This window comes from Podarcis pityusensis (genome assembly GCF_964106645.2).
Source record: "Podarcis pityusensis genome assembly, chromosome: 16".
Lineage (NCBI taxonomy): Eukaryota > Metazoa > Chordata > Lepidosauria > Squamata > Lacertidae > Podarcis > Podarcis pityusensis.
The window spans coordinates 16,530,680-16,602,193 of NC_138041.1; the positions used below are offsets into that span (position 1 = coordinate 16,530,680).

General features: G+C 45.5%; 1 protein-coding gene and 3 long non-coding RNA genes across 4 annotated transcripts; 2 read left to right on the forward strand and 2 right to left on the reverse strand.

Moving 5' to 3' along the window:
- Window positions 1–5,568: 5,568 nt before the first annotated feature.
- On the forward strand, window positions 5,569–21,271 carry LOC308464858. Its single transcript, XR_013980163.1, has 3 exons — window positions 5,569–6,320; window positions 8,582–8,663; window positions 19,320–21,271. It is a non-coding gene; the product is annotated as an uncharacterized lncRNA (long non-coding RNA).
- A 21,020-nt stretch (window positions 21,272–42,291) lies between these two features.
- Window positions 42,292–47,404, reverse strand: LOC308465545. Its single transcript, XR_013980497.1, has 3 exons — window positions 47,028–47,404; window positions 46,853–46,910; window positions 42,292–42,589 (listed from the first exon to the last, which is right to left on the reverse strand). It is a non-coding gene; the product is annotated as an uncharacterized lncRNA (long non-coding RNA).
- An 8,805-nt stretch (window positions 47,405–56,209) lies between these two features.
- TXNIP (thioredoxin interacting protein) lies at window positions 56,210–62,837 on the reverse strand. The gene is made up of 8 exons (XM_080984462.1): window positions 62,343–62,837; window positions 60,848–60,920; window positions 60,593–60,740; window positions 60,042–60,144; window positions 59,485–59,741; window positions 58,773–58,932; window positions 58,352–58,503; window positions 56,210–57,940 (listed from the first exon to the last, which is right to left on the reverse strand). Exons 1-8 carry the CDS (start codon window positions 62,590–62,592, stop codon window positions 57,905–57,907), a joined length of 1,179 nt encoding a protein of 392 aa, XP_080840588.1. The 5' UTR covers window positions 62,593–62,837; the 3' UTR covers window positions 56,210–57,904.
- Window positions 62,838–63,200: 363 nt separating this feature from the next.
- On the forward strand, window positions 63,201–68,603 carry LOC308464856. The gene is made up of 4 exons (XR_013980161.1): window positions 63,201–63,239; window positions 65,883–65,923; window positions 66,102–66,178; window positions 66,304–68,603. It is a non-coding gene; the product is annotated as an uncharacterized lncRNA (long non-coding RNA).
- Window positions 68,604–71,514: the final 2,911 nt, after the last annotated feature.

Sequence of the window (71,514 nt, forward strand, 5' to 3'; positions counted from 1 at the left end):
GCGCTCATCTCGCTTTTAGGCCGAGGGAGCAGGCGTTTGTCCACAGACAGCTTTCCAGTTCATGTGACCAGCATGACTAAACCGCCGCAGCAGTACCTATTTATCTACTTGCCCTGGTGTGGTTTCGAACTGCTAGGTTGGAAGGAGCTGGGACAGAGCAACGGGAGCTCACCCCGTCGTGCGGATTCGAACCGCCGACCTTCTGATTGGCAAGCCCAAGAGGCTCAGTGGTTTAGACCAAAGCGCGACCTGCGTCCTTGTGAGACCAGGATATTGGACTAGATGCGGTCATTGTCCTGATCCAGCAGGCTTGTCAAAGGTTCTTAGATTCATAATGCAGCCTTTGCTGCTCCGAATGAAACAGCCAGAAGCAAAACATTGGTAAATGGTTTCTGGGAAGAACAGATGAAAGGGCAAGTTTAGCTGGGGGGAAACCATCACACACAAGACCAGGGGAGCTGCCGGGACTTTTAGCGCTGACTAGTTGCAACCTAAAAATGGCTCCTTTTGATTTTTGTAAGTTGGAAAGAGGAAGTAGTATTTATTATTAATAATTAATTAATTAATTAATTAAATTTCTATACCGTTCTTCCAAGGATCACAGGGCGGTTTCCAATTTTAAAACATCGAAATACATGCCATTGTAACAAACAAAAACAATACACCCCTGGAATATAGTGAAAGGAGCAGGCAGTGGATTGTGCAAAAGAGGTGTGGAAGAAGGAACGGGAAGAACAGGGCAAAAGGACTGTGCACTCTGATTCCATGGAAATCCAGAATAGCAAAGGATGCTTTCCAGAAGATCTTCCAATCCCCTCTCCATTAAACCAACCCCCAAATTTCTAGTGAAAGTGCATTTGAAAGAGCACAGGTTAGTGAAAGGGCAATGGGTGATGAAAGAATGGTTGCTGACCGTGCTCAGAGAGGGGGAGCTTCAGTCTTACTCAGACCTTTGGCTGCCTGACTCAAAGCAACTACAGTTGTACCTCGGAAGTCGAGCGGAATCTGTTCCGGAAGTCCGTTTGACTTCCAAAGCATTTGGAAGCCATTTGGAAGCCGCGTCGGATTTTCGGGTTCTAAAGAACGTTCACAGACAGGATCACTCACTTCCAGGTTTGCGTCGTTCGGGAGTCAAAACGTTCAACTCGCAAGGTGTTCAGCTTCCGAGGTACGACTGTATTTGAAGCTTAGTGAATTCTGCAGGGGGGAAAAAACATTACGGCGTATGGGTTGCAAAAGTATGAGAAATTGGACAGAGTCCCTCAGTTTGTTTGATTATTGCAGACTGCAGGACAGCAATACCTCAAGGACCGCCTCTTCCTATATGAACTTACCTGGATACTGAGATCATTCTTTGAGGCCCATCTTTGTGTGCCTCCTCCACAAGATGTCCAGAGGGTATCAACATGAGAACAAGCCTTTTCTGCAATGGCTCCCCGTTTTTGGAAAGCTCTCCCCAGGGAGGTTTGGCTGGTGCCTTCATTATACACTTTTAGGCGCCAGGCGAAAACATTCCTCTTTAACCAGGCCTTTGGCTGATTGACATCTAATGCTCTTTTAAATGTGTTGTGGAATGGGGGGATTATTGGTTTGTTTCTGTTCTTATTTTTATTATGTATTATATACTTTGTGTTTTTATATTGTGATTTTATGCTGTGAACTGCCCTAAAATCTATGGGTAGAGGGCAGCATACAAATTTTAATAATAATAATAATAATAATAATAATAATAATAATAATATTTATTGCATTTATATCCTACCTTTCCCCTCCAAGGAGCTCATTTAACCCCCACAACAACCCTGTGAGGTAGGTTAGGCAGAGGAGACAGTGACTGGCCCAAGGTCAACCAGTGAGCTTCATGGCAAAGTCAGGATCTGAACCCTGGTCTCCCAGGTCCTAGTCCAGCACTCTAACCACTACACCACACTGCCGAATTATTGCTTTATTTTTTTTCTTCAGAAAAAAGTAGAATTGCAGAGTAGGGGATGCGAAAATGTGAGAAATTGTGCAGAGTCCCTTGGTTGCCGAATTCAGCCCCAGCCCCACCACTCAATGCAAAATTTGGATTGCTTGGTGTAAAAAATGCCCCATGTTGTCTTTTGCGTGTTTTAAAGTGAAATTCACAAGCTTTAAAGTGACGAGAAGCGTTTGGAGAAGTTGGGGACTGATCCAGGATTGACTGTCAACTTTGATCTAGCAGGGCTCTTCGTGTGCCCTGGACGTTATTCCGGCAGCTGGGAATGCGCCAGACGCATGACGGACGAGGGGACAGAGTGATGGGGAAGGTCTAGCGTGAAAAGAAGGAGAGAGTTTGTAGTACAGTCAACAAGCTGCCATCCTTGGCATCTGGGCTCTGCTTCTGACAAAGGCCTCCGGACAACGCCAGCCCTACTTGGCTGACCCCTCTGCTGACGCACTTCGAGGATTTCATGTTCCTGCGCTCTAGGGGAGGTGGCCGGGGTAGATTTCTGACTGCACACACTTAGGGGGCTGCTTCTTCCTGCTTCCCACTTTGTGTGTCAATAGCGAAGCAATACGCACCACCCTCGGTCTGAGTGAAAGGGCCAAACTTACACTGAAGTCAAACCATTGCTCAGTGTGTGTCCTGCACTGACCGGCAGCATCTCTCCAGGGTTTCAACATTCCTACCTGGAGATGCAAAGCTGAACTGCTGATATACAACCCATCCCCCAACAGGCAGATTTGTGTGTGTGCCACAGTTCTGAAGGGGCCCAGAGTGTGGCATTGGGGCAGAAACAAAATAAAAAAAATCCTTCCAGTAGCACCTTAGAGACCAACTAAGTTAGTTATTGGCATGAGCTTTCGTGTGCATGCACACTTCCTCAGATACAGTGGTTAGAGCGTGAGCCTAGGAATGAAAGAAACCCACGTCTAAACCCCTATTCACTGCGTGACCTTTCATGTGCATGCACACAAAAGCTCATACCAATAACTTAGTTGGTTAGATGCTACTGGAAGTATTTTTTTTATTTTGATTTGACTACGGCAGACCAACACGGCTTCCTACCTGTAACTAGAGCATTGGGGCAGGAAATTCTCATGACAATCTTCCACGCTTGATAGAAATCCAAGTTCCTAGCCCTTATGGTGGGCAACACCTGCTGAAATCTCCAGAGTCGGAGAGATGGTTGAATGAAAATGTTCCGCAGTTGAGGCATCTGCGCCTCACGCTGCTGTTGCCTCTCTCCATAATTAGCAGCATAGGAAAATAAAATAAATTAATTAATTAATTGTGCATTTGTTCCTCAGAACAACGCTGTGAGGTGGGCCAGGCTGTGTGTGTGTGTGTGTGTGTGTGTGTGAGAGAGAGAGAGAGAGAGAGAGAGAGAGACTCATCCAAGGTCACTCAGTGAATAGGGATTTAGACCTGGGTTTCTTTCATTCCTAGGCTCACGCTCTAACCATTGTACCACACTGTGTTTAGTTTTGCCTCCCCCTGCCTCCCACGATTTCTTCTCCCCAATGCTGCTGTTTGGTATTTCATGGAAACTGGAAAGGACATATTGCTGTTGGGGGCTCTGGGTATCAGGTTTTCCTGTTGTGGCCAGATTCCTCTTTGGGGACATCACAAAGCAGAAGGGGTGTGAGCAGGACCGAGGTAGTTGTGTCGCAATAAACTTGGTACATGAAATAATGGAACTGTAGAGTTGGAAGGGACCACGAGAGTCATCTAGTCCAACCCTCTGCAATGCAGGAATCTTTTGCGCAACGTGGGGCTCGAACCCACAACCCTGAGATTAAGTGTCTCCTGCTCTGCCAACCTATTATAATTTATGGTGGGAATGTAAATTGGTGCAAGATTTTGATGATTTAATTTTGACAGAAATAGGACTAAAGGAACTATTGTTTGCTGTCTAAAATTAAGGTTGCCGAATATTTTTTGATGGCACCAGTGTAGATGCATTGTCAAAAGAACTGGTTGTATATCTGACCGTGGCAGCTCAAATAGTAGTTGTGACTCAATGGAAAACAGTCCAGCATCTTACACTGAATGCTTGGTACCTCCGGAATATAGCTATAATGGAGAAAATTACGCAAAATTTGAGATTTCGACCGGAACCTCCAGGCACTTTTGGTACGATTTGTCGTTCCTTTATTACATATGCAATGGAACCATCCTTTTCAAGGCAACTCTCATCACAAGTCTGGCAAATCTACAACTACAGTTGAAAATCAGATACTGCTGATATTTTTCGCTTGGACTTTGTTATTTTAACCCATGTGCAACTGCACTCATTCTTTTTGTCTATGTTATACTTTTGCTTTTCCTCTATTAATTTTCCTCTGTTGTTTTAATGGTCCTCTCTGGTTTATATACATTATAAAAGGAGGAGGGGGAAAAAACCTTTACCAAAAAAGCGAGAAAAGCTTTCCTGCTGGGGTCAGATTCCTTCTTGGGGACATCGTAGGGCAGGGGGTTTGAGGGAAGGTCAAGGTGGGTGTGTCGAGGGCTGTGGAGCGACGTCACTGTTTCCAATGGAATGGAATTTTCCTTTGGTGGCAGCTGAAGAAGAGCAAACACTTTCCAAGAATACCTGGAGGCCGGGCATTCCTGTCCACAGACCACTTACGCAGGGAGAGAGGAGTTTACGCTGATGGTCAAATGCAAGCAGGACTTGATTTGGACAGAAGCGGCTACTTAATTCCTGTGCCAAGACTTGGCCGTGCCTCAACGATGCAGTGACGACACAGAGTACCTCTGGGCATGCAAAGATTGCCTTTACTGCGTATCGCATCCCATCGCCATTTTATTTCTGGAGCATGCAGAGTCATGTGTAAACTTGACCCTCAGCCTCCAAACCTTTCTCTCTCTCTGAATTTCAGACCCACGACAAAGAGTTTCAGGGACAGGCTTCATATATAGACCAGATTCAGGTCCAAAGTACAGTGGTACCTCAGGTTAAGAACTTAATTTGTTCTGGAGGTGCATTCTTAACCTGAAACTGTTCTTAACCTGAAGCACCACTTTAGCTAATGGGGCCTCCTGCTGCCGCCACGCCACTGCTGCGTGATTTTTGTTCACATCCTGAAGCAAAGTTCTTAACCTGAGTTACTATTTCTGGGTTAGCGGAGTCTGTAACCTGAAGCGTATGTAACCCGAGGTACCACTGTAATGTACACACCATGAATTGTTTCTAAAATGAGGAGTGTGGGAACTCAGCCTTGCAGGCTGGGAACAATAAAGCAGCACTGAAGAGCATTGCTGAACCAGCAAATTGCGGAACAGATGCAAATCCACCACGCCAAATAATGCAATAGCTTAGTTGACTGCGGCAGAAATCTGCTTTCATTTGGTGCAGTTTGAGGGATTGGGAGCAGGGTTTAGCATGGAGTCTGTTTTTTCATTGCACAGCCACCATCACTTTCGCCTGCCTCTTGTCCCTGGAAGGGGGAGCAGCGTCTGGCAAACGGCTGTTGACAAACCAGAGAAGGGTTTGGATGAAACGCACCTGCTGCACGAAGGCTGGTTAGGGATCCCGTCCCCACCCACTACCGCGTGATTCCCTCGCCCTTGTTTTCCTCTTCAGCCAGGCCTACGTGCAGAAAGTCCTGGCCAGCCCTGGGACACACCCCTGATAGGAACGAGGGGAGGGATCGAGAGCAGGAACACGATCCCAAGGCCCTTATCTGCACACCACACAAGGCCTGGCAAAGGTTCCAACTTGATCACAGATGTGCTTATCTCCCCACACCCAGCAGTTTCAAGTGCTGCGCAGGATTCCCTTCACGGCTGTCTCTCCTGTCTCCCCCAAACTGAGCTGAGCCTATTTTTCACAAGCTGTCCAGAGTTAATCTTTGCAGACGATACTTGTTGTTGTTGTTGTTTAGTCGTTTAGTCGTGTCCGACTCTTCGTGACCCCATGGACCAGAGCACGCCAGGCACTTCTGTCCTCCACTGCCTCCCGCAGTTTGATCAAACTTAATCTTAAAACGATACTTAATCTGACACAAAACTGGTTTTCTGGTCCTCATTGTAGCTCCCCCCTTAAAGTATTTTAATCAAAACATAGAATTGTTGTGATGGAAGGTACCCCAAAGGTCACCCGAATTGCTACTAAATAATCCCTCAGAGATGACCATCCAACCTATGCTTAGAAACCCCCAGTGATGGAGAGCCCACCACTTTCTGAGGCGGTCTGTTCCCCTGTCAAACAGCTCTTACCTTCAGAAAGTTCTTCCTAAGGTCTAGTTGGAATCTCCTTTTTTATCCTTTGAATCCATCCGTTTGGGTCCTACTCTGGAGCAGCAGAAAACAAGCTTGTTCCATCTTCCATGTGATGGTTCTTCAGCTACAGGTAACACTTTTACGTGCATTCAATATGCGTGCGGCCGTGTGCATTGCCACATCCCGGAAGTGGCCAGAAAATGGGGCAGACAGAATGGGCTTGCAATGCTCCACCAATGCGTGTTTTGCTCCACGCAAAACATTTGTCACCTGTATTCAAAGGTGGCTGTCGTATCCTCTCTCAGTCTTCTCCTCTCCAGGCTAAACTTCCCCATTGCCCTCAACTGTTCCTCACAAGGCTTGGTTTCCAGACCCTTGATCATTTTTGTCGCCCTTCTCTGTACACCTTCCATCTTGCCAACATCCTTCTTAAATTGTGGTGCCCAGAACTGGATACAGGACTCCTGGTGGGGTCTGACCAAGGCAGAACAGAGTGGTACTGTGGTTTCCCTTGATCTGGATAATGTACTTCTATTGATGCAGCCTAGAACTGCCTTAGCTTTTCTGCTATCAATATTATTATTGATATACAGTACAGTCATACCTTGGTTGTCGAATGCCTTGGTACTCGTATGTTTCAGCTCCCAAACGATTGAAACCCAGAAGTGAGTGTTCCAGTTTCCGAACATTTTTTTGGAAGCCGAACATCCAACAGGGCTTCCGTGGCTTCCAATTGGCTGCAGGAGCTTTCTCCAGCCAATCAGAAGCCGCTCTTTGGTTTCCGAATGTTTTGGAAGTCGAATGGACTTCCGGAATGGATTCCGTTCAACTTCCAAGGTACTGTACCGCTGTATTAACAAAAACACAGCAAGAAGAAAGAAAGCAGAAAATCAAAGATAAAGTGTCACAGCCTGGAAGGACGAAAGTACAAAGATACAGCTTGGCTCCAAAGTGATAACCAGGGATACCCTCCAACATTTCTCTGATGAAAATAGGGACATCCTAAGGAAAAGCAGGACATTCTGGAATCAAATCAGAAACCGGGACGGCTTCTGTAAATCTGGGACTGTCCCTGGAAAATAGGGATACTTGGAGGGTCTGATAAAGTACTAACTCATACAAATATTCCCTTTACAAATAGTAAAGATTTAGGAAAAATAAAAGTATTATCCACCTGTGGATGCCATCATTACTGATAGTCGGTGTTCTATATAGTCTTAAATAAGCCTGTGTCCTGTAATGTTATATCTGCCTTTTCCAAGTATTCTCAGAGGCTTAAGCCATCGAATAGAACATGGAAACTGTCTGGGAGTAAAACCCTTCCTTCTTCTCTGTGGAAAGGCTGCCCCACTCTGCACCATTTCCTGTTTTCGACTCAAATCCAAAATGGCAGGAAGTTTATCTAATGGACAGAGAGGCAGAGGGCCAGGGGGTGAAGTCACAAGCTAAGGCCTTGGCAAGACGCAGGAAACTTCGAATACCAAAATTTTCCCCTTAAATGGATGCTTCTAAAATTGTAACCATTCCAAATCTTTCAGCAGCATTGACTCATCCACACAGGCAATTATAGGGTTTTTGTTTGTTTGTTTCTGAGAGAGAGAGAGAGAGAGAGAGAGAGAATTGTTTAATACGTTTTAGAATAGAATAGAAACTTTATTCACCTCAGCCAATGGCCATAGCAGCAAGAGAACATTACAATATGCACAGAAGAAAGTGAAAATTAAAAATAAATTAATACGTTTATATCCTACCTAACTATGAGCATGGGACGCGGGTGGTGCTGTGGGTTAAACCACAGAGCCTAGGACTTGCCAATCAGAAGGTCGGCGGTTCGAATCCCCGTGACGGGGTGAGCTCCCGTTGCTCGGTCCCAGCTCCTGCCAACCTAGCAGTTTGAAAGCACGCCGGTGCGAGTAGATAAATAGGTACCACTCCAGTGGGAAGGTAAACGGCGTTTCCGTGTGCTGCTCTGGTTCGCCAGAAGTGGCTTAGTCATGCTGGCCACATGACCCGGAAGCTGTACGCCTGCTCCCTCGGCCAGTAAAGCAAGACGAGTGCTGCAACCCCAGAATCGGCCATGACTGGACCTAATGGTCAGGGGTCCCTTTACCTTTACCTTACCTGTGACTAACAGTTGCTGGGAGGTGAGCAACACAAGAAGCCTGTATTCTTTTTGGCCTGCTTGTGGGCTTCCCACAGCAAGAAGAATAGCCTCCCAAGACCCAGGCATTGCTTTCACCTGGATGGTTTACCTGGGATGGGGCAGGTGTGAAGATCATCCTTTTGTGGCTTCCTCACATCCTCTGTGCCATTCCAGGGATGCTGTCTGCCTTGTCAGTCCCAGTCTGTGTCGCCCTAATTCTAATTGCTGCCTCTGCCTTCTGTGCCCAGGAGAGACCCACGTGTGCCCAAGAGAATTTGAAGTTTGCTTGCCCAGGAGCAAATTCCTCAGGTTATCCTCTGATTCCAACAGGTAAAATTGTTGTGGTTCTCCCTCAGCAGGCTGTTGGCAGGATGTGGCATTTCCACATGTCCTGCTGCCCTCTGGCATGTGTCGGATGATGCCCTGAAGCATGGTGAGAAGAAAGTGTTCAGAAACTGACATGCTCATCTTTTACACGTGGTGCAAGTCATGGTCTGGCAGGATCAGGCCCCAGAGGCTGGTTCTGAAAAACACATCTGAAAAACCTGCTCTGAATGTTAGGGAGGCAACCCAGTCCTGGTCATGTGTGAAGGAACAAGGGCAGAGTACACCAGGGGTGCCCAATTTTTCCCCAAAGAGGGCCTGATTTGATGAAGTGAATATTGAGTTGCTGAGCTTTTTTTGGGATTTTACCTCAGGACATATTAAATCGACCGGCGAGGGCCGGATTAGGCCCCTGAAACAGACTTTGGACATGCCTAGCTTACACAGAGTGCTTTTCTCTCAGCAACCTAACTCAACACACAGGGTTTTTGTGAGAATAAATTGAGGTGAGAGACTTTGATACGGAAATGATCTTAATAATTAAAGGGCTCTGCTAGGGCAGCAGCTATCTTGATAAGAGAACACCATACAGTATTGGGAATGGAAATTTCCTAAGTAACTTTTCTTAGGAAGGCTGAGAGGGAGAATCTTAGGAGCTGCCTTAGCGGTAGAGATGGGTGAAAGATGATTTCAGCTTCTCTCCCTGTCAAATCTTTCCACTCTTAACTCTGGTAACTTCCAAATTGGATTATTGCAACACACACTATGTGGGGCTGCCCTTGAAGACGACTCAGAAACTTCAGTCAGCCAGATTACTGGCAAGTGTCCTGTTTAGATCTCATATAACCCCTGTTTTAATGCCGACACATAAAGAGTAGCATGACTGAAAGCTTGGAGTCAGAGGCAGCAGCGTTTGAAAAGATGATTTGTGTATGATGAACACAAGGAAGAATAGAGAGAAGAATAGAGAGAAAGCAAGAAGCAAAGGGAAGAAGGGGTGAAATCGTAACAAAATTTCTATTAGGTCAGCACAGAAGTGTGCAAGCTTCTGAGCGTCACCAAACCCTTTGGTCTAGCATTGATTTCTGTGAGACCTGAAAGCTTACACTCTTCCCAAATCAAAGTTAAACCAGCCCCATGAAAGCAGTTGTTTGACCTATTGTGCATCTCTCCTCTGTAGAGCTACCCCTACCACACTTTTTTTGTCTGGGGCCTGTTCTGCTGCCACCCCAAATTCTGCAGAAGAGTTTCCGGAGGCAGGAAGCGCAAAAAGGAACAGCCTGTTCCGGATGGAGCAGAGAACCTTGATTTAGCTCTCTCTAGAGGAAGTTGCGGCGGCGTGGGGCCAAATGGGCTGACTTAAATCATCAGCAGACTTGTGAAAACGCCAATGAACCTCCAATGAACCCGCCGCCCACCTCCAAAACCAAAGGCAGTGTCGGGGACGTCAGAAACCTCCAGTTTTAGCAGCCCAGTCAGAGCTGCAAAACCAGCTGTCAAGCGCCCAGGCAGGTGATGCGTTCTTTCCTCTTGAACCTTGACTAGGTGTGCTTTGCAAACTGAGCCACCTTCTGTGACACTCGCCCACATTTGAACCTAAGAAGAGCCCGCTGGATCAGACCAATAGTCCATCTAGTCCAGCATCCTCTTTTCACAGCGGCCGACCAGATGCCCCAATGGGAAACCCATGAGCAGGAGTCGAACACAAGAGCCCTCTTCCCTCCTGTGATTTCCAGAAACTGGTGTTCAGAAGCATTACTGGCTCCAGCCGTGGAGGTAGAGCACAGCCATTGTGGCAAGTAGCCTTATCCTCACACAACAACCTTGTAAGGTAGGTTAGGCTAAGGATAGAGATTTGAACCCTGGTCTCCCAGGCCCTAGTCTGACACTCTAACCGCTACACCACCGCTGGCGCCCGATGCATTTTCAGTTGCCACCATTTCTCTGTATGTTCTAGGAGGTCTACAGCAGATCTGTCCATGCTAGAGCTGGCATGGACTAGGTTTGGGAAGCTCTGGGTTCAAATCCCTGCTCAGCCATACAGCTCACTGGCTGGTGTTGGACTCATCACTCCTCACTCAGCCTAGCCATAGCTGTCAACTTTTCCCTTTTTTAAAGGGAAATTCCCTTATTCCAAATAGGATTCCTCACAAGAAAAGGGAAAAGTTGACAGCCAAGTGCCTAGCCTACCTCGAAAGATTGTTGTAAGAATAAAATGAGGGGAGAGATGGGATATAAAATGTAATTCAGAATAATGGAAAAAAAAATCTGTTCTAGTAAACATTAAGCTTGTTTTCAAAGGAAATTGTAGTGGTCAGTTTACTACGGATCAGTTTCTTTATCCAGACTAACCACACAAGGCTAACCTCATCTGCTCAGAAGCCAGGCCCAATGAATTAAGTGGGGCTTACCCCCATGTAGGTGGAGTTATGATTGCAACCTAAGTAAGTTGGAAAACAGAGCCATTAATTTTGATGGGAACCGGGGTTGTGATCCTGTCCACCATTACATGGCAACAAGACCCTCTGAACCGAGCAGAAAACTCTGTAGGTTTGCTCTATAAGCTCACCGAATGGAAGTCTGAATCCAGCTCATTTGTGTTTTCCACACACTGGCCAAAGGCCTTTTATTACTTTCCCAGACTACTTAGATCTAATCTTGCAGATTCCTTCATCCTGCATTCCTGATCATCCTGAGGCCTTCTAGTTTATGACACAGTGTTTGAGTTATATTCTTTTTGATAACTTTCCAGCTTTGATAACTTTGCCACTGCCCTGGAGCGTGACAAAGGGCATTATAAAATAAAACACCTGTTCTAACTAATACTGCATCTGCTTTGGAGCCAGGCTCAGCCACAGAATCGTGGAATTGCAGAATTGGAAGGAACCCCAAGGATCATCTAGTCCAACCCCCTGCAATGCAGGAATCTTTTTGCCAAACGTGGGGCTCAAACCCGCAACCCTGAGATTAAGCGTCTCCTGCTCTACCGACTGAGCTATCCTGCAGGCTCTAAGCTGTCCTGCAGGTTGGCAGCCATCACTGCCCCTTAATGGTCCATTTAAAAGGGACCCCTTTCCAGTCCCATCCCTCCCACCCCAGAGCTATACCACTGACTCCTGCAGCTATAAACAAGAGATATTTTCAGCCTACAATAGACACCCAGCGCCTTAAGTCTTTGGAAAAGCTGGCCAGTGCAAATCTATGCAACGCACTGTTTCCTTCCCATTTCATCTTCTGGGACCATTCATTTGTGTGTGTTTTCCCAGCAGCTATTGGCCCATGTCAGGGAACTGCCATCGGAGCCAGGGGGAGAGGGAGGGCTCCAGAGGGATTCCGGAGAGCGTCCCGTCCTGGGAGGGAGAGAAGCAGCACATCTTCTGGGGAAGGAAATCAGCGTAGCACCAGTGGAGAAGGGGGGCAGATGGGGGAATCGGCGAGGTGGCTCCATGACTCTTCGCAGGGGACCAGCGGGGAGAGCACGGGTCCTCCGCTGCCCACACCCTCCCTGCGCAGAAGGCTTCCGCGCAGGGAGACTAGGCGGAGACTAGGCGTCAAAGAACTTCTGTGCTGGAAGAAGTTCAAGAAACGCCCACTGACGGATTCTGCCAGCGATTGAGACAGTCACGGGCGAGTGGCTGTCCGGACAGAAAAGGTTCACTCAGGCAACCCAGCCAGGTGGGGTGCCGATTTACGCACGAGCAACCCCTAGAACCATTACAGCCCAGGTCCCCTTCGTTTGCCTGCTTGAAGCCAAAAGCCACAGGGATGTATGTCCCATGTGCTCCAGAAGCTTCTTGAAAGGCACCGGAGCAAAGGGGCTGATGTTTTGCAAGCACATAGCCCAGATGCTATACTGTTGTGGGACGGTCATACGTGTTACTTGGACAGTAAACAATTCAGATGGAGCAAAACGACAACAACACAAAGCAATCCTGTTATAAGAATTCTAAGGTCTCAAATGTAGCATAAATGTTCACAAATGTACAAGGCAAACGCATACATAAGTATAGAAACCACGTGTCTGAAAGAGTACAGGAAGAGCAACCCTGAAGCCATTTTGACTCTCCCAAATTGACCTCAAATATTTTTCTGCAAGGAGGAAGCAAATGGGGAAAGCTTTCCAATTGTCTTTGATTGTAGCAGCTTACACCTCCCTGCAAGTACAGTCTGGCAAGTTATCTGATAAGCTAAGCAAACTATCAATATGTGTAAGAGATTCAGGAACTGAAGTATTTATCATCTCAAAGGAATGGCCAGGCTACCCAGAAAATGCAATCAAGTAAGGCATTATCAGGGACCCTGGCAGACAGGAAAGAAGCTTCAAGTTTCAAGTTTATTGCGGCCAAAGCCAGTGACACTAAACACCACAAGATCAGACAACAAGAAATCAGCAACAACTTCAGAAAAGAAAAAAGGTTACACAAGGGAACTTCGCAGTGTGCCATTCAACAGAAGAGATTTACGCTTCTTAATTACTAAAGTGCAAAATTTAGCCACCTCATATGATATTGAGCTTGAGGAGTCTTCCAGGAGGTATTTTCGAAGAATTTCAGGGGAGGATTCCAAATAATATTGAAGGGGTATAAATTTTGATAGAAGCGGTAAAATAAGTTGAACTCGTTCTTCACTATAGAATTCGCAAGATAGAAGAATGTGTGCAGGAAAGAAGCAACACTCTCAAATTTCTGCTGGAGACTGCCTTCTCCTGTGATGTTTTGGGAGGTGGTCTTGGGGTACAGGGTGGGCAATTTTAAAAGTATTTGCAGAGGCTTGCACACCATTGTTCGAGGCCTTTCTGCTGCAACAGAAAAAAAATTAAAAATCTTCCTTGCTTTCTATGGATCTTGCCTCCATCCATTCATCTCTGACCTATCATGGACTTAGGGGGCTCAGTCCCTAGGGGAGTTGGGGAACAAAAGCCAAGCCCCCTACATTTTCTATGACAATCCCAACCATGCTCAGATTGCCGCGTGCATTCTAGAAAGAGCACGCACGCACGGTCACGCCCTTTGAGGTGGGGCACAGAGGCAGCAATGTTTCCTGCACATCGTATTCCAGGAGCAGTTTATTCCTCCGAGGCGGCATTGTTTCCATAAGGTTACATAACTGTACCGTCCTTCCAGTACTTCTCAGAACTGCCCGGCTGTTTGCTTTCACTAGGCAAAACGCCAGGCTCTTCGTCCCATTGATGTACGATTACAGAGGGAGAGCGGGAGCATTTGCTATCCTGGGCCTAAAGACAGACAGCTATATGTAGGCTGTTCCCTACAAACCATTTTATCAAGCTTCACTCTGTACAGTTTTGCATTAAGTTAGTGCAGATGATGAACATTCGTTCTGAGAGATAGAAGATGATAGATAGATAGATAGATAGATAGATAGATAGATAGATAGATAGATATAGATGATAGACAGATAAAGATAGATAGATAGATAGATAGATAGATAGATAGATAGATAGATAGATGATAGATAGATGGATGATAGATAGATCAGAACGAATGCTTGATCAATATGTTGCACAACATGTTGCGCGCGTGCACACACACACACACACACACACACTGTTCATAAAAGGTTAGATCCCTTCACCCACTGTAACTAATGCTAAGAAAAATAATTGCAGATTCCACGCCGCCCCCCCCCCCCACTTCTGGTCTTCCTCCCCCCCATCTTTTCCCCCTTTTTATCTTGAGTTTTTATAATCTCCTTTGGGGCATTCCCTTGTCCTCTTGCAACACGTTAACCGCCAGGCGCAGCTGATGGTGCCAAAACAGACAAAGAAGCTATAAAATATCAGGGTGAGCAATAGATTAGGCATGCAGCTTGATCAGGCCTGTCTGAGATAACAGAGCAAAATCCTGCATCAAGGTCACCCAAATTCTATGGAGCGCAAAAGCAGCGGCCCGCGGCTTGTGTTTATATACCACTATTCATTTTTAAAAAGGAAAACATAAATACCAGAGTGGTATACAGTACAACAATCCTGTGTAAAACCACCCGGTAAAAAGCATATAAAAATGCTGAAATCGGCTAACTTATTGTGGAAAGGTATATTGTTAATTGCCTGCAGAAGCCTGACAGAATAGGAAAGCTTGCAGGAGATGTCTAAAGATGGCACAGAAGTAGGGTTGCCATATTTCAAAAAAATATTTCAGAAATCCCCCCCGGACATCAATTCTGCCTTTGAAATCCCAGTAATGTCCAGGAAAATCTGGACATATGGCAGCCCTACACAGAAGATACCTGCTGAATCTCTACTGGCAGAGTATTCTACAGGACTGGGCGCATGACACTAAAGGCTTCTTGTTATTATTATTATTAATATAATTATTCAAGTAATTTCAATTAAAACAAATAAAGTGATGCAGAAAAAAAGAAGGAAAAGTGAGGGGGAGGGAGAAAAGAACAAACTAATATATAAGAGAAAATATATTTACAAAAATACAAGATACTCCCATACATCCTTATATAAACTGATGTTGTGTCATTATCCTAATGTTTAAAGGGACATAGTATCAAATGACTGTAGAGTTGGAAGGGACCCTGAGGATCATCTAGTCCAACCCCCTGCAATGCAGGAATATGCAGCCCTCCCATATGGGGATCGAGCCTGCAACCTTGGCATCATCCGCACCGCCCTCTAGATAGATCAGCCACCTGACCATTAGGTCCAGTCATGACCGACTCTGGGGTTGCGGCTCTCATCTCGCTTTATTGGCCGAGGGAGCCGACGTACAGCTTCCGGGTCATGTGGCCAGCATGACTAAGCCACTTCTGGCGAACCAGAGCAGCACACGGAAAAGCCGTTTACCTTCCCGCCAGAGCAGTACCTATTTATCTACTTGCACTTTGACGTGCTTTCGAACTGCTAGGTTGGCAGGAGCAGGGACCCAGCAACAGGAGCTCACCCTGTTGCAGGGATTCGAACTGCCGACCTTCTGATCAGCAAGTCCTGGGCTCTATGGTTTAACCCACAGCGCCACCCGCGTCCCTATCCTAATGTTTATGTAAATGTTAATTTACATTTTGTATAAACTCATTTCAAATGTTATCATAAATATGATAACTAAAGGCTTGTTGATGTCAGATGAGCCTTGCCAACTCAGGGAGCAATAATCAACAGCTCTCCTGCACACGATCTCAGTGATCAAGCTGGGATAGAAGGGTACCCTGCAAAATTGTATGGCGTTTCTCAGCATTGCCATTATCCCGCATTGTCCGGTCACTTTTCCCCATCACTTTTTTTTAACCGCAAAAATAATCTGGTTTTAAGAATCCAGGGTAGGTGGGTGGGAAGGAAGTAGGTTTGGTGAGCAAGGGCCCAAACCCACTTTAATTGCGCAAGCTGAATCTGCTGCTATACAATTTAATGATACCCACAACATAATGACAGTCTGGAAGTGGCCTGAGTCTCTCTCCTCAATTCCCCAACGAGTAGAAAGCCAGGTCAGCTTTTAGAAGAGTCGAATCTCCTCTGGAGGAGACAGAAGCAGGCTTTATGGCGGGGGGGGGGAGGGGGCTTGCAGCCCTCCAGGGGTCAGCAATCCCTGTATGATCTAGGCGCTCGCCTGATAAGAGTAAGAGGTGACATGATGGAAGTTTATAAAATTATGCATGGCATAGAGAAGGTGTATATAGCAAAGTTTTCCTCCCTCTCTCATAGTGCTAGAACTCGTGGGCATCCTATGAAGCCAATAGTTGGAAGGATTCAAGATAGGAAAAAGAAAGTCCTTCACACGGTACATAAACTACAGAACTCCCTCCCACAGAAAGCAGCAATAACTACCAGCCTGGATGGCTTTAAAAGAGGATTGGACAAATTCATGGTAAGGTAAAATGTTAAGGACCCCTGGATAGTTAAGTCCAGTCAAAAGTGACTATGGGGTTGCGACGCTTATTTCGCTTTCAGGCTGAGGGAGCCAACATTTGTCCACAGACAGCTTTCTGGGTCATGTGGCCAGCAGGACTAAACCACTTCTGGCACAACCGGACACCATGACAAAAACCAGAGCGCACAGAAATGCCGTTTGCCTTCCCGCCACAGCAGTACCTATTTATCTACTTGCACTGGTGTGCTTTCGAGCTGCTAGGTTGGCAGGAGCTGGGACAGAGCAGCGGGATCTCACCCTGTCATGGGGATTTGAACCGCCGACATTCCAGTGGGCAAGCCCAAGAGGCTCAGTGGTTTAGACCACATTGCCATAAGGCTATTGGTGGCTGCTAGTCACAACGGCTATGCTCTGCCTCCACAGTCAGAGGCAGCAATGCTTATGAATGCTAGTTGCTGGAAGCTGCAGGAGGAGAGGGTTCTCTTCTGTGCGAATCCTGCTTGCTGGTTTCTGTTGGCCTAACCCAGCAGGCTCTTCTTATGTTCTTAGAAGGCATAGGTGGTGTTGGAGGGGGGAGTGCAGGGGGGACGGACAAAAAACAAGGAGCTGGCCCCTTTACGTGCCCCCTCCCGATCACAGCAATATACTGCTTTCTTTCCGATAGCTCAATATGTGGCACGCAACTCACAAACTTTGAAATAGACTTTGTCCCTTCTGTGCCCCCCTCCATGAATTTCTGCCACCACCACTGAGTGCAGAGGAGCAAAACTGGACAGCATTGCCTCATGGTTGGAGGTGATAGTCCTCCCCACACACCAATCCCTCCTAGTCCTTTTCTTTTCTTATGGCAGCTGTTGGCCAGCTGAATACAGTGGTACCTCGGGTTACAGACACTTCAGGTTACAGGCTCTGCTAACCCAGAAATAGTACCTCAGGTTAAGAACTTTGCTTCAGGATGAGAACAGAAATCGTGCGGCAGCAGGAGGCCCCATTAGCTAAAGTGGTACCTCAGGTTAAGAACAGTTTCAGGTTAAGAACGGACCTCCAGAACGAATTAAGTTCTTAACCCGAGGTACCACTGTATGAAGATTAGCAACGCAGCATTTTCAAGAAAGGGGAAGCAATCCCAAACACTTCTAGCTCTTGTGTTTGGCTTTCTGCAGAAACCGAGCAAATATTTTGTTCTCTCCTGATTACAAAACCTCTTGCGGTTTGAGACAGGGAACACCACAAACATGTGACTGAGCAACCAGTCGGTCGGTTCACGGTGAGAACAAACTCGAGAGACCAAAACGAGAAGGGAGAGAGAACAGCTTGTGGTGTGCTAAGAAAACAAGAACATCTTATTTTGATGCAGACAGCGCAACAGGCACCGACAAGCCTTTCGTGTCAGAGGTTGCTTGTGGGGGCAGACTCCAGAGGCTAAGGCATCTGTCATGGATGCTTTAGTTGAGATTCCTGCATTGCAGAGGGTTCGACTAGATAACTGCCAGGGGTCCTTTCCAGTTCCACAATTCTATGATTCTATGGTCCCAGTTTACAAAGGGCCATCTCTGTTCTCTGGCCACCTGTCCCTAACCCTATTTTCACCTGTTATATAAGTCTTGTGAAAAAGTTGCTGTGACTCGACTTCTGTTTTTGGAGAGTTTTGCTCCCTTCCCAGGAATTTCTGGGTGGCAGGCAGAGAGATCTCATTCTCTATTGCGTATGCATGAAAGTGCTCACGCACGGACATTAAGGGGACAGGGAGGCCACTGTGATTTTACATGCTTTTGGGGATAACCTCCCCAAGTTCTATTTAAAACAATGTTTTTAAAGAAAACAATAAAGTATGGTTTAATTTAATCACATGTGTATATATTAAAGATAAAGACAAAAACCTTTTATTCCAATACGCTGTGATGTGAAATGCTTAAGATAAGTTATCAATTTGTGGCTATTTACACTGATACATTTTACAGTATAATATCTCCCCAACATTTTGATATTGATATTTTTGATACTTTTTGATAATTCTGTTTTCAAGATAATTTTAATGAATTTTGATGTTTTAAATGTTTTTAAATACTTTCCCATTGGACGAGGATTAAGGGGGTGGGGGGATATTTGCTGGCTCAGGCCAGTGGCCATCTAATCTAGCCTCCTGCCCTCGCAGTGCTAACCAGATGCCTTTTTAATGAGAAACCTACAAACTGGGCCTGAGCACAAGAGCCCTCTTCCCTCCTGTGGTTTCCAGAGACTGGTATTCGGAAGCATTTCTGCCTCCGACTACTCCCCAAATTTGTCCAATCCTCTTTAAAGCCATCCGCGTTGGCAACCATCGCCGCCTCCTGCAGCAGTGAGTTCCATTTTGCATGCAGTTTTGTGTTTCAGTTTTGTGTATTGTTCCAGAAAGTGCAAGAGAGATAAGTTCACCTGTGTATTGGAACTTAATCAGATTTCTCCCACATCCCTACCCTCCAGGTCCTAGAATCATAGAAGGGTAGAGTTGGGACCCCAGTGGGTCATCTAGTCCAACCCGCTGCAATGCTGGCATCACAGTTAAAGAATCCCTGACAGTTTGCCATCCAACCTCTGCTTAAAAACCTCCAATGAAGGAGAGTCTGCCATCCTGCTGGACCATAACTTCTTTCATCCCTTGCCCTTGGTGATCTCAGCAGGTTCCCCAGCCCTGCATTAAGGAAAGGAAATAGTTTTATTTTTATCATATGGCTTGTAGTGAGGTTAAAGCTTACTGGGAAATGATATATAATGAATTGAAAAGGGTGTTTAAAATAACATTTGTAAAAAATAATAATAATACAAGAAGCTTTTCTTTTGGGAATTATAGGGACAGAACTACCTAAATTCTATAGAAATATATTTATGTATGCGACTACAGTGGCAAGAATACTACTCGCCCCAGAATGGAAAGAAGCAGAAGTCCCAGCAAAGGAAGAATGGATACAAAAACTTATGGAATATGCAGAAATGGTGAAACTTACCGGAAGAATAAGAAATCAAGATAACAAACTCTTTTTTTTAAATAAAGGAATGGAAATGGTTTATTGAATATTTACTGATAAATTGTAAACAGATAAGAACATTGGCAGGATTATTGTAATAACCTGCAGTTTCATAAGAGTATATATTTAAAGTCGAAGAATAAATGAGAAAATTAAGTTAATTTGGATATGCAGAAGGTATTAAAAATAAATTCAAGGAGCCGCAGAAAGAGGGGGGAAGGAAGTCAAGTTTTGAAATGTTAAAATGATTGTAAAATTAGTGAAATGTAGAAATCTGAAAAGCATAAATATTTATTTTTGTTTTTTAAAGGAGAGGAAATAGTTCAGGCTGAAATCAGCAAAAAGAAAAAAAAAGTCATCTGTTTACTGTTGCTCACGCGCTGCTCCATCTTTGACCTCTTGCCTGTGTTTTTTATGGGGCATGTAGGTTAATCGCTGTACTAATAATATGTGTGTTTCAAACAGTATTGACTCACTTCACAGCACATATGACAGGCTGCCAACTTTGCAATCCACCCTTTGCAGCTGGATGCTGAACAGTTCCTTGATGTGCAGACGCGTAAACAGGTGATCATGTTTCTCTCCATGCTGAGCAAAGCGCTTCAAGATGCTCAGATCCGTTAAGTCAGACTCTGGGTTTTTCTTTTTTGGCAGCAGCGGGTGGGTGGAGTGCCAGTTTTGTCAAACCCGCTGGTTTCCATCCGCTCAGCCTACCCACTGGAATTTGCAAGGATTTTTCATGGGAATGAGATGCATTCCATCGCTACAGAACATCCCTGTGGCAATGATTTTGCTATAACCTCAGGACGCAAGTCACGGGACTTATAGCTCACTTATAGGAGCACCGACAGGTTAATTTCATGCCTGAGGCAGTAGAATAAAAATAAAAATAATGAGGCAGTGAGTTCCAAGGGTGAAGGATAAGCCAGATTCTGTGCACAGATTTGTAGGCACAGATCATCCTCTAGAATAAAATAGCTGACTAGGGAAATGCTGAAGTTGCCCTTTGGGGCGCCTCAGGGTCAATTTTTTATGGTAGCCCAAATCTCAGTTGTATGGGTGTATGTATATATCTCAATTTTAACTCATGAGCTATTGCTTCAATCTGCTCTGGTTGTATATTTTATCTTTATGAACACTGTTTTTATTGTGTTATGTTATGTGAGCTGGTCTTTGACCGTAATAAATTATCTAAGACTGTAGATTATGCGTATAGAAGAAGCCATATCTATTCCTTACTTTCCTCATTTCATAAGAAATTTACATGTCCAAACAGGTTGCGATAGAGACAAGTGGGTGGGCCTTTTCCCATCTTACCTGGCTGGATGTCATGGCAAGGAGGGCTGTGTGTGTGGGAATTGTGTGCTATAATTTTTTCTTAGTGGTGCTGGAAGCTGGAGACAGAGAGACATGTCTGCTCTGTGCTGGATTTTGGGCTCCTCTGGAAACCTAACAGAGAAACAAGGATCTGCTGAGGTGCTAATGCTGCGAGCCCTCCCATGCTATGTTCAGGTTGCATATATGTGTAAATAAGCGACATATCCTAAAGATACCACAGACTCCATTGTCCTTCATTCCAAGGAAACAGAACCCCAGATAAGTGCGGACATTCCTGGAGTCTCTCATCACTCGCAGATTGGGGTTGAGAGTAACAATGTATCTCCTCTTAAAAAATGTATTATTGTAATTGATTGCATGTAATTGACTAAACACTTTCTAACTGATCATATTTCATTTTGATCTGGGTATCGTAAAATGTTTTTCTCAAGCGCTATGGCTGCCCTGCTGAATAAAACATACTGTACCTTTTATTCACCCAAAACCTGTTTGCCTTTCTTGCAATTTAGTTCTCCTTTATTTGCAAACAAAATAAAACGGCCGACCTTGATGATCTCACCGGATGTTTATCTACATAGAGGCTGCAAGGCTAACAGGCACGTTATTTTAAAATTGCAGCTTAGCTATCGCTTTGGGTGGTGGTGCAAGGTGAGTCATGGCAGGATTCAGCCCAAAGAGGCATTCCAGTCACATCTGGAAGTGACAACTCAGCTGCAGGTCAGCAGCAGGTTTTGAGCTGAAGGAACATCCCCAACCTGGAGCCTTCCAGATGTTTTGGACTTCCACTCTCATGATCTCCCATTAGCACAAGCCTGCTAGCCCAGCCAGTAGTAGCTGGGGCTGATGGGAGTTGGAATCCAAAAAGACTGCTTTGGCTAAGGCTGATGGGAGTTGTGGTCCACAACACCTGTGCTGGCTGAGGCTGATGGGAGCTGTAGTCCAAAATGGTCGTGTTGGCCGGGGCTGATGGGAGTTGGAGTCCAAAACATCTAAAGACACCAAGTTGGAGAAAGCTCCATAGCAATCGGTGACATAGTGGCTCCAACTCTGGAACTTTCCTCATGATTGTTGCACCAAGGATGGAGGGGTTCAGCCACACACTGTTTCCTTAAGCACAACTCATTGTCCATCTTCTCCCTCTATCAATATTCATTTATTTATAAATATACCCCCCTTTTTACCATCTGGGTCTCAAATTTACTTCACAATAAAAATATAAAACATTTGAGATGTAAAACCTCAGAAACAGAGCAAATTCATGATGCAAAGGCCTCGGGAAATAAAATGGTTTTAACCAGGCAGTTTAAACTCCACAGCGATGGGGCCTGTTCCTCAGAGCTGGGCCCACCGCACTGAAGACTCTTTTTTGACACAAGTCATGCATTTAATGGTCCATGAGGAACCACTAATAGTGCTCCCATTTCAGCCCCCAGATGGCTGGATCGACTTGGGACATACAGGGTACAGGGGGTCCTGAAAGTATGCCAGGCCTAAATTATTTAGGACTTTCTACGCTCACACAAGATCCATGAACCTGGCCTGGTAGCAGTTGGGAAGCCAGTGCAGGTCCTATGTTGGTAATGGTCTGTTCCCATTGCCAGTGTAGCCACAGCATCCTGCACCAGCTGAAGCTTCTGAACTTCCCTCAAGGGCAGCCCCACACAAAGTACGTTGCAGTAGTCCAGACTTGAGGTTAACCAATACATATGTCACAGGGGCCAGTTTTTTCCTATCCTTGGAATGCCTTCGAAGAAACCTGCTGCAGGCCCATCCTGAGAGCCTCGCCTGGAATCTGTGTGCAAACCCTGTTTAAGAAACTTGTTACACGATGAGCACTTAAGAGCAGAGAAAATAAAGCATGGCTCCAGTTTGAATCAGGCTATAAATCTGGACAGAGAACCATTTCAAGGCACTAGTGCAGGGTCCCTTCGTGACAGTCACTGCCCCGTCCCTAGTAGCCATGCTCCCTTCTAAGATTATACAACCTTCTAAGAGTATACAATAATAATAATAAGGATGCACTGATTATAATAATTAGACGTGCCCTGATCATTATCAATGCAAATCTCCACGTGTTGCCTTTCAGCTAGATCTACTGTTTTCTTGCAAGCAAATGATTTGGAGTGCTCCAATTATCTTCCTTTGGAGTGACTTAAGTTGTGTTTTCCTTCCAGTCTGTGGCAGAACTTGCACACCCTTCTCTTGAAGCTGAAGTGCTTTGCATTTTCAGTGTTCTCTGTGTGGAACCCTCTAGGGCTGAATTATGCCCCTGTTTCCTTATGTAGAAACTACTGTTTCCTTATGTAGAAACTAGTTGTTTCTGGCTGTGCCTTTTTTCTAGCCAGTTTGTAGGGGCGATAGGGGTTCCCAAGAAGGAAATTCTGCATTCTGGTCAACCATGGCGTCCTCTGCATGGCCATCCCATAGGTTTTTTTTTTTTGTTGTTGTTGTTGCCCTGGGCAATATAACATTCTGCTCCCTCCTAAGGTAAAGGGTAAAGGGACCCCTGACCATTAGGTCCAGTCATGACCGACTCTGGGGTTGCAGCGCTCATCTTGCTTTATTGGCTGAGGGAGCCGGCGTACAGCTTCCGGGTCATGTGGCCAGCATGACTAAGCTGCTTCTGGCGAACCAGAGCAGTGCACGGAAACGCTGTTTACCTTCCCGCCAGAGCGGTACCTATTTATCTACTTGCACTTTGACGTGCTTTCAAACTGCTAGGTTGGCAGGAGCAGGGACTGAGCAACGGGACCTCACCCCGTCGTGGGGATTTGAACCGCCGACCTTCTGATCGACAAGTCCTAGGCTCTGTGGTTTAACCCACAGCGCCACCCGCGTCCCTCTGCTCCCTCCTAGTTGCAGCTTAAATGAATGCCGCTTCATTACAACCATATCTATGCCCCGGACAGCCCTAGATCCTATCATCATCATCATTCCTAGCACACCACTTTAACTGTGGGTGTGTGCACATGGCCAGCTCAAAATGCGTTAGATCTGAATTCGTATTGAAGTTGGTTTTGGGGAAACCTATCAAAATGCAGTATATCCTAACAGGATAAATTCGGAATAGGCGTGGACTGTGACTAATGTAATGTGTACACCTTACTTCCCAAACCACTGCTGCAAGTGCATACACAGCCCTAATTTCCACCTCCACTAATACAAATGTGGCCCTCCAGGCATCCCTATCTGGCCCCCCAAACTCTCCCACTCCCCCCAGCTTTTCTTCACTACCCCACTTAAATTTTTGGACACACTCAAGTGTTACTCCCCCAGCCCGGCCCACCCAAACCTGTGCTATACTACCTGTTTAAAATGCCTGCAAGTCCAGGAGGGCTGAAGGACTGAAGGACACTTGGAATTTGGCTGGCAAAGTCCCCTACTCTTGAGTAGCCTGCCATAAGGCAGTGGGAATCCTGCACCCCTTGGCCTGGATGGTGGAGAAGAGGCAGCTGCTTGCCAGTTACCTCACAGGGTTGGTGCTGGAGATACAAGGCTGGAGATGCAAAGTACTAGGCACAGTTGTTGAGCGACGTGAGTCGGGTGGGCAGCCCCTAGTAGGGTCATAACAGCGAGGTGTCTCTGGGGATTCTATTAAAAATAAAACCCAGATATTCTGTCTATTGGGAGGGAAAGAAAGTGGAAACTTTACAGCAGTGGGGCTTAGTTTGGATGACCTTTGGGGGTCCCCTCCCAACACCTCAAAGCTTCAGGGACTGCAACAATTTGGATTCATTATCCAGCTGTTCTGTAGTCTTTGTACTCCTCACCTTTATCAACGGGAAAGTTTATGCCACAGCACATTGCAAAGGGAGACAAGAGAGAGAAAGGTAGAGGGCGAGAGGGATTTTCTCTGCTTTCCCTATATCAGGTTCCCAAGGCAACAGCTCTGGGCTCTAAGTATAGCTGGATTTTAATTGGATTTGGTGCCCGCCCTCTTGGCTCCACGGTGCTTGCCATCGAGCCAACGACTGTTCCTGCTTGGCTGTGCCAACCAGCCGTTTGAGTGAGTAAATAATGATTATCTCTGAGCCATAAAAAAAAGCTCCACCTGCATGACAAAGGCAGAGCAACAGAGGCTAAGGGGGAAAGTTGGCAGCCCAACTGTCAGGCAAGCCAGACCTGAGGATAAAATAGATCTGAATTCATCCAGCTGCTAGATGGGGACAGCGGCCCGTGTAGTCCAACATCATGTTCTCACAGTGGCCAACCAGATGCCCCAATGGGAAACCCTCAAGTAGGCGCCTGAGCATAACAGCAGCTCTGCCCCCTTGTGATTCCGAGCAAATGAAAAAACTTCTTTGTGCAATGCATAGTTAACCTGTGGAACTCTCTCCCACAGGAGGCAGCAATAGCCACCACCTTGGGCAGCTTTAAAGGAGGATTAGATAAATGCATGGAGGTGGTTATCAATGGCTACTAGCCACAATGGTTGTGTGAGCCATTCTTCAGAATACCAGTTGCTGGAAACCAAAGGTGAGACTTGCTCTTGGACTCAGATCCTGCTTGTGAGGTTCCCCCAGAGTCATCTGCTATGCCACTGGCCTGATCCAGGATCTGGACACAATTCAGATCTATTCTATCCTCAGGTCTGGTTTGATCCAGCAGGCTCTTCATATATAAGGTAAAGGGTAAAGGGACCCCTGACCATTAGGTCCAGTCATCGAACCGCCAACCTTCTGATCGGCAAGTCCTAGGCTCTGTGGTTTAACCCACAGCGCCACCCGCATCCCTCTTCATATATATACTGTACTAATATTCTCCCTGAGCAGAGCATTCATGGGGCAGAGACGAGTGCAAATGGCGCTTCGCAGGTGTTAGCATCTCCTCTGCTCACCTGTGAAATATTGGACAGCGTGTCACATTTTGATGAGCTCAGTGATGCTCATTTTAAGCCTTTCTCTGGGGAATGATGACTGTCAGCGACACCTGCTTCTATCTTTCCTCTTTTCTTTTATAATTAGACAACCTCTCCATTGCCCACCTCTTTAGGCTGGATCTTTTTAGATTTGCAATTTTATTTTTTTTAATTGCTTCTTCGTTTCCAGTTTCTGCCTTTGATGGGGAGGGGGTTTCCTTTCAAAGCCTGAGCAGTCCAAGGGTGGAAAGACGCCCAGCCAGACCAAAGCCCAGGAACCCACACGCCTGTCGGCAGCCCAGAGGTATCACGCACCCTGCGAGTGGCTGATCATGTGAAGTGGCCCTGCCAGCCAATCAGGGGCGCCCGGGGGTGCTCTCCGGCCAATGGCAGGCCTGGGACAGAACGTGACTATTTGGGAGGCAGGTGGGTGGAAGGAAGGAAGTCGCCGGCAGCTGGGCGGGAGCCATCGGTTTCCAAGAATGAAAAAGTGTTTAGGGTTCTTGGCGCGTCGCAGCTGCAGACCGGAGCGCACCAAACAACACCGCTTTTGCTTTGTACGCATCGAAAAAAACATCGAGGCTCACGTTAATCATTAGTATTAAAATCGATGCATGTTATTTATTGTTTGTTTCGTGAAATTTATGCATCGCTCGATTGTTTAAAAAAACAAACAACACTTTTATGGAGAAACTAACCCCAAAATTTAGAGTTTTACGTGGCACTTCGAAGACAGACGCATTTACCTCAACTTGGAGCTCTGTTATTAGTTATGCTGATAAGGAAGACAATTCACAGCATCCTCCCTCATGCTATGTAATAATTTGGGACGCTGAACACCTGAATTTTATGTTTTAGTACTGTATTCCCATCTTGTTCATTGCGCTTACTGGCGATGATCTTTCCCTTTTATACCTTGTCATGTAAACAGTTTCCCTGGCCTTATTTATCTTCTTTGTCTCCCACTTGTAATCCAGTTTTGCTGAAGTGTTATTTTGGAGGATGCACTGTGTGGGGACTGCTAACCAAAAATAATAATTTTGTTTGGGTTGGGGGTCTCCTGGGGGATATGATTATAGTGGTACCTCGGGTTAAGAACTTAATTCGTTCTGGAGGTCCGTTCTTAACCTGAAACTGTACTTAACCTGAGGTACCACTTTAGCTAATGGGGCCTCCCGCTGCCGCCTTGCCACCGCCACGCAATTTCTGTTCTCATCCTGAAGCAAAGTTCTTAACCCGAGGTACTATTTCTAGGTTATCAGAGTCTGTAACCTGAAGCGTCTGTAACCCGAGGTACCACTGTATTTGTTCTATATTTAACTTGATGTATTGCGTTCATCAACCTTTGCAATGCCTGTTACTGATTCAAAGATGACACATAACTACTGTTGAAGACATTTTTATTCTGTACCTAGATATTCTTGAATATACACACACACACACACACACACACACCCTTCAAAGTGGTTTACAAAAAGAATAAAACTATAAAATTATGAATAAGGAGAACTAGCAATATTTTAAGATTTTCCAAAAGTTAAAATAATAATAGACTAAAAGCAGCTACTAATAGTAACACCTTGAACTTGTCCTGGGAGCAAATCAGCAACCAGTGCAGATCTCTGAGCAGGGGTGTGAAATAATAACTATTATTATTATTATTATTATTATTATTATTATTATTATTTATACCTCGCCCATCTGGCTGGGTTTCCCCAGCTACTCTGGGCGGCTCCCAACAGAATATTTAAAAACTGATAAAACATCAAACATTAAAAACTTCCCTAAACAGGGTTGCCTTCAGATATGCTCTCAAGGCTTCCCTCCTGTCAGCAACCTTGCTGCAGCATTCTGCACTAAATGCAGCTTTCGGCTCAAGCGCAAAGAGTGCCTTGCCTGTAGCAGTGTTGATTTCCCTCTATTCTCACTTTGCATTTTTTTTTAAAAAAGGAGAACCACCTTTCTGCTTCTCGCTGAACTCATTGCCTTCTGCAACAGACTAACGTAGCTGCCCCTCTGGGATTGCCACACATCCCATATTGTTATATAGCTCAGCGGAAGAGCGGTTGCCTTGCATGCAAAAAGTCTTCAGGTTCATTCCTCAGCACTTCCAGGTAGGACATTTGAAAGCCCGGAGAGCTGCTGCCGGTCAGTGTTGACACTACTGAACTAGATGGACTAATGGTCCGACTCCATATATGGCAGCTTTTGAAGGGCCGTGGCTCAGTGACAGAACATCTCCTTTGCATGTAGAAGGTCCCACCTCCAATCCCAAACATCTGCACCTGGGCCCGGGATGCTCCTGACCTGGTAACTCTGAAACACTGAATTCACCAGTGTGTGGAGCAGCTTCCTGACAACAGGCCTTTAATTGTTGCCCTCTCTCGCCTCTGAATCTTATCAAGCGCCTTATCTCATACCTGTAATCTTATCTCACAGCACTCCTGGACTCCTGTGACCTGGTAAACAAGACTTTCTTCAGAAGCGAAGTTTCTAGAGCACGCAGTGATTCAGATAAAGGGCTAGAGTGTGATGGGATTACATGGGATAGATACCCCCTGGCTGGGGCCAGCCTGCCCATGAAGCATGGTGAGGTGGTTGCCTCAGGGTGGCAACCTCCTGAGATTGCCTCTGACAGTAGAGGCAGACCATAGCCATTGTGGCTAGTAGCCATTGATAGCCCTCTCCTCCATGAATTTGTCCAGTCCTTTTTATTTTTTATTTCAAGTCTTATTTATTGATTTTTCACATTAAAAAACTTGACAAATTTTTACATAGATCATAAGTTATTTTATCCATTTACTTCCCGTCCTCCCCTTCCACGGTTTCCATATTTGCCCTTAAATGCTGCATACTTGACGTATACTATTCAATACAGTGGTACCTCGGGTTACATACGCTTCAGGTTACAGACGCTTCAGGTTACAGACTCCGCTAACCCAGAAATAGTACCTCGGGTTAAGAACTTTGCTTCAGGATGAGAACAGATATCATGCTCCAGCAGCGTGGCGGCAGGCCCCATTAGCTAAAGTGGTGCTTCAGGTTAAGAACAGTTTCAGGTTAAGAAAGGACCTCCAGAACGAATTAAGTTCTTAACCCGAGGTACCACTGTGCATCCATTTTAACCTATTTGTCTTAATAAATCACGCTGTTTCAAGTCCTGCTCGCATTTTCTTTCGCTATAGTAGTTCCTTCAATCCTCAATAAAAAAAGTCTCCAGTCCTCAGTGGATAATTTTATTTGCATTTTGGCCTGTAATCTTTGCTGTTAATCAATTCTTGCTAGTTCTGCATCCTTCATCATTTTCTAAAGCCAATGTTCCTTTGTTGCAACCTCTCCTTCTTTTGTGTCACATCATTTTTTTTAGAGCCGTCCATTTTCCCTTTGCAAAATAAGAATCTATCCACTGAGGTGCGTGGCTCTTACGCATGGGTAGGAAAACTAAGGCCCAGGGGCCGGATCCAGCCCAATCTCCTTCTAAATCCGGTGTGCGGGCGGTCTGGGAATCAGCGTGTTTTTACATGAGTAGAATGTGTCCTTTTATTTAAAATGCATCTCTGATTACTTGTGGGGCCTGCCTGGTGTTTTTACATGAGTAGAATGTGTGCTTTTATTTTAAATATATCTCTGGGTTATTTGTGGGGCATAGGAATTCATTCATTTCCCACCCTCCAAAATATAGTCCAGCCCCCCACAAGGTCTGAGGGACAGTGGACCAGCCCCCTGCTGAAAAAGTTTGCTGATCCCTGCTCTTACGTAAGATCCGGCCCCTGGGCCTTAGTTTTCCTACCCATGCGTAAGAGCCACGCACCTCGGCGGATAGATTGTTATTTTGCAAAGGGGAAATGGATGGCTCTAAAAAAAATGACGTGACACGAAAGAAGGAGAGGTTGCAACAAAGGAATCAGCACCTCTTTGAGTAAGGCTTACTCAAAGAGGTGCTGATTCTCGCCCAGAAGAGGAAGCAAGAATGAAACCAGCTCTTTGATCCTAGTGAGAGGATTGCTCACCCTTTGCTATCGGAAGAAGGAATGGCTTGGGAGTGACTGAGGATGAGCTGGCCCCTGAAACAAAGGTCTAGTTCTCACCAATGCAATGCACCTACCACCTGTGTGGTGTAAGCACTCCTATAGCTCACAGGATCGAATGCCCCTCCACAAACAGCTCCCCTAGCTGTATTCCCTGCAGCTAGAACTCTAGCACACGAGTAAGACAAAACTGCCCTAGCCATCTCCTTGACATGCTAGATTTCTACCTGCAGTAGCTTTTTTTGCACAAAGGAGCATTCAGTTCAATAACCTTCAGCTACAATCAGATGCCTGACAGCATGGATGCAGCTCATTGCCTCGGTGAAAACTACCATATTTTGGCTCTATAAGACGCACTTTTCCCCCTTCAAAAATTAAGGGGAAATGTGTGCGCGTCATGGAGCGAATGCCGGCGCCTTGGTTTCAGCGATAGCAACGCGAAGCCTCCTAAGCGCAGAGGGAGAGCTCCCCCCACGCTCCGGAGGCTTTGCGTTGCTTTTGCTGAAGCCACCTGACGCACCCGGAGCGCAGCGCGAACTCCCGCTGCACTCCGGGGGCTTCAGGCGGCTATCCACAAGCCTTTGGAGTGCAGCAGGAGTTCCCGCTGCGCTCTGAAGGCTTGCGGATAGCCGCCTGAAGCCTGGAGAGCAAGAGAGGTCGGTGCACACCAATCCCTCTTGCTCTCCAGGCTTCGCTTCGCTGGAGAGGCGCTGCACAGTTTTCCCTTTCTGTGCAGCGCCCCTTCAGCAAAGCAGGAGGAGAAATGGAAGGGGCTCCGTTTCTCCTGCCACTTTGCTGAAGGGGCGCTGAGCACTGAGCAGAGAGGGGGAGAATTCCCCCCCCCCCCCGTTCTCCCCCTCCTATGGTCCGGTGCGTCCTATAGAGCGAAAAATACAGTGGATGCCTTGCATTCCTGCCCTGCAGAGGGTTGGACTAGGTTTCTCTCAGGGCTACCTTCCGACTCTAGAATTCTATGCTTCTATGGCTCTCTGGCCTTTATGATCACCTCAGTGAAGCCAGAGATCCTTTGAGGTGCTTCCTTCCTGCTGCTCTGTAACCTGTTGCAGCAGACTGGGGGCGATGGGAGTTGTAATGCAAAACAGCTGGAAGGCACCAGGTTTGGGAAGACTGTTGCTCTATAAAATGCACAGCTGGCTGAGTCACCGGAGAATTTGAATACGGTTCCAGGTAGTGAAAGGGAATGAGATGGGCGATATTGCAGAGCCATGCCAGTTGCTCAGACATGTCAACATATCCGGTGCATTTGACGTATTCCCTAACCTATGCCTCCTCCCTCTCTCCCAGGACTTCTTGAGCCTTTGGCTATTTGAGATAGACAGATACCTTATACTATGGCTCACTGACGTCAGCAGAGCCAGCTGAAATTCAAAAGAACTGGGCAGCCTATTTTTCTGTGTCCAAGAGGGTTGGGAGGCCCCTAATATGACCTAGCAGAATACTTTTGGAACTGGGGGAATTGTAACTATACAACCATGTTTCAGGACTGGAAGTTGGGTTTTTCTTCTTCTTCTTCTTCTTCTTCTTCTTCTTCTTCTTCTTCTTTTCCTCCAAGAAGCTCAAGGCAGTGCACAGGGTTCTCTGCCTCCTCATGCTATCCCCACAAAAACCCTGTGAGGTAGGTTAGGATGAGAGTAAGTGACTGGCCCAAGGTCACACACTCAATGAGCTTCATGGCTGAGTGCTGGATTTGAACACAGGTCCTAGTCTGACACTTTAGGCCAGGGTTCGGCAAGGCTTACCGGGCATGGGCCAGATCACTCTTGCGGAGATCCTCCATGGTGCAGCGTGATGCTGGAAATCGCGTCTGCACATGTCTGTGGCGCTGGAAATTGCTTCTGTGTATGACCAGATGCTGAAAATCATGCCTGTGCAGAAGCGATTTTCGGCATCTGGGCACGTGCAGAAATGATTTCCGGCGCCACAGACATGCGCAGACGCGATTTCCAGAGCTGCGGAAGAGAATCCCTGCGCCGCGCTGCACTGGTTTAGTGCAGTGTGGGGGGGACTCGCTGAGTGGGTGGCTCAGTTCGGGGCGTCTCATGGGCCGCTTCCAGCCCATGGGTCTTAGGTTGCTGACCTCTGCTTTAGGCATTATGCCACAGGCTGGCCACCACTAGTTAGGTAGCCTCATGTCTCACTTTGCAGAGGACTGTCCTCTGTTTGGAGGAGCCCTCTATCTGATGTCTGCCATAAAGAGAAAGAACCATCAGAATGGAAAGCACATGTGTCAAAGTTGACCCTCAGCAGGGTCATAGTCTTTCCCTGTATGGTGAGATGTATTGTATGTCTACATAGATTGTAGTCCAAAACATATGAAGGGCACCAGTTGGGCGGCGGCTGTTCTCTATTTTATTAATATTTGATATGGTTAAATAACTTTGACTCTGGATTCTCTGAGGTCCACCTGGATTCCTCGCATCCTCGTGCCTCGCCAAACTTATAAGATTTCTGCCTATGGGCCTGGCTCTTGGTTTATTTTTAATTTTTGAAGCTGAGGCACAGTGCCCAAAGGGTGGAAGATTAAAATAAAAATAAACAATAAGACTGCATACACCCTGCATACCTTTAAAGCATGTTCAAAGTGCATTCATTTCCCCCTTCAGAGAATTCGGAGCACTGTCATTTGATAAGGGTTGCTGGGAACTGTTAATTCTGTGAGGGGCAAACTACAGTTCCCAGAATTTGATGTGTGCGTGTGTGTATGTGGAAATGTGCTTTAAAAGTATAGTGTGTACACAGTCTTAAAATCAAGTGTGTGGCTTTTGGGTGATTTGAATTGTGATGGGATGTTGAAGCTGCTTCCAATGAACCGGGTTTCAATCAGATTTTGAGAACAGTTGGAAACGTATTGGTTGCCCTGTTCCAAGAACTATGTCTGTGCCGCTAGGATTTGTAGGGAAAGCAATAAGCTCCGGTCTCTTTTTCAGAACACTTTGAGGTTGATTATCTTGAGAATGTGGCATTTCTCATGGGGAAGACAAAAGGAGCACAGGGCGAGACTCAGCCTTTCCCACAGGCAGGCTGGATTTCCTGGCCTCAGCGCTTTGCTAACACTGAAGCCAGCTCAGCAGAGGATGCTTGGGAGAGGCAAGGGGGCTGATTGGCTGGCTGCAGGGATCACGCAGCACCTGATTGGCCAGAGGCCTTTTGCACACAGCAGCCACGCTCCCTGCGCCTGATCCCTCCTGCCTGTGCCTCCCACTTACTCAAGATGTTTCATGAGCGAGCCCCGGTCCCTAGAACACACAGTGCCTTGCCTCATCTGAGTCATAACCAGATGAATTATTGCTATCTTACTTAGCTCCAGAAGAAAAACTTTGGGAAACTCCAGGGCAGCTAGAAGAACCAGTTTTAGACCTGACTGAAGTTTAGCAAATGCGGTGAGCAAGCTCCCCTCCACCCCAATTCGTCTCACATTTAAAGTCAGCTTTTGAGTCACACAGGACTCTTCTTCAGGCCTTGATGTTTAAAGTGTATTTATACTTACTTTATCAACAGTTAACAGAGCTTTTGCTGAATTCTGCTGGCTTCTTTTCACACTCAACTCTCTGTTTTCAGAATATGACACACCACAGGAGTGTAGAAGGTGGCCCACTTTCTTTATCCAGGCAAGGCATGCCTTGGGAAATGGGTTTGAGGCATGACTAAATAAGGCAGTTGCAAAATTTACTTGCTTTTCAAAGAAACTACAGTACACAGTCCCCAACAAACAACCTTATTGTTTTCATTCAGATAAATTAGGCAAATGATTTGCATCTGAAGGAACCTTCCTTAACATTAATTTTTCTGATGGGCAAATGCTGGAATTTCATATTCCTGAATATTTTCTGAGTAGCTGAGGGTTGCCTGAATCTCAGGGTCTGGTCTGAAGTTTCAGGATTTTATCCTCTTTCTCAGGGGGTTTTGTTGGGGGGCGGGGAGAATAATAAAATCACAGTTAGCCAAAGTCAAGGGAGCAGGTTATTTTTCTACTTGGCTGTGTGTTCAGTTATGTCTTTATTACATTTATATTCTGCCTTTTTCTCCAAGGAGCTCAAGGTGGTGTACATGGCTCTCCCCTCTCCTCATTTAATCTCCACAACAACCCTGTGAGGTAGGTTAGGCTCAGACTGACTGACTGGTCACCATGGTCACCCAGCGACCTTCATGGCTGAGTGTGGATTTGGTCTCCCATGTCTGAGTCTGACACTCTGACCACTACACCACACTGCACCTCAACTTTACAAATACCTTGCTTTCAATGGTCATGTAGCTTTAGGAGCAAGAAAAAGATAGGTCCATGCCCTGAAAACCTTACAATCTAAGACTTTGCTCAAGGAAGGCAGTTGGTGTGTGGCAGGGGGTTAGATGACAGCGTGTGTTAACTGAGAGAAGATGCATTAAAGCACACCCAATGCACACATATCAAGCACATGCCTTCTCCCAAAGAATCCTGGGAGCCATAGTTTGTTAACTGGGTGCTCAGCTTGTACCTCTGTGAGTGGAAAACTACAGGTCCCAGCAGTCTTTGTGGGAGTCATGTGCTTTAAATGTGTGTTGGATGTGCTTTAAACACTGTGAAATTATAGAGGTGTATACACACACACACACACACACGGTAGACAGATGATAGATAGATCAGGCATAGGCAAACTCGGCCCTCCAGATGTTTTGGGACTACAATTCCCATCTTCCTTGACCACTGCTCCTGCTAGCTAGGGATGATGGGAGTTCTAGTCCCAAAACATCTGGACGGCTGAGTTTGCCTATGCCTGAGATAGATAGATAGATAGATAGATAGATAGATAGATAGACAGATCGTATTTTCTGCCCCAGAAAAGTAGCAACGCCATACGTTAGAACACCTCCCTTTTGCTGGTGAGAGGGGGGCATTCCAGTGGCAGCGGAAGTGGTGGGGAAGGTGGGGTCCTGCCTCTCGTGGGCCGGCTCTGTTTCACACATTTATGGAGGAGAATAAGACTGTCAAGGGCTATTAGCCTTGATAGCTCAATAGAATCTTCAGGCTCAGTGGCAGTCTACCTTCAAATACCAATCCGGGAGAGTTGTCGCTTTCCTGCCCTGCTTGTGAGTTTCCCAGGAGTAACCAGATGAGGGCAGAAATGATGTACCAGAAGGATCTCATGGTCTGGCCAGTGCTTAACCACAGCTTCTTCCCAGCCAGCGATGTCCCTATCTTCATCGGAGAAATGTTGGAGGGTATGCAGCTCTGATATGGAGTAACAGCTGAAGAGGGTCTCTGAGCATGCACCAAGTGCCTTGGGGGGGGAGATCTCTGCTGAATACCCACAGCTCGACTTCTCCTTGTGGGATCCATGATTCAATTTCAAGTGAGGGAGTTGCTGACTCTGGGACTGAGACTGAGAATGTTAGTCACCGTCCTATTCAGAATTTTAAAAATAGATTTTTTTCCCTGGAGGGGCAGTTCCCCGCCCCCGTAGGAAGGGTGGGGGTGGAGGTGCTGATGCTGATGAAAAAAGGGGCCAAAGGATACCCTCAAGCAATGCTGGATTTCCTCCTCACCCTCCTTAGTCAGAGGAGCATGCTGCTGGCGCATGGATGTGCACATGAAAACGGGCCTCCTCCAATCGCCTGCCGGCTGTTATCTCTTCCAGCCAATCAGGGCGACTTCCTTTTACTGTTGAGAGCGTGTGTGAAATTGCGCTTCATCATAGCCTCATGTTAGGAGCAATAAGCAGGAGTGTCAGTTTTCAAGGAAAAGAAAACGGCCGGCTGTTTTGCTACCCTGCCTTCCTCTTGCAACTGAACCCTCGCCCCCACAATCTCTAGTTCCTTATTTGCAATCCCACCTCAGCATCTCTCCACACCCCACCCGCCAGATCTGGTGCAGGGCTCAATTTGACCTGGCTGCCAGCCAGTATCAGCTCCAGAACCTCTCTGGTTGGGGGAAGCTGTTGGTTGGTGACATTTATCGGGGGACAGATGTGGGGAGGGTGACCCTGCCCGTTCCCAGCATCTCCTGATCTCTGGCCACTGCATTCTGTGCTCTAATAACTTCCAGACTGTATTATTTCAATGTGTTCCTTGTGGGGCTGCCCTTGAAGACAACTCGGAAACTTCAATGGGTCTTAAATTCAACAGCCAGATTACTGGCCAGGGTTCCGTTTAGATCTCATATAAACACTGTTTTGAAACATCTGAACAGGTTGCCAGTTTGTTTCTGGGCCCAGTTCAAGGTATACACATTGGTGTTTAAAGCCCCAAACAACTCAGGCCCCAAATACCAGACCCTCCAAGTGCCCCTATTTTCCAGGGACTGTCCTGGATTTACAGAAGCCGTCCCAGTTTCTGATTTGATCCTGGAATGTCCTGCTTTTCCTTAGGACATCCCTATTTCCATCGCAGAAATGTTGTAGGGTATAGAATTATCCGATTCCCAAGCCACCTGAAGGCAGCACTGTATAGGGAAGTTTTTTTAAATGTTAAATGTTTTATTTTGTTTTTATATATGTTGGAAGCCACCCAGAGTGGCTGGGGCAACCCAGTCAGATGGGTGGGGTATGAATAGTGAATTTATTATTATGGAATAGGATGTCCCTATTTTCATCGTAGAAATGTTGGGGGGTATTTTATGCCTGAAAGACGCCCTCCTTCCCTACAGCCTCTCCTGGGTGCCCAAATCAGCAGAGGGAGCCCTCTTGGTAGTTCTCAGAGGTTCAGGGGGTGGAGGGCCTTCTCTGTAAAGGCCCCTAAGATGAGAAGTCCCTCCCCAAAGGGGTGCATCTGGCCTAACCATTTTTTCCTTCCCCACTGTGTTCTCCACAAAAATGTCCACCTCCAAACTATTAGCTACCATGTAAACCCTGGAAGGGAATCTGGAATATTAGGGATGTTCCTCTCCCCAGCACTAATAGGATCCGTGTGTGTGTGTGTGTTCCTTTCCATTGTTGAGAAGGAAAGAGTTAAACCTCTTTGTTGGGAAGGAAAGAGTTAAACCGGCGGGGCTGCGCAGCCCCGGGTGCTGGAGAGGGTTTGTCTGCCACTGGACAGTGGATATGATTTTCACTACTCGACAGCTTCAAGAAAAATGCAAAGAGCAAAACCAACCCCTGTATATGGCTTTTATTGACGTGACTAAGGCCTTTGACACTGTAAATTGTAATGTCCTGTGGACTATCCTTCTGAAAATTGGCTGCCCAGATAAATTTGTGAACATCTTTCGGCTCATCCATGATAATATGACAGCAACAATCGCAGATAACAATGGCTCTCAAAGTGAACCATTCACAGTGGGATCAGGTGTTAAACAGGTTGTGTTATTGCCCCAACTCTATTCATTATTTTCATTGCCATGATCCTACACTTTGTCGAAGGGAAACTCGCCACCGGAGTAGAAATCATATATCAAACAGATGGAAAGCTCTTTAATCTGAGTATGCTGAAAGCAAAGAGTAAGGTTACCATAACTTCCATCATAGAGCTTCAATATGTTGATGACAACGTAGTGTGTGTACACACAGAGGATGACCTCCAAACCGTCCCAAATGTCTTTGCAGAAGCTTACGAAAAGCTTGGCCTGTCGCTCAACATCCAAAAAACCAAAGTGCTGCACCAACAAGCACAAAACAACCCCTCTGCAGTGCCACAAATCCAACTCAATTGGAAAGCATGGCTGGGGTGGCTGGGGAAACCCAGCCACATGAGTGGGGTAATAATAATAATAATAATAATAATAATAATAATAATAATAGCATCAATCACTTCTCCTACCTGGGCAGTTATCTTTCTACAAGGCTTATCTTTCTACAAGCATCGCCTGAGCTCTGTGAGTGCAGCTTTCTCCCAACTGAAGTGCAGAGTTTTTGAGGTCCGGGACATTTGCAGGGAAACCAAAACGCTTGTTTACAAAGCTATTGTACTACCAGCCTTACTGTATGCTTGTGAAACATGAACCACTTATAAACGCCACCTCCAGCTCCTCGAAAGATTCTATCAACAGTGTCTCCTAAAAGTTTTACACATCACTTGGGAAGACAGGCGAACTAATGCCAGTGTACTGGAAGAAGCAAAGATCACCAGTGTCGAAGCAATAATTCTTCAACATCAACTTCATTGGACTGGTCCTGTTGTTTGGATGTCTGATTATCGTCTTCCAAAGCAATTACTCTATTCTGACACCTTCCCCAACCAAGGGCCCGCCAGATATTTTGAACTACAGCTGCCACTGACAGCAGATGGAGCACCAAACAGCCATGCTTGCTGGGGCTGATGGGAGTTGTGGTCTAAAATGGCCGAGCTGCGGCTATGGAATCTGTAATCAAATATTTGGAGGGCTTGAGGAAGGCTGGTTCTGTGCCGTATCTGCCTTGGCATTCAGAAAAGTAATTACTGGCTGCGTTAGGGTGGGAACTAGGCTGGCACCACTAGAAAACTCACGCAGACAAAATTTCAAGAGTAGTTTACCATGGACAGAGGACATAGACGGGCAGCTGTCGCTTGGTTCCCTGGTCAGTTGGGACAGCTGGACATTACAGGGGTCTTTTAATTATGGGAATAATATGAGATGAAAGATGGAGCAGCAACTTATAGAAAAAACTTTTGCACACGAAAGCTTTCCCCCCCAGAGGGAATTTGTTATGAATCGTGCCATGAGACAGGGAAGGAACCTTCGCCTTTCAAGCAAGGGCTCTGGGGACTGAGGAAGGGCATGGTCACACAGTTGGAAAGTCTTCAGCGATTGAGTGCTCATGAGGAAAGACAATGTGCAACCTTTATCCTAGTTGGCCTGGTGACAGGAAAAAAGCCTGCAGGAAAACAACTAATATTAACTCTGACTCTGCACCACAGCACATGTGCTCTCCAATTTTCTTTCTAGCTATCACCTGCCTAATTTATTCTGCATCTTATTTTATTGCCACCTCACTCTGGTGCACCCTGTGCAGCCTCTTACGATGCAAAACGGTAAAAGCGGCAGAGGCTGGTGTCAACCCCAGACAACCTTGTCCTTATGAGCATTCATCCCAATTTATTTACTTATTTGTTGCATTTTTATCCCACCTTTTTTTCTCTCTAGAGGGTGCATGTGGGTCTCCTCCATCTCATTTGATTCCTGCAACAACCCTGTGAAGTAGGTTAGGCTGAGAGGAACAGTGGCTGGCCCAAGGTCACCCAGGGAGCTTCATGGCCGGGTGAGGAGTTGAACCCTGCCCTCTCCCAGGCCCTAGTCCAACATGCTAACCATTGCATCACCACTTACTCTTGTTTGCATCCTGATTCATGAGTTTTTAAAAAACCTATGCCATTAAAACAATTTTTAAAAGCAACAACTCTAGGAATGCATTAGCTGTTTAAAGGTAAAGGGACCCCTGACCATTAGGTCCAGTCGTGGCCGACTCTGGGGTTGCGGCGCTCATCTCGCTTTATTGGCCGAGGGAGCCAGCGTACAGCTTCCGGGTCATGTGGCCAGCATGACTAAGCCGCTTCTGGCGAACCAGAGCAGCGCACAGAAACGCTGCTTACCTTCCCGCCGAAGCGGTACCTATTTATCTACTTGCACTTTGACATGCTTTCGAACGGCTAGGTTGGCAGGAGCAGGGACAGAGCAACGGGAGCTCACCCCGTTGCAGGGATTCGAACCGCCAACCTTCTGATCGGCAAACCCTAGGCTCTGTGGTTTAACCCACAGCTCCACAGACTATTTATTCCCCGGCTTGCTGCTTTGATGCTCTATGAGCAGGAAGAGTGACAGAGCTGTCTTTACCCGGGGCTGCAAGGTGTGCAGGGCACCCGGGCGCCGAATTCTGGGGGGCACCAGATGCCCGCCACTGAAGCTGTCTATTGTATTGTATTGAGCTGCTATGCGGCAACGGGTTCAGAGGCACGTCTCTGGAAAGTCTCGCTCACCGAAGCCGGGAGGAGGGGGAGTGACAGGAAAGAGGGAGAGACAGACAGAAAGAGAATGCGCCTATCTAGCGACAGGAGTGTGCACAGACTCCTGAACCTTCCCAAGAAGAACTTGTATATGTGTGCTCACTAGGGCCCTCCCAGCTGCTCTAGAAATAAGGTTGCTCCCACAATGCAAGGCTGCCCAATATGGCTCTCCCACGCATGCACACAATGCCCACCCATCTCATCTTTCTGACACCTCCCTACGACCATAAGCGCATGTGTGGAGTCATTACATCGACTCCCAGTGTGTTCTTTGTCTTCTTTAGAAAAGCTGGTTTTAAACAAAAATACACACACAAAAACTCCTTTTGGAGCCACGCAGGTGTGAGCTCTATTTATCAAATGATAATAGTGACATAAGCATCATAAAAGTTAATTTGGGGGTGCGGGGCAGATCTTTGCACCCTGGTGGCGCATATGCTAAAGACGGTCCTGAACAGTGAGAAGACATTGATTTTGGAGACCCGTCACCATGTGGGGAAAAAACTTTCCTTCTTTTGCCTGTGGGGTTTGGTTTGAGTGTTGCAACAAACTGTGTAGTGTATCCAGTGCTTCCCCCCCCCTAAAAAAATGTTTAGGAGTACTCTCATTTTGACTCAAGAAAATCATTTTATACCGTAATTCAAATCAGGGAAAATAAATACAGTAAATGGACAAAAGTACAAGGATTCACAAAATGTTTAGGGGTATGTGTCCCCCAACAAAAAAAGCACTGAGTGTATTAAAAAAATAGAAGATGGGACCAGAGGCTAGGTTCTCTTAACAGGAAAAGGCAATCTTCAGGATTTTGTGTACTTCATTGATATAATCTTTGCCTTAGACAGTCCTGTACGTGCAAAATATGTACAGTTTGGTAAGCAGAAAGAGTTTGTTGATGCCTTAAGGTTTTACTCATGAATCTCACCAAAGTCCGCAGGTGCTGGAAATCATGCAGTTCCACAATTTAGTCAAAATGGACCATCCTACTGAATGGGGAAACTTGCAAAACAAAAAGTTGCTGGAATCTACCATGCATTTGAAAAAGTGGCTTGTCTGTTTGTTCTCCATAGGTTTGGATGCCTCTTGAGATATCACCGCCAAATTCAGCACAAGGCTACCTGAGATGGAGGCAGCAGCAATTTTCATCAACATCTTCACTCCAAGCACCATCTTGAATCAAGATGGTGGACTGAAACATGACTTTAGTGTGACTTCACATGATTTTTGGCTTAAGGGGTCAAAATTGCACAGATTTCAAAATTGGCAAGAGGCTTCCTGAGGTGGGGTGGGGTGTTTATTTATGTCAAAGTTGAACCATCAACTGCCATTTTGAATCAAGATGATGGACCAAATTAGCCCTAATTAAACAATAGCTCCTCCCAAAAAACATGATTCAAGGCCAAGTGAGGTACTCTCTGGGTCAGGTCAGAGCCCTGGGTTAGTGTTGCTGTGTGTGTGTGCGTAACTTATTTAAGTTATGCACATTATGTTGTCATTATGTTATTCCACCGCATTCATTTCAGTGCAAAGGAAACACAATGCAAATGGGGGCAGGGGGGTGGATACATAAACATGTTTTGTTTTCATTCAGAAAGCAGCAACAGCAGATAACAGTCAATATTCATTCGCTGGACTGAATTCTGTTCTGGGCATTTGGACAAATAAGCAAACACTAGCTATTTTTTCCATGCCCATTTCCGTCAGAATTCTCTGACTCAAGTACGGTAAGTCTGAAGGATTTGCTTGAAGGAATTTATGTATGGATCTTTAGCGACGATTCCTCTTTCGAACTGCAATCAGCTACTTTGGGGGTGGGGGCAACTTGCAGGGTAGGTTAGGTTGAAAAGCATCACCCAATGATGTAGAGAGCCATGTATGCCCACCTTGAGCTCCTTGGAAGAAAATGTGGCATATGAATGAAATAAATGATGATGATGATGATGATAAGAGAGAGAGAGAGAGAGAGAGAGAGAGAGAGAGAGAGAGAGAGATGATAGCACTGGGGGCAGAGCAAAGAGTAAAAGCTGATCAATAGCTTCCTCCACAGTGGTGCTGTGGGTTAAACCACAGAGCCTAGGGCTTGCCAATCAGAAGGTTGGCGGTTCGAATCCCCGCGACAGGGTGAGCTCCCGTTGCTCGGTCCCAGCTCCTGCCAACCTAGCAGTTCAAAAGCATGAAGTGCAAGTAGATAAATAGGCATCGCTCCGGCGGGAGCGTAAACGGCATTTCTGTGTGCTGCTCTGGTTCGCCAGAAGCGGCTTAGTCATGCTGGCCACATGACCCGGAAGCTGTACGCCAGAAGCGGCTTAGTCATGCTGGCCACATGACCCAGAAGTTGTACACCGGCTCCCTCGGCTAATAAAGCGAGATGAGTGCCGCAACCCCAGAGTCGTCTGCAACTGGACCTAATGGTCAGGGGTCCCTTTACCTTTTACCTAATTTTTTACTCTTCACCAGTGCCGAATTACCAAATAGGCAGAGTAGGTACCAGCCTATGGGCCCCACAGTTCCTGCCCAGAAACCTATGTCCCCACTGCTGAAGGATGTGTGAGTTCAGAATTGTCCTCCACAGTCACTTATGGACACACCATTAAGACCATATTCACAGAAGGCAGTCTTACTCGGCTATGAGTGATCACCAAAGAAGGAGCCCCACAACAAGGGATCAAAATAATATTGATTTGATCTTGGAAGAATATTGCAAAAACGCATTAGGAGTTAATTTGCGAGGGCCCCACCCCCGATTTTGACTGCCTAGCAGCCTCCACAGGGTTTAATCCGGCACTGCCCTGAGCTTTTAGCCTTTCCCTGGAGACAACCCTGCACATGTTTACTCAGAAGTAAATCCCTCTCTGTCCAATGAGGCTTCCTTCCATCCTTGGCTGCCATTGTTGCTGACTCTTCTGGGCTTAAGTAGGGCACTGTTTAATGTCAATAACCAAGGGCGTCATTTGCCCTACATTTCCTGAAAAACAAAACAGGTAGGGAAGTTATATACCTTTTGAGTCATTTGTTTTTAAAGAAAAGTCCAAAATAAAACAAGTGGGAATTTCTGGGCTGATAAGTTTAGTATACAGTGGCCAGTGCTTTGATTTCCAGAAGAGATAAAGATGACAACATCTCTTTTTAAGGTTGGACCAGCTGTTATGATATAGCAATGGGAAAGCTTTCGAGTGCCCTTGCTCTGTCTTGATAAAGAGCTCTGTGATAGCCCCAAAGCTTGCATACAGTGGTACCTCGAGTTAAGTACTTAATTCGTTCTGGAGGTCCATACTTAACCTGAAACTGTTCTTAACCTGAAGCACCACTTTAGCTAATGGGGCCTCCCGCTGCCACTGCGCCGCCGGAGCACGATTTCTGTTCTCATCCTGAAGCAAAGTTCTTAACCTGAAGCACTATTTCTGGGTTAGCAGAGTCTGTAACCTGAAGCGTATGTAACCTGAAGAGTCTGTAACCCGAGGTACCACTGTACTTGGTACTGCCATGATTTCTTTCTAGTGTCCAAATTTTTACTGATGGGTGGACAATTAAGCATGGCCTTGATCCATCAGCTAATTACTAGGTGATCTTTCATAAGCTCCCAGATTGGTAGCCAATAGTCGTATTAGCCTGTGACTGCAAAAACAAGCAAGGAGGCAGATGAGCGTGTCTCCACACCCACCCAATGACCTTGTGGGTGGGCAAATACCAAGATCACAATCACCACGTCCTTCATTCACCTGGGGCATGTCCGGGGAGAGAAAGACGTGGGCGAACTAATAAAGGGGAGCGTTATCAACTGCCTATCAAGTAACCACACCCACTGCAGGCTTTCGACTCAATCTAGGGCGAACGCAGCTGGTTGAATCATAGAACTGTCGAGTTGGCAGGGCTCCCAGAGGCCATCTAGTCCAACCCAACCCCCTGCAATGCAGGAATCGCAGCTAAAGAATCCCTGACAGGTGGCCATCCAACATCCGTTTTAAAACCTCCAATGAAGGAGGATGGTTGAGGACAGGCATGAACTGTTCTAGATTGAGGAAAACTGTATTTTTTTGTGCTACAAATAGGTTAGTGTTTTTAGGCAGCTAGGGACAAAAAATATGTAATAGATCACCTGCTCTGAGACCCCACAGCTAATTCTCCCCTGGCCCAAGTAGGACCAATTCAGCCAGCTAGCCCTGGGGATTATCTAATGCTTATTTCCCCTAAATTGATTTTTGATTTTTGAATTTTATTGTTATCCATGTTTTTATACTGTATTTTATGCTGCTTTTATAATTAAGTGTTCTAAATTTGTTGTTAGCCGCCCTGAGTCCGGTTTTTGAACCGGGAAGGGCAGGGTATAAATAAAAAGTTATTATTATTATATTTATTACATTGTGTGCAGACTCTATAGAAGAAAACAAGTGTTCAGTCTCCATTTATTCTATAATAAAATGTCTCTGTGTGTACACAACACAAGTGTCTTGCGGCGTTTTGAAGACAAACAGATTTGTTATAGCATAAACTTTTTGGACTAGAGTTCACCTGATGAGGTAAGCTTCTACCCTGAGCAAACTTTCGTTGCAGTAATTCTGTCTATCTTCAGCGTGCTGCAAAACTCATGGTTGTTTTTCATAAGCTTATATAAGAAAATGTTGGTCTATAAGGTGGGGGCAGGGTTCTCAATTGAGCAAAACCTTGATTAAGACCAATCTGGCGAGCTCCTGAGTTCTCCAAAACTTCATCTGGAGAGTCAGTGTGGTGTTGTGGCTGGAGTGTCGGACCAAGACCTCAGAGACCAGGGTTCAAATCCCCACTTGGCCATGAAGTTCACTGGGTGACCTCGGAGGCCAGACACTGCCTCTCAGCCTAACCTACCTCGCAGGGGCGTTGTGCCACCTTGAGCTCCTTGGACAAAAGGGTGGGATATAAATGAAATCAATCAGTAAAAAGATGTTAAACAAAATAGGGGCATGTTGAATAATAATAATAAACAAAGGTGGGGAAATAAATAAGATGGCATTATAGCCACCTGGGGCTGCTCGTTTTTTTAAAGAGGGAGTTTCATGAGATTTGTTTTTCCGAAAGATAGAGAGAAGGCTTATTCAGTATCAAGGTACAAGTTTTTATTGGGGCAATATAAAAAAAATTAAATTTACTTAAAAATAAAATAATTTTTAAAATAAAATTTAAATTTAGCCTTCATGTTATCCCTTGCTAAACTTTGCCCATAACCACATTCTTCTTTATTTTAAAAGTAAAATTTTGCCTGTTTGCTGTTAATATTTCTCATGGGACAGAAAATCAGTGAATTTTTTTTTGTAGAACACTCCCATTTGATTTCACTGGCATAGCAGGTGGGGAGACTGTGGTCCCCCAGTTGTTGCTGGACTACAACCCCCAAGATCTCTCCGGATTGGCCCTCCTGGTTGGGGCTGATAGGAGTGGTAGTCCTAAACATCTGAAGGGCATCAGGTTGGTGAATGCTGCTGCCAACTGTTTATTTATGAGCAAGAAGTGCCTGGTGCTGCCTGGGGAATTTTTAGAAACCAAAAATTGTGTTTTTAAGTGAATAGTGTAATTTGTGAATTTGGACCCATCACCCCAAGAACCAGGTGAAGTCATGCCAACGTCATGTTTCGTTCTGCCATCTTGTTTCAAAATGGCACCCAACACCGCCGCCCCCACCTTGGGAATCTTTGTGCCGAATTTGGTGATATTATCTTGAGAAGTGTTCAAAAGTATAGAGAACAAATGGACAGACACACACAGAGACAAACCACTTTCCAAAATATAGAGCAGATGTTATTAATTTATTTTAATTATTACACTTTTCCCCCAAGGAGCTCAAGGTGGCATATATAAATCTCCCCTCTTTTTAAAATCCCCACAACCACCTTGTGAGGTAGGTTAGGCTGAGAGACAGTGACTGGCTCCCCAGGTGACCTAGTGAGATCCATGGCCAAGTGGAGATTCGAACTCTGGTCTCCTGGGTCCTAGTCCGACACTCTAACCACTGCACCACCACTGTCTCCCTCTGGCTGTTCTCTGCTTCCTTTTGAATACAACATTTTGCTCTGCAATTGCTTGTCTTGGACTGACATCAGAAGTGAGATGGTATCTGTGTTCGCCTACAACTTAACAATCTGGAAGACATCCATCACAATTTGTGCCTATTGCCACTCTTTTTGTTCCTGGGTATGTAATTCTTTCTGGAATTTTACGCAAGCCATCTCTGGTCTTGAGTAAACCCCACTGGACTCTGTGGAAGTTTTTCTCCTCAAAATAGAAACAATGTACTGCTAGTAATGACAGGAGCCAGAAAATACAGACTGGGCCTAGTAGATAAGAGACATTTTGAAGGCATGAAGTTGCTCTTATCCCATCAGTGATGAGGAATCCTCCAGGCATCTCCTTGGCCCTTAATCATTAAACCAACTGCCATGAACTAAAGCCATCTGGTGTAGCGGTTAGAACAGTGTTTACCAACCATTTTTTGGCCATGCCCCACCTAAGCATCTCTAAAATCCTGATGCCCCCCCCCCAATGATATACAGTGGTACCTCGGGTTACATACGCTTCAGGCTACATATACTTCAGGTTACAGACTCTGCTAACCCAGAAATATTACCTCGGGTTAAGAACTTTGCTTCAGGATGAGAACAGAAATCGTGCTCCGGCAGCGCGGCGGCAGCAGAAGGCCCCATTAGCTAGAGTGGTGCTTCAGGTTAAGAACAGTTTCAGGTTAAGAACGGACCTCCAGAACGAATTAAGTACTTAACCCGAGGTACCACTATATAATTCTTATTATTCAAAAAGTGAACTCCTATTCACATGGAGGAAGCCTAAAAGGCCATTCACTGTTAATAACTCATTCTCGCCCTCCCTTAAAAATCAAATAGCCCTTCTGTGGGGCGTGTGGTTGGGAACCAAGGGGTTAGAGGGTTCAAAGTATGACCTGGGAGAAACCAGGGTTCAAATCCCCACTTGGCTTGGAAAATCTGGAATTATACTTGATTAGATACGGCTAATATTCTTTATTTGGTTATTCTAACACCTGTGCAACTACACTTATTCGATGTTCCTATTCCATAGTTTGGTTTTCATTTTTCATTTTCACCTATTTTTAATAACTGTCCTCTCTGTTTTATATGCATTATAAAATAGAATAAGAAATATTTACCAAATAACAAAACCAAAACAAAGCCCTATGTGGCCATGTCGCTCACTGGGAGGCCTTGAGCCAATCAAAAGTCTATCCTACCTCACAGGGTCGTTGTGGGGAGTCATTGAGGAAGAGGGGATACGCACAAAATGGAGGGCTATAAATGCAAAAAGCAAATAAGAAACAAATAATTTTATAAATAAAATTTCCATGATAAATAATCATTTTACACTCTCCACTCTTAGTTTTGCCTCCTTTGGGCTCGGATACATACTCTTTGCTATGACTGCTGAGGTGGGATCTGCCTTGACAAGCCCAAAGTCAAGCCAAGCCCTTCGCTGCCCTTCCATTGCTACAGCAACAAGCCAGGATCTTTCCATGCCCCTTCACCACCACGAATATTTCTTCCTCGCTTTCAGTCCCCAGTTAGGCAGGCAGCTCTCAACTCCATCTCCTTGTAGGGTGGTGGGTTCGTGTCCTCCCCAGATCTCCCTGATGCCTCCAGGGTGGTAAACAACTTCCAGGAAAGATATCTGGATACATATCCATGCCTGTGTATAAATTAAAACCCCCCCTCGCAGACAGCTGGTATGTGTAAACAGCCGCCACTGGATTGTGAGAGGCTTCTGTGTGCTGAGTGATCAAGCTTCAAAAATATCCACTCTGAGTCTGGCTGGGGAGGGGAGAACCAACATACTCCTCCTGGCTTGCCTCGTGAACCTTTTTTGGGAGGGAGGTATGAAATCACCAAGGGACGCGGGTGGCGCTGTGGGTTAAACCACAGAGCCTAGGACTTGCCGATCAGAAGGTCGGCGGTTCGAATCCCTGCGCCGGGGTGAGCTCCCATTGCTCAGTCCCTGCTCCTGCCAACCTAGAAGTTCGAAAGCACATCAAAGTGCAAGTAGATAAATAGGTACCGCTCTGGCGGGAAGGTAAACGGCGTTTCCGTGCGCTGCTCTGTTTCTCCAGAAGTGGCTTAGTCATGCTGGCCACATGACCCAGAAGCTGTACACTGGCTCCCTCGGCCAGTAAAGCGAGATGAGCGCCGCAACCCCAGAGTCGGTCACAACTGGACCTAACGGTCAGGGGTCCCTTTACCTTTAGCTATGAAATCACCAGGTAAGCTGTTTAAAAAAGAGGGGGCCCCACTGAATTCACCTGGAAGCTGGACCCGTGGTCTATTCTCAGCTGAGTTATAAGGTAGTTGGCTTTTCCTGAAACTATATAGATGATGTGATTCTGCAAGAGTGCAAGAATATTATGGTGTTGGGCATAGAAAACAGCTTCCTGATAATCTAGTACATTCACAGACACACACACACACACACACACACACACCCTAGGGGCTCTGACCCTCTCCACTCTCCTTGCCAACCCCTGCATTAACCCCCTTGAAGCTTCCCCTTCCCACCCCATACAACTCCTAAGCTGGCTTTTTTCCATCCCAACCCTACTGTTGATTCTACTTCTCTGTTCTCGCCTGCAGCACTCCTGCTTTCACCCTCCATGTCGATGCTTCCTCCCCACTTCTGTGTCTTCCCTTCCTCTTTACTCAGAGATCCGCTGTTGTTTAAAACTAACGTTTTCCTCTGTGTCCTTCCACCCCAGCTTTATTAAAATATCCGCTGTTGTTTAAAATCACCGTTTCCCTCTGTGTCACTCTATCTTCTGCCTTCTCTCCTGCCTTCTTCTCCCACATTCCCTACAAATCCAGGATTATGATGAGGCAGTACAAGGTCTCCAAGTTTCTAGTCCTCATGCCTCATGGCTCAGAAAATATGTTTGGGAGTATATGGGCTTTGAAGCCAGAGCAGCAGTTGATTTACATTCCCGGTATCCCAGAGCAGGACTGTTGTGCCCTATTCATCTCCTTGTAGGAAAGACACTCTGCACATGCACAAAGGAGCCCTCGCTTGCCATAATGCTTTTGCCTTGGTGTGAGAAGCAGACTGGAGAGGGCAGGAAGGAGGAGGAGGTTACCATTAATGAATGCATTTTGAGAACGATCTTTTACTAGGAAATTCTGTTAATTTCTCAACCATCCTTTGTTTGCAATACTTTTATTTCGGTCATCAAGGGTAAGAGAGAGTCACATGAAAGTCGTAACCGTTCTCCTGGACCATAAATGCCTCAGGGTGTCTGACCTTGAGATTTCCTGAACTTGAAATTTTCACAGGTGCTGATCACTGGCTGCAGGAAAGGGAGGTCAGCTGTTAAACTTTGCTCTATGGCATATAAATGCAAAGAAAAATAAGGATTTCCAGAGGCTGTGATTTGCAGGTAGCTCCAGTGCAAGACAGTGAGTAGCCAATTCAATGACAATCTGTTATGCGCATTCCCTCTCTGCAAGCATTTCAGAGAAAACAGTGAGATATAAACAATGTGGTTTGTTTTTTTTGTAGAAAAAGAGGTGCTCACCATGAACGTCTCCCTTGTTCTCTTATAATGGTGAGAGGTGCCATGACTGAGTTCTGGAGAGTTCTGGCTGAACAAAAGCCCTGGATATAAATGTAAGAAATGATTTTCTTACAACAACAACACCAACACTGTGCTGGCTGGGGCTGCTTTTAAGCCTACTATCAGAGTACAGAGTTTTGTAAATGAAAACGGGGGGAAAGAACAGGTCCCAATGTGAGAAACTTAACAAAATACCGGTATATTTCCGTAGTAAGTATGTGCAATTCATCTTTAACTAACTTTCAACTGCCCAAAACGAAATAATCCCAGCAATTTTAAAATTAAGATTTGGGGTTCTTAAAGAAAAAAGACATTCTGAAATCCTCAGCAAAGCGAATTCTGTGCATTCATCACATGTGCAAGGACACTACTTAATATCTGCAGCTAGTACTTTAGAGCAGCCCTACTCCCCAACCTGGTTCCCTCCAGATGTTTTGGGCTACAACTCCCATCGTCCTCAGCGAGTGCTGACTGGAGCTGATGAGAGTTGTGGTCCAAAACATCTGGAGGAGGGCACAGGTTGGGGCACACTGCTGTAGAGATACTGGCCACAGACATGGATCTTATGTAATTTTATCAGGGCTGCTTATTTAAGACTTATTTAGTGTTGGCAGAGAACCCTGCTATTTAGACTGATATACAATATGGCTAGCTCTGGTTGCTGGTCATGGAGTTCAGAGGAATTGCCTTGCATGGTCTGGTGGGCAAAGCAATCTGTGAGTTTTGACAGAGGTTGTATCACTTCTAACAGATGCCAGTACCTGTAGGCTCCTTTACATAACACGTCCCATGCTCTTCTGTTGTCTCCATGTGATAGGGATGGGGAACCTGTGGCCTTCAAAATGGACTTCACCAGCAAGGCCAGAGGTCAGGGGGGAGATGGAGTCCAAGAACATCTGTTTTATCCCTGATTTTAGCTTTCCTCCTAGGAAAGGTGCTCTCACCCCCCCCCCCACCGCGACCATCCTGATCCTCTTTTCCACACGTTTTCCAGCTCTCCAATTACAGATTATTATCAGTGGTTCCCAATTTTTCTGGCCAGCGTCCCCTTGGTTCCATGAACTCATCCTCAGTGCCCCTTGCCCTATGAAAAGCATCATTCAGAACAGCAGTTTGCACAACCCAATAAGGAACATGAAAGCACAATGAAATTCAAAACAGTAACAATTAGTTGCACGTTTATTCAAAATGCAATGAAAACGATGTACTTTAATTCAACATAGCTGAGAGGAACTCGCTTTTCAAAGCCAGAGAGTCATTGATGTCTCCAGTGTCCCTCTGCCACCCCCTTGCCTCTTAAAGCGCCCCCCCCCCGGGGTAATCCCCCCCAGGAGGGCAATACCACCCACTTTGGGAACAACTGAATTACAGTGGTACCTCGGGTTAAATACGCTTCAGGTTACAGACTCCGCTAACCCAGAAATAGTACCTTAGGTTAAGAACTTTACCTCAGGATGAGAACAGAAATCGCGCAGCGGCAGCGGGAGGCCCCATTAGCTAAAGTGGTGCTTCAGGTTAAGAACAGTTTCAGGTTAAGAACGGACCTCCGGAACAAATTAAGTACGTAACCAAAGGTACCACTGTATATCCTTCTGATCTCTTAACAGTTACCATCATTTGTCTGCAGACTCTTCACCCATGAACACAAAAATCTGGAATTGGGGTGCTCCTAAGAATGGCTGCTAAGCAGACTTGAGCCCCCAAGCCTATTTCGTTTTTTCAAAAAACACTTCTGAGGAGCGTATCAGGATTTGCTGCTAGGTCTGTAACTTCATCCAGCCCTGCTGGACTCAGATTGCTCTGCCCAAGCAATCTTTGCAGAGGCAACCACTGATTGGCAGCTGTCTGCATGGCAAGTTGAGGGTGACCCTTAGATCAACCTTATATTCTCCCTCCCTCCCCAGCCTACCTCCCACCTCCTCACTCCCTCTCAACTTTACCCTGGTTGGCCTGTTGGCCCTTTCCCACCTGTCCCGCTAGGCTGAAGGGGGATCAACAGTGTTGGCTTATTTCAGCAGTGGTGTCGGATAAGCCCGTTGGCAGAGTCCTCTCTCCAAAGCATGTTGTACAAAGGTTACCATCTTCTCTTGGCCCAAAGTCTCTTCTCCTGCTCTTTGAGATGCTGGCGAGAGCACCCACCAGCTGCGCTTTCGCAAGCTGGTTGCAATTTGGGGTTTGTTTGCTTTTCATATAATTTTTACTGAAGTTTTAAAATTATAAAGACCAGGACAAAATTACAGGAGGGAAATAAGAAAAAGAGAGAGAAGGTATTGAAAGAAAAGCATTGCACAGCATCCTCAGAGCAGACATGGAACATGAGCACAGCAGAATATTGTTGAGGATTAACAAATATTTCTACATATTTGAAAAAGGAAATATCACGGAAATATGTTGAAAGCAAGATGGAGCAGGCAAGGTGGAGCAGGCTCCCTCTCCACAGTGCAAGGTGAAACCTGGCTTTCCTAAAAAAATCATTTGTCTCTTCCGTATATACTTTCCTGTTTTTGTTGTTGTTTCTGTTATTTTTGCTGTGTCTATTTGTTTGCTTCACTTCAATAAAGTTTCCCCCCCTCAAAAGAAGATTATTGCACACCTAAATCTCAATTCTTTTTATGAAGCATCAAGATGAGGTGGAAGGAGGTTAGATCAATGAGTTCTCTGGGTAGTCTTTTCAGATACCTGGCCAGGACCTTTCATGTCAGGGGCAGAGGAGTGGGAGAAGGCAGAAGTGGAGCCCGCGATTCACAGAGCAGCTCTGTAACTGCACAGCAGTTGTTACCCCATCCTGCTGGGGTTTGGGGTCATGGGAGAAGCAGAAGCAATAGCTGGTGCCTCTTCCATGCAGATTAGAGCAATGCAGGTGTGGTCAGGACCCTGGGCAGCTCAGCAGATCCTGCAGCCTGAGCTATGAAAGATGCCTCAAGCAGTGAGAGAAAGGAGCCTTTGCACAAACTCAGAGGCACTTTCCCCCCCAGCAACGTGAGATGGGTTTTGCTTGGGATCAAATTTTTTGCAAGTGGGCTGGGATTCCTCACTCCATCTTTGCTTGCCTACTGACCAGTGTTTGTGTTTTGATTGTCTAACTCAGAGCTTTCCAAACTGTGTGTCGTGACACATTAGTGCGTCGGCTGCAGTGTCTGCAAAGGAGCACTGCTGTCTTGTCGTAATGTGCTGAGCAGCAAAGGAGCCCATTTCGAGGAATTTTCAGAGGCTGGACTGTTTGGAAGCAGAAGGCTTTATGAAACCTCAGCTGCCCCGCTGCTCCGTGCACAGACGGGGCAATGAGAGACAGATAAGACTCTACATGACGTGCAGTCATCTTTATCTCACGTATACATGCTGCAGCCTCCTCCGACCCAGCCCCATCTCTCACGAGCCATTAGAACAAACACTGCCAGACCTCTCTTAGGGCAATTTAATTGCAGGCCACTGCCCTCTGTTCTGATTGCAAGATTTCATCTACCTTATCTGGGGCACCTTTGTGATTATGCTTGTTTGTGTTTCCCTTACCACCATGGCTGGCGGCTTGCCCATTTAACACAGTTGCCAGGCTGAGGCAAGCAAAGATAAGTTTTTTCTCCATTTTTATGTACCCTTTTAACTTTATTGACTCCTCTGAGTGAAGCTGTTAATGGCAGTCCCTGACATTGCTTCCAAAGGAGAAGAGATAAAATATATTAATTGAAGAAACAGCATCTTTCGCTGGGCTGGTTAAGGTTCGCATTGAAGGACGTGAGCTTTCAGCTTTCACAGAACTCTTCAAAAACTCCTTGCATGAAGATGAGTTCTGTTAAACTTGAAAATGTCCTTGCTAGGTTCCAAAATGGCTAAATCTGTGTGATTGTTTGCTGTTCATGAAAATAGTGTATGTCTGCCTGTGCACATATTACACATTCAGACCAATCCATTTTTTAATGGATTAGGGGGCGGGGAATATGGTCAATTATGATAAATATCAAATTAACATATCATAAGAGATTGCAAGTTAAGTATTTGTGGATAAATTAGCCTTTTTTCAATTTTGAAACGGTAAGTAGAATGATGGGGTACAGGCATGTGTTGATTTTAATTTATTGTAGTTCTCATCTATTTGATCTTTATGTATTCCTGCATTCCTGTGTAAACATGCTAACGGTATAAATAAATGTGTATAAATGGGGGCGTAGGTGAAAATATAAAAATGGAATGAACACAGAGACGTTATTAGACAAAAAGGAGCATGTCTGCCAACATTGGTGGGTTTCCAGGGGGAAAGGACTGTAGCTCAGTGGCAAAACAGTTGCTAAGCTCACAAAAGGTCCCAGGTTCCTTTCCTAGTATTCCTGGTATCTCCAAGCAAAGCTAGCAAAGTCTCCTGCCTGAGATCTTGGGGGAAACCACTGTCATACATTGTGCTGACCAGCCTTAAGAACACAAGAGCCTGCTGATTCAGGCCAATGCCCCATCTAATTCAACATCCTGTTCCCACTGTGGAAATAAAAATAAATTTAAAAAGGTTGTTGTTGTTACTTACTGCCAATATATATCTATATCTATGTCTATATATATATATATATATATATATATGTAACTCACACCAAAAAAATTAGGAGCTAAATGATCCAGAAAAAGACCCAGAAAAAACATTAGCAGTAGGAAACATTTTCTTTGGTTAATAGCAGAACATTCATGAGAACTAGTCACATGCTGTCCTGGGAGAAGATAAAAGGGTTTTACCTGGAGTCACGAGGATGTTCAGTGCTGGCGCCAGGCAGCCTTGCCGGGATGTTCATTATAATGTCTCTAGGCAACACATGTAATTAAAACAAACCCGCCACCAAGTTTAACGATTCAAACAATACCCCGTCCCTAAAATGCACAACATAGAAACAGCAATAAGAAAGATCGTCACAGTCATTCAAAAGCCTGGGAGAAGAGGTACATCTAAACCTGGCACCAAAAGAGTGTTAATGTTGGCACCTGGCAGGCCTGGCTTGGGAGAGCATTCTGTGGAGAGGCCACCACTGAAAAGGCCCCGTCCCTCGTTGAAAACCCTCTGAAACTCTCTCTGAGAGGCAACCCAAGATCTGAGTATGTATGGGAGCTGGGGGGGGGGGGCATAGCTGAATGTGCAGATGGTTCTGAGTTTTGAAAAAGGTACCCAGGCAGACGCTAGGACTTGCCGATCAGAAGGTCGGCGATTTGAATCCCTGCGACAGGGTGAGCTCCCGTTGCTCGGTCCCAGCTCCTGCCAACCTAGCAGTTCGAAAGCATGTCAAAGTGCAAGTAGATAAATAGGTACCGCTCCGGCGGGAAAGTAAACGGCGTTTCCGTGCGCTGCTCTGGTTCGCCAGAAGCGGCTTAGTCTTGCTGGCCACATGACCTGGAAGCTGTACACCGGCTCCCTCGGCCAATAAAGCAAGATGAGCGCCACAACCCGAGAGTCGGCTATAACTGGACCTAATGGTCAGGGGTCCCTTTACCTTTACCTTACCCAGGTAGAAAGCTCACTAATGCAAAGTCAGAAGAGGCAGAGCTGGGTTAAATGGATCAGTGGTCTTGACAACTTCCATCGCTCAGCTCAACAGCAGGTTTTATCAAAGTTGTGGCGATTTCTGTTCTGCTTCCCAAAGGATCCCCCACAAAGCAAGAGTGCATTGGCCATTGGCTTTCACATCTCTGCCAGTGTCCTAACCACATCTATGCCAATCACCTCCTCTAGGGTATCAGTAAGACCTCAGGTGCTCCCAGCAATGGTTAAGTTAGCAGCGTTAGGGTTCAAGTTCTCTCAGAGTTCCTCTCAACCCCATTACTTGCTGCTATACTGATTGGCCAAAGGGAAACATAGTGCCGATCTGCAACCTAGACACCCGAGAAGCAAGAGGCACAAATGGAACTGGCTACATTTTTGCAAGTATTTGAGACTTAATGCAGCTAATAGATAGGTAGGCATTGCCCCAACCAGAGTCTCCAAATTAGCTGCTCGATATGTATTTTTTAAACCTTCTCATTAGGCAAGTTCAGTGGGTCTCACACAAAAACATCCAGCAGGAAGACGAGAATTACAAGCTCCAGTGAGTGAAGTGCCTTTCCCGTAATTTGGATTTAACAGGGCCGAGAGTCCAGTATTTTATATTATTGTTTGGTACTTTTGTTACATTAGTCTACCACTAATGTCCAGGGAGCTGAGGGCAGAACATATGAATACCTCTTTTATTGCCACAAGCACCTTTAGGCAAGTTAAACCAAGTATCCCAATATCACCACCCCTTGAGCATCATGGCAAGGTGGGAATTTGAATCTGTGCGACACTGGCTCCCATTAGCATTAGAAACACCATTTCTTTATATGCCATCAGCTGCGATTCCTGCTGATGGGGTTGGACTAGATGATGCTTTCGTGTCCCTTTCAGTTCTATGAAGATGGGTTTTTGGTAGTTTTCATTCACATGAATTTAGAGATTTCCCTTCTTATGATCCCGTTATATCCAGTTCACCATATGTATTGTGCAAATTAAAGGTAAAGGTACCCCTGCCCGTACGGGCCAGTCGTGACCGACTCTGGGGTTGCGTGCTCATCTCGCTTAAGAGGCCGGGAGCCAGCGCTGTCTGAAGACACTTCCGGGTCACGTGGCCAGCGTGACGAAGCTGCTCTGGCGAGCCAGCACCAGTGCAGCGCACAGAAATGCCGTTTACCTTCCCGCTATAAAGCGGTACCTATTTATCTACTTGCACTTGGGGGTGCTTTCGAACTGCTAGGTGGGCAGGAGCTGGGACCAAACGACGGGAGCTCGCCCCGCCGCGGGGATTCGAACCCCCGACCATACGATCGGCAAGTCCTAAGCATTGAGGTTTTACCCACAGCGCCACCCGCGTCCCATTGTGCAAATTAAGTTAATGCAAACCCACTTACAATTGCATGGTCACGTGCAAAATTTGAGGATGTGGTGAGAAACTGACCACTACCACCCCGCCACCTACCCTCCCTCCAAGAATGCCTAAGCAGACAAAGACACTGGCATTTCAATTTTTCAACATTTATTAGAAACATGACCCCAAAAGGGGGATCCTGCAGAACTGCAGTAGTACAAAATATAATTAAATTTTCAAACCAGTACAAAATAAAGCAAAACGGAGCAACAAAATACACAATAGGAAAACAAATCAGTACACCCAAATTTATGTCCACCTGTCACTTATATAGTATCTTGTGACAAGATATTTGGAGTGACAAAATCTGGGATCAATTAACACTTTAGATATGCAGTGCTGTTTTTCAAAAACTGTTTAAAGAAAGTGCATTTTTCCATCAGTGGGGAATAAACCAAGTTATCTGCTGAAAAATATAGGAGCGGGGGGGTGAAGAAGAGCAGCCCAGAAATAGATATGCTTCCTTATTTGATTTCACACAAGCCTAAAGCCATGCCCAATTTTATTCTGCTTGTGTCAGCTTTGTGGGAAAGTACAAAGCTGTTTGGCACCATTCAACAAAATATATAGAGATTGGTCTTTAGATATTGCTGGGCTTTTGATAACCAAGGGAATGCATGAGAAACCTCTCAAGAAGATGGTGGGGGAAAGTGCTGCCCCCCCCCACCAGAGCCTCAGATCCTGCCCTTGCATCATTCAAGGCTGCCAACAACTTGCCCCATACCCCAAATTATCAACATTGGTTTATAGTCACACAACACTAAAGATTCAAGATAAGAAAAAAAACAGGCATATAGTGATTTTTCTCCCTTATACAATGTTTGCTTGTTTACATACTAAGGAGAACGTAGAATTAGACAAAAACAGAAAACCACAGAAATTAAGTGCCACAAAAGTCCATTACAACAACACTTGAGCCTGTTTTAGAAAGCTAGACTTCTAAACAGTGTTTGATTTGCTCGATAGGCAAACACAAAAGAACACAAAATTATTGCTTCTTAAGAAGCTGGGACTTCTTCTCCCTGGGGCTTTTTTTTGCCCCTTTGGATGGAGTGTTTATTACAACCTAACACTTAACACCACCTGCTATACTTTTCTATTCTCACCTCATTCCTTCACTTAATGCTATTGAGAGAAAACCCCAATCCCATCCAGCATCTGCAGCAACACCTACCAACCTACCACTGTCCATCTAGCAACTCTCCCCACACTTTTTTCCAAGTGTCCCAAAGATCAGGGTGTTAGGTTTTAAAACCTGAGAAAGCACTTTTACTCAAAAAAACTGCAAGAAACAAACTACCAAAAGCTTGCTTGTCCTATTGAAAAATCTTCAGACATACAACCTCATGTATCTAAATCACCACATTCAAAACAATTTTGAACAGATACAAATGGTTGTTGGTTGTCATTCAGTAGTATTTCTTCCAAACTGTTGGTCTGTTGTTGGCCTTTCACCTCCCCTCATTCAGAAATGCCTGCCCTACCCTACAGTCCCATCTTGAAAGTTTCACTTCAGCACCTGGCTATAGGGGAGAGCCGAGGCCTGGGTCCACCACCGACCCACATAGCTTCTCTTGGCCTGTGGCAAGTACACAAAGGCATAAAGAGCCATTCAATTCAGCTCCTTGCCGACAAGTCTTCCACGAGATGTGCTGACACCATGAGGTCTTCCTTCCCTTTTCATCAGGGAATTTCTGCCTGGTGCATAATCTCTATGAGTGCAATTGTTAAAAGTCCAGAAAAAGCTGGATAAAAGACAACTGCATAAATGTCCTTTGATTGGTGCTCACTGGACATTGTTGTTGATAGTGCAAGGATCCACCTGGAAAAGAGGGAAGAACAGAGGGTGTGTGTAAGATGAAGGTCTATCAGCTCCAGAAGTCAGCTTGTAAATATTCTCTACTATTTATTTGAATTACTATTTTTGATTGCAAGACCACCTTGGGGGACTTGGCAGAATAATCCCATATAAATGAAATAAATTTTAAGGCTTTGCAACTGGATCCATTCCCCTTCAGGTAGAGTGCAAAAGCTGAAGTTTGGAATAGAACCTACTTAAGCCACAATAATATTCGCAAAGCTTGCTTTGCATGGCTGCTCTTCAGTGAACCCCACACCCCCATCTCTTCGCCCTGGTTTTATTCCTACCACTTGCAAGCCGTGTTTTATTCCTACCAGTTGCAAAATGTGCTGCAGTCACATTTTATTGTGTGACAAGAGTCGGATGTCTCACCTCTGTGTAGGTAGGCGGTGGCATGAACTTGAACTCTGGAGCATACATGAAGATGGGGCTGTCAAAGGAGTTGTCAAGCTCATCTAAAAGAGGGGTGGTGGGACTCTCCAGGCGGTGGTCTTCAGGAACAATGTCCAGGTAGCATGGAGGTGCTATATTGGAAAAAAAACAGATACACGTCAGTCCATTCTTTCCTAAATCTATCAAATACTTCTGGTGTAATGTGTTTGGAGCAACAGATACTTGATGGAATTTAGAAATCCTAGCTCTTCCCAAAACTGAGTGACAAGGCTGCTTCTTACCACCCGCTTTCTAAAGACCTCCAACCCCTGCAATTGTGTCCTTGCAGAGGCCCACCTTAACTCCTAACTAGAAGGCTACATTTTCAACAACAAAAAGGCATCCGGGAAGCTCTGCTCACCTTCTGGGGCATCTGGGATGTTGAGGTCCACCCAGCTCATCTCGGAACTGGTCTGGCTAGCCATGCTAGAGCTGCGGCTGCCAATGCCAGAAGACTTGCTGCCAATGACGAGTGGCAACTCCAGGATGATCTTCTTGGAGCCTGGGACACTGACATAGATCTGCAAAAAAACCACAGGAAAATATGTGGTGAGATGTAATGTGGTGCCTTCTTGAGAGAGATAATATAGTCTGTGGGGGATGTGGGGAAAGGAGGGCTACTCCATGCCTACAGGGATGTGTTTCAGGGCTTGAAAGCAGCTGTCATTAAATGCAAGATCTCTCAGACAGAATATATCAGAAGTATGGTGTTTTCTGTCTTGGCTTGCTGGGAATTAAGAGGTCAGCCATCTTGCAGTGAAGCTCTTTAATCCAGATCAAATGTCCTGTCCTTAAAGTTGTCAGGGCTTAAGTCTACTGGGATGTATCTCCCTTGGAAGTCTTAAGCCCAGAGGTATCTTAGCCAGTTTTGATAATGATGTACGAAATGCCTTTTAAAAACATTTCAGGTGACAGCCTAGAATTCAAAATAGATTCTGGGGCTATGCAGTTCCCAGAATTCACCCCTGAATATGACCTCAGTGCTTGAATTCAGTATGGATTCTGTAAGCCCTCAACAGAAGCCAAGAACAAGGAAGATTTGGGGGGGGGGGTTGCCTTTTTAAGCCCCTCACCTGCAAGAAGTACTCCACACGCAGGATGTTGCAGCCTAGTATGGACGGTTTGATCTTCTTGACCCGGAGGGTCTTGCCACGCCATGATTCAGACATGCCAGAGACAATGTGGTTGCCTCGGACGCATGAGAGCTTCTGGGAGAAGACCTTGGTCTGCCCATTGGCCAGGTAGGTGTGCTTAGCAACAATGGCTGCCTTGGGCATCACAATCCGGGAACAGGTGTTCTCAAAGTCGGCATTGATACATATGTCATCACCTGGTAAGAACAAGGAGAAGAAGCTTAGTTGTGGAAGACCTACAGAATTTGCCCACTGCAGCAGATCTTCATTGAGATCAGTTAGGTGCCACATTTTTCAATGATGACTTTCCCTGCTTGCATCCAAGCTCCTCATTAAATCCCCAAACCACACCTATATCTCCAGCCCTTGAACTATGCTCGGCTTGGAACAGCTAGCAGTTACAGGTCTGACTACTAGCCATTTACATCATTTATTCAAATTTTCCACCCTTCCTCATCAACTCCCGTTTCCTGAAGAGGAAAGGAGCCAGGCCTCACCTTCACAGAATCCTTTGCGGTCAATCCTGGCACTAACAGACACATGCCCATCAGGGATAAACATACAGGACACTTTCTTTTCCTTCTTGGCAGCTACAGGTGACTGAAAAGAAATGCACAAGAAGATATTGTTACATACATACATACATACATACATCCAACATTGACTAATTTCCAAAGTGTTGCTCCTGTTCATATGTACTATCTGTAGTCTCAGGAGTTCAGCCTTTGGTACCTTGCCAGACCTTCAATCACCCCTTGAGTTATAACTAATTATTCACAAGTATCTTGCTTCAACAGATAGTAAATGAGACAATTGGACACAGACTATTAATTTCAAGCTAAAGATGAACAGAGATGCATGTCTCTGTGAAGACTTTGAACCAACTGAACAGCAATTGGGAGTGAGAGAATTCCAAATTCTGAAGCAAAGTTCACTAAAAAATGCTGAAAGATGGCCTGTTTCAGATTAGCTGTGGCACTAAATCTACCTAAGCTGATGACTGACAAATGACCAAAGCTATCAAAGGACAACCTCAAGTGGTAATTACCATCAGGTCTGGAGTGTTGACGTCAATTTGATCCATGACCTCAAAGCGCTTCTTTATATCTTGAGTCGGGAAGGATGGACGATCCAAGAAAGCCTTCACCCAATAGTCAACGCAGCCATATTTGCCCTTGAAAGTAGTACCAAGCGGCCTGAAAGAATACAAATGTCTCATTAGACACAGGAAAGGCAGGCAAGCGGTGATAAATCCTGTATTTTAATACTAACGTATCAGTGGCCATGTCTGGCCAATACCTACCCCTGAGGTAGCTCAAATCCAAACTTGTACTCGTAGGTGTTTCCTGGTCTCAGAATCACAGAACCATCTGCATCTGGAAAGACACCACAGAAAGAGAAAAAGATGTTAGGCTTATAGAGAAAAGATTTTAAGTATTTTAAGATGACTAATAATGCAAGGTGTTTTTTATCAAGGTCAGTGCACTTTCAAAAAATTAAGCAGGTAAGAGATTTAAGCTTGAGTGGTGCCTAAGGAACCCCCATGTTCTGTTTTACCAACAAGTCAGCATTTCAAGAACTGCTGCTTTTCTCATCCTTAATACTAGCTGCTCACACATGCAATTAAGGTCTCAACTGTTTAAAAAAATTCAGTCTCCTTTCGTATCTGTGCGTCTGTCCAATTACAAACCAAAACGTCCAAGTTACAGAAGCCAACAGTCTAAAGAATTTCACATCTTCCTGGCTCTCCTCACTTGCTCTGATCTTCAGCCAAGTTGACGACTATACCCCTCTCCCAGGATGAGGGACTCCTCATACTGCTAGGCAATCACTACCTATTAATACATCCACTGCCAGGAGTCCCAGCTGGCCAGTTCCCTGCTGCGCCAACTGTTACTGGGACATACCGTACTCTCGGAAGTTTGCTTAGCAAGGGAACTACAATGATTTGAAGTTGCCGCTGGCCCTTTATTCAGAGGTGACCCATCACCCTGGACCCTTTGTTCAACTTCCTAGTAGTTCTCTGCTTTAGGTTATTCCCAAGCCTGAAAATTATCTCTCTCTTCTCTGCTGGCGCCTATTTGATGCTAATCTTTTGCTTGCATCTCAGACCTGCAAGGCTGCAATCTTAGAAGGGCTTACTTGGTAATCAAGCCCCATCAAGCTCATGGGGACTTAATTCCAAGTAAACACACATAGGACTGGGATGCAAGTTTTGAAAGCCAGTCTTTAAATGGGGTAGAGTTCCATTCCCACCCCATTCTGAGCCTGCGCTAGGTTTCAAACCTAGACAGAGAACCCAGAAAACATAGGAAGATACTGTACCCAGTACAAAAAAAAAACCTGCCCCCAAAAGCCAGTTTAAACAAGAAAAAGCAGAACTGGACCAAGTATTTAGAGCCAAGTATATATACGCCACTGAAGAGGACACCATTCCAACCAACTCATTAGCTTTGCAAACAGAAGTGTCCCAAGTTCAAGCCCCATCAGCATCTCAAAGAAAGGCTGGAAGAGACCCCTGCCTGAGAACTTGGAAAGCCACTGCTGCCCGTCCATGCAAACTGAGCTAGAGGAATCATTGGTATGACTCTATATAAGACGGCCTCCGATGTTCCTATGTAAAGCCAAAGGTGCCATCCTAAGTCTCCTTTCCCTACAGTCAGGTCCCCATGCATAGGACCAGGCTGCAAAAGCTACCCACTCGTTGGGCTCCTCAAAATTCCAGGAAGGGCTTTCAATTCTTTTCCAAAAGCGGAGACGCAAAACACGCGCCCCCCCCCCAAGACCATGATGCTCACCAGCTGGATGGTCGTCCAGGGTGAGGACATCTTCATAGCGAAGGTATTCCATCTCCTGCTTGCACTGCTGGGGCCCTTTGATCCACAGGACCTTGGCCACCCCGCAAGCCAGAACTCTGACCCGGGTGACCCGGGTGACTTCGGCCACCTCCACCACGACACGGCCAGCCACCTTGTCCCCGCTGCTGTAGACTTTGTCAGGCTCGCTGAAGGCCACTTCGAAGGTCTTGATCTTCTTGAACATCACCATGGTGACCCAACTGTTATTAGTATTCTCAGGCAAAAGGGTCAAAGTGGGCTGAGTTCCGAAAAGCTTAGCTTTTTATGCCCAGAAATATTTTAAGGGGACAAAACTGAAAAGGCAATATTTTTTTTAAAACAAAAGTTTCCCCCCTTTGTCTTCTCGAAATAAAAGGCGTAATAGCCAATTGGAGTGCTAAGGAACTCCTGCCTCCTCTCTTTCCCAAACCTGCCTCGGCTATTGGCACCGTCATCCGGATGCGGCCGTTTTATATGCGGCCCACACCCACCTTCCCCCTCCTTTACGCTGTTGATCTCAGGCAGCTCCATGCGGCCGGCTCGTGTACCCTCGTGCTGCCCTCGTGCACAGCGCTCCGATTGGCCGGTTCGCCGTGTTTACAGTCCCGGCAACCAATCGGAGGCCGGCCCGCGGCGCGTGGACAGTGTGTGTAGAAGAGATGCCGGCTGTAAGAAAAAATGAGAAACAGGCGGTTGGGAGGGGTGGGGTTGGGTGGGGAAATAGGAGAGCGGAGTGGCAGGAGGGTAGCCAATCGAGAGGCGAGAATGGTGGAGGAAAAAAGCGCCGCTAGCCAACGAGGCGCGGAGGGCGGGATTTAGCGGAGTTGTAGTAGCTGTGAGAAATTTCGCTTAAGCGGGGTGTGTGAGGGAAATTTTGATTAAGTTATTCAGGGATATATTGCACATCTCTCTATATATATTTATTACCTTCTCTGCCAAGTTTTGCAAGGGGAACTCCAAGCCTGCACCCCTCAGACCTCAATATGCCCCATTACTTTGGATAAAGGGAGGAAGGAACTAATCGCTTCATAAACTTTTTAATTAGCTTGAGGAGAAATTAGCTTGAGGAGAAAATATGTCCTTTAAATATTTACATGTTTCGTTTTTTAAACCTTTTCCTTTTACAAAGCACAACCAGTACTAAAAGATATTAAAAGAGGCTTGTGAACAAATATTTTAAAATTCTTGAAAGAGCATGGGGGTGACAATTGAACATTCTGCCAAAAAGTGTTTCCTTAGAGTTTTAGTTTACAAAGCTTGTGGCTCAAGCAGCATGTCACTAATCCAGCCCCCCCCCCCCCCGCAATAATAAGAGGTTAAATTGGCAAAGGAAAAATTGAAGGGACAGTTCTAAAAAGGAGAAGCCCAAATTGGATCTGACCGTCCTCTCAAGATGGTCTTGGAAATCCAAAAACATTTCTCGGAATGTGAAAGAGAAATTGAAAGAATATAATCAAATGCTAACAAAGGTTAAAAGGAACACGACCAGTTAAAATCAGATTTAAACAGCAGATCCAATGCCCCAGGCATCAAAAAAAGCTGTTCTTAAAAAAGTTACAGGCTAGTAAAACTGGTGTTTATTACACAAAAGTGTAGCAGATCCAATTAATCTTTAATTCCTAAAATGTAGCATTTAGTCATGCTTAGAAGTTCTGATTTCCTTTGAAGCATACATTTATGTAAAAACTCAGTGTTTGCAAATAAACAGAAATACCAATTTGTGTGGCACACACGTACTTTAATTCACCACACTCACACTCCTTTACAACTGCTTTACTTTGGGAGTAGCCCTTTTCCTAAGAGAAATGCTGCTCAATGACATCCTTTACATTGAAAAAACTTCCAACCTTGTCCACGAATATGATGCTTTGTCTTATTTTTCCAGCTGCGTGCACACTGTACATTTAAAGCACACACACACACACACACACACACACACAAATCATGGGAACTTTTGTTTGTTAAGATTACTGGGAATTGCAGCTCTGAGGTATAAACTACAGTTCCCAGGATTCGGGGGGGGGGGTGGAGGGGAGAGTGTGCTTAAAACTTTTGGTGCATACGCAGAAGAGTCAACCTTAGCTGGTCTCAGCTGGGTCAGTCTGCATCTCAATTGCTGCTTTGTTAGTTTTCTCTCGGGCGTCAAATGCATTCTGCAAATGTCAGAGAAGTTTTTGCCCTGCTACGGGCTTATGGCCAGTGGTGCTTGCGATCCAAGGCACGTTCCAGAAATAGTATCCTTCTCAAGTACTCTCTTCTCTGCCAGACTGCTTTTAACCTTTGGCTCCCTGACCTCAATTCGGCCATAAGCATAGCACAGTGTTCCTGAAGGTACGCTGAAGGAAATAACAATAGGGTTTGCGTGTTTTGAGCTACACACACCCAAGATCACATCTTCAAATTCTGTGTTAATTACCGTATTTTTCGCTCTATAGGACGCACTTTTTCCCCTCCAAAAATGAAGGGGAAATGTGTGTGCGTCCTATGGAGCGAATGCAGGCTTTCGCTGAAGCCTGGAGAGCGAGAGGGGTTGGTGCGCACCGACCCCTCTTGCTCTCCAGGCTTCAGGAAGCTATCCGCAAGCCTTCGGAGCGATACGTACAACTGCCGCTGCGCTCCCCAGGCTTCAGGCAGCTATCCGCGGGAGTTCCCGCCAGGCTCCGAAGGCTTGTGGAGAGCTGCCTGTTCTGGGGGCTGGGGTCGGGGGAAGCTCGGGCTTCCCCCGTCCCCAGCCCCACGGCTTAAAACAAAGCCGCGCACAGCTTCTCCCAGCTGGAGAGGTTGCGCGTGGCTAAAGAGGAAGCCAAGACAGCCAGCGGGATGGATCCCACTCGCTGTCTTGGCTTCTTTGCTCTTTGGGGCTGGGGGGGGGGAATAATATTTTCTTTATTTCCCCACCAAAAAACTAGGTGCGCCCTATGGTCCGGTGCGCCCTATAGAGCGAAAAATACGGTAATCTAGGTCTGCCATCACCCAACTGGGGCCCTCCGGATGTTTTGGACTATAACTTCCATCAGCATCAGCCAGCATGTAGTCCAAAATGTCAGGATGGCATCGGGTTGCTGAAACCTGATCTAGAACACTGTTTTCTTTAAACTATATTGTGGGAAGTCCTGGGGTTTCTTAGAAACATATCAGGGGCTAGTGAATGTGAAGATTGATCATGGCTGACAAGCTTCCCTGAAATACGCTGCTTGGTCATCCCACTACCATACTTCTGTTGCAAGGCATCATCATCACACAGGACTGTTGAGCGTGTACTAAATTCAGCTGCACTCTCAGTTCACAATGGTGAGGCCCCCAGGCTTGTGCAGGGTGGGGGCAGCTGGGTACACTTGTCCCAAGACTTGGAGGACTCAGCTAGTTGTGTGGTGGGGGCCTGCCAGGGACCGGCTGCTTTTTTGTTTGCATTTATAACTTAATTCTAACAAGACTCCTGTCCCGGGCCCTAGAAGTCCTCAGTTCCATTTGAATTGACTGGTACGCTTCCATCTTCTGCAGAGCAAAGCTGTCCCACGACAGCTAGCAGGCAAGTCACTGTGGTAAGGGATCCCTTGAGATATAATTTAAAAGCAAACATCCAAGTGGTTAGGAATTGTTGGATTTATAGGGAGTTGGACTGAATGATCTCTTGGGGACTCTCCAACTCTGCGGTTATGTGCTTCTATTGCATTGCCAGCTCTGCAGTTCTCACTTCTGTGTTTCCATTGTCTTGCTTAGAAGCAAACTCAATGCCTCCTTATGCAGCAAAATCATTGACTGAAATGTAAGCAACCATACCCAAAACAGGATTTCAGGTCAGATTGGAAAAGGAACTTCATTTTTATTCCATAACAAATAGGAAGAAATTGATAATACAGGCTTGGGTTTCAACTGACTGGTCTTTTATTTATTTATATTTATTGATGTCTTGGATTTAAAGCCTACCGTTCCTTCCAAATGAGTTCAAGGCAGCAAACGACAAGTGAGAAAAAAATAAGAGCAATTTGAATACTGCTGCAGACGGGGACATTTCTCAACTTTATTGTTGAAAGTGGAAAATTTTCAGTAGGTACCAAACAGACAACAGAAGATAGCACCTGTCTATTATCCAGGGAGAGGAAATTCCACAGGGTGGGTGCCACAACACTAAAGCCCCACTTTCTACATTGTATGGAATCCAGACCTCCTGGTAAGACAGTATTTGCAGAGGAGTGCAGTGATCAACTGGGTATTTAAGGGATCAGATGATCTCTAAAGTATCCTGGTCCCAAGCTGCATAGGGCTTTATTCGCCAAAACCAGCACCTTGAACTTAGCCTTCAACTGCAGGGTAACATGTTGGCGATATTCTGCCTCAATGAATCATTGAGCTGCCACATTTTGCACCAGCTGCAGGTTCCACACCATCCTCAAGGGCAACCCCACAGAGTACATTGCAGTAATCCAGTTATTATTAAATGCAGTTATGAAAAAATTACATGTGGCTGTAGGAAGACAGCTGTTATTTGCCGTTCGTACTTGACAGATGTATGGGGCTGGAAAGGCAAATTTTATACTTGTCACAATGCAGAAGGTGAATATTCACTCGTTTCTAGAGCTTCTGGTACTTTCTGTTATTTCCCCCCTTCCACCCAGTCTGGAATGCCAGAGAGAGAGAGATCCCAGCTGCTGAAGTGCATTCTTCTGGCAACTGTTTTTCCTTGTTCTTTTCCTCTGTTAACAAATACCCTTCTGGTCTGTTTACACAAAATATAAATATATAGCCATATAAGGTTTCCTTCACACAATAAACTGCTCCTACTAAAGCCTGCTAAAGGGATCTGCTCTGCTTGAAGTCAAATTGTTCTCAAAAATCTTCCACTCATTGTAGATAGGAGGGGGTAAGCAATTCAAAGGACTGAGAATATGGTTTTTCTATTTCAGGACCGGGTGCAATGAGGAAAAGTTCATCTTTAATGGATTTGCAGACAAAAAGGTCAAACTGGACATAATATTATATACATCTTTCCATTTACTCTGCATGCTTTTTCAGAATCCAAATAGCAGCTGCAGGGGAGAAGGCTGGTAATTATTGAGATTGCAGCAGGCAGGGAAATGTAGCTTTCACCCCCTGCAATGGTTTGGATGAAAATACTGGAATGTGCCAAACTGACTTGAATAAAGAACTGAAAGCAGGGGGTTTAGATTGTTAGACTGTGGACACTCATAATATGCAATGCCTATTCAACATCTTCCTTAAAGTTGTCTACACAAGTAATTAGATTTATATGCAAGATGGAACGTTTTGGTCCAGTTCCTATTACAGTATAAAAGATGTTCAGAGACTTATTTCCCACTCCACCCTTCCTTCTTACTATCTAACTCTTCCTCACACACTCTCACCTATCTGAAGACAACAGGATCTTTGCCTATGGCACTGGCTGAATAACTGTGGAATTTATTACAGAATGCCAGGGAACTTAGATGGTAAGATACGTTAGGAAAACTTAAAACATTTTTTAAAAACTGAGATAGGCTGGAAGAAGTTAGGAGCCTATATTTCAGTTAGGGTAGGAAATCTAATTTTCTTCTTATCAATGCAATTAAACTGCTGTTTGCATAAATTATTTTGTCGATGGAATTTGCCCTTTAGTGGTTATTTATAACTAGCCAGCATGACCAAATGGTTTGTATAAGGGTGAAAGCTATATTTTAAATTGTGCATTGTCTCTACCATCTCCAAGTCTGTTCCAAACTGATGCTTGTGGACATTTACTGATATTGCTAGCTTAATGTTTTAGACATGGCAAGATTGCTTACTCAGATTGCTTACTCAGTCAAAAGGATAAAAAAAAATCACAAGACAATTAAGGCTGTCATGGTGCACCACGTGAGAGGGAGAAAGGCAGATCATCCCCTTTATGTGTACCAGATCCCTTCTGGGTTCAAAGAAGAAAAACTTTCACAGAGTGGAGGAGCAGGGGACATTCTCCAGCTTATTTGATGCCTGTAGGAGGAGCGCTACTAACAGCGCTTGCTCCAGCGGTTTGGGATTGCTTTGGGCATGACAGCCATAGTTGGCCTCTCTAGCCTGGAAGAAGTAGGGACATGCAAACTGAGAATTTGCTAACACCACATCGCATCTTAGATAGTCTCTGTTAGGTAGCACTGTTAAATGGCAGCACTGTTAGGGTGGAGAGCCCTCTGCTGGTCTTATCCAGCATTGCCATTCCCCTGGAGCCAGTTTTGGGAGTTCATGATATGTATTCATTATAAGTAAAAGCTATGGTTTTCCCAGTAGTGATGTATGGAAGTGAAAGCTGGACTATAAAGAAGGCTGATCACCGAAGAATTGATGCTTTTGAAATATGGTGCTGGAGGAGACTCTTGAGAGTCCCATGGACTGCAAGAAGATCAAACCTCTCCATTCTGAAGGAAATCAGCCCTGAGTGCTCACTGGAAGGACAGATCCTGAAGCTGAGGCTCCAATACTTTGGCCACCTCATGAGAAGAGAAGACTCCCTGGAAAAGACCCTGATGTTGGGAAAGATGAAGATGAAGGGCACAAGGAGAAGGGGACGACAGAGGACGAGATGGTTGGATAGTGTTCACAAAGCTACCAGCATGAGTTTGACCAAACTGCGGGAGGCAGTGGAAGACAGAAGTGCCTGGAGTGCTCTGGTCCATGGGGTCACGAAGAGTCGGACACGACTAAACGACTAAACAACAACAAAATTTGTATCCCTTTTTTTCAGTAGCATGCTGGAGGAAGCTAACAAAATACTATTGCTCAAAATCTTTGGAACAATTCAGTACAAATTAATAGCAAACATAAGGAATGCCATGGTGACGTCAGGATTAGATTACTGCAACACATTCTGTGTGGGGCTTCCCTTTCACCTGCAGTTAGTCCAGAATGCTGCAGCATGATTGCTAAGAGGAGCGAGACTCTGTCAACATATAACACCTCTGCTCAGAGATCTGCACTAGGTGCTCATTTGCTTCTCAAGGCCAAAGTCAAGGTGTTACTATCAGTATATAAAGACCTGAACAATTTGGGACCAGTTTGCTTCCAGGATCACCGTACACTATAGATGCCCAAATGACTGCTTCAGCCTGCAGAGCTAGCACTGTTACAGGTGCCACATAATACTTGTTCTGCGCTTGTAAGAAATCAGTCTTTTAGTATGGCAGCACCTACACTTTATAGCTCCCTGCCCGTTAACATCAGGCTTCCATTGTACTCTTTTTGATGCTTGCTAAAGACATTTTTGTTCAGGCAAACCTATCCAGACACACAAAACCTGAGATTAAACACGTGCCTTTTTAGCCTATTCTTGGTTTTAATTATATTTTGAATGTTTTAAAGTATCTGCTTTTTACCGTTTTTATCAGTAATTCTGTTATATTTTTATTATGATCAAGCAGCATGCAAATTTTGTTAAATAAATAAATGCAGCATAGCATCCAGAACTATCATAGGCATTGGAGAGGCAGGAGGATAATTCTATCAAGTTCCTTTCTATCAGAATCAAATCAGCTATCTTTCAGAAGAACCATGTGTCATTTCTGACCCCTCTAGCCCTATGTTATGTACTCTCCTGCAGTGGTGTAGCATGGTTTGCCAGTGCCCAGGGCAGGGCAAGTGTTGCCCCCCCCCCCCCCCCGTGGACTGGGCAGCTGGAGTGGAGGCATGCTTGCACTCTGCTGAAATAGCAGGACTCCACCAAATCCAACTGCCTCTTCTGGTAGGTCTCAAGTACAGGATTACACCTTCAGTGATGCAGCCAGTAATTACGTTTAGCATAATTACATTTAGCATTATGTGCAGTGTTCAGAGTATGAGTGCTTCACAGGCTGGGCACATGAAAAATAAATTCAAAATGCAGCTAAATGTTTCTTTTTCTCAATTCGGATCAAATACGGTTTGAGGAAACTTCCTCAAAATGCAGTATTTCATAAGAAAGGGCATGATGGATACAGATATATACGGATTGCGGCTGGTGTGTACACTGCTTCCCAGACCTGTGGTGGGAGTGCACTGCATGCAGAGTCAACGAGAACATGTACACAGGCACGTAATTATCTTGAAATCTTTACAACAACCCTTTAAGTTAGGTAACTCTTTATTATCTCCATGTTGCAGAAGGGAGGAAGGGCTGTAGTGGAGATTGCAGTTTGCCTAGGGCTACGTAATGAGTTCATGACAGAAGTAAATGTTGAACCCCAAGGTCTTCTTGAGTAGGAGCTCCAGCAGCTAAATTCCATAAATTTGGCATTAATTTGTATTGCTTACCATCCATTTCTGCCTGCATTTCAAGACTTTCTTTGCTACTACAAACACTAGAAACGTATGCTTTCTTTTAAAATTTCAAACTTGAGATTCACAGAAAAATGCAAATAACCTCATGGGTAGCCTACCAGTTTCTATTCAATTGTTTTCACAAGGAAACAAGCAAACCCTCAGAGGTCCATTTGGTGGATTTGTCTGTTGATTTTTCTTTCTTTTATCCCAGATTTAGGAGTGGAGAATGTACTTGATGTGCATCTTTTTTCCCCCCTGGAAATAATTCTACGATTTAAACTTTCAACTCTGTATCCCAAACAAAAGGTGGTAAATTTATCATGTGCAGCCTAATAGGTTTTTATGTCCCAAAATTACAATACCCCAGATAGACTTCTGTGAGATAGAATGTTGCTTAAAGCAAACGTTATCCCACACTTCCCAGTGCATTTTTCCATCACTTATTGCAAAATAACAACAACAAATATCTTCATGAAGATGGTTTGTTGTGCAATACCTCAAAATTGTTGGTATTTTGCTTGTATTTTGGTTGAAAGGAAGATGGCTCCATAACTGGTAGGGTTCACATGGTGGAAGTGTGAGAAAACAAAGAGTTTGGTAAGCCTCCCTCCCTCAGTGAGGAGCAGTGAGCTAGCTAAGCCTGGCAGGACATCATATTCTACGGTCTTAACCGCTTCATGCTTTAAATAAAGCATGTTGGTTATGTGAGGCTGGATATCCCACAAAAATTTGGCAAAAGCCTGAGAAATACTGCTTTTATTGATGGATCCTGCCCTCTAGAGGTCACTGGTTTGCTTGCAGGGTGTTCACACACCTTCCCATTAATCATTTGTTCACCCTATACTTTCCCATGCATATTGCCATCACT

Excerpts from the sequence above, each read along its gene's own strand:
- TXNIP (XM_080984462.1), bottom strand. The coding sequence starts at position 62,592 with ATGGTGATGTTCAAGAAGATCAAGACCTTCGAAGTGGCCTTCAGCGAG. Across the intron at positions 60,145-60,592 it reads TCAACACTCCAGACCTGATG|TCACCTGTAGCTGCCAAGAA; the intron begins GTAATTACCACT and ends ATTTCTTTTCAG. Across the intron at positions 58,933-59,484 it reads GTGTGGAGTACTTCTTGCAG|ATCTATGTCAGTGTCCCAGG; the intron begins GTGAGGGGCTTA and ends GTTTTTTTGCAG.